This window comes from Vigna unguiculata, chromosome 11 (genome assembly GCF_004118075.2).
Source record: "Vigna unguiculata cultivar IT97K-499-35 chromosome 11, ASM411807v1, whole genome shotgun sequence".
NCBI lineage: Eukaryota > Viridiplantae > Streptophyta > Magnoliopsida > Fabales > Fabaceae > Vigna > Vigna unguiculata.
This window is the reverse complement of record NC_040289.1, coordinates 34,277,479-34,346,910: the sequence shown is the minus strand read 5'-3', so window position 1 is coordinate 34,346,910 and position 69,432 is coordinate 34,277,479. Positions and strand designations below refer to the sequence as shown.

At 28.0% G+C, this 69,432-nt stretch overlaps 8 protein-coding genes across 9 annotated transcripts in view; 4 read left to right on the top strand and 4 right to left on the bottom strand.

The window, feature by feature from the left end:
* Positions 1 to 222, bottom strand: part of LOC114170707 — a 5,945-nt gene extending 5,723 nt beyond the window's left edge. Inside the window, exon 1 of the mRNA XM_028056246.1 lies at positions 1 to 222. This exon is cut by the window's left edge and continues 581 nt beyond it. Coding sequence (XP_027912047.1) covers positions 1 to 196 — 196 coding nt within the window. The 5' untranslated portion in view covers positions 197 to 222.
* Positions 223 to 15,233: 15,011 nt separating this feature from the next.
* On the top strand, positions 15,234 to 20,457 carry LOC114169423. Of its 2 annotated transcripts, none has more exons than XM_028054563.1 (8): positions 15,234 to 15,405; positions 15,893 to 16,999; positions 17,361 to 17,479; positions 18,006 to 18,929; positions 19,021 to 19,333; positions 19,626 to 19,782; positions 19,937 to 20,042; positions 20,129 to 20,457. In XM_028054563.1, exons 2-8 carry the CDS (start codon positions 16,160 to 16,162, stop codon positions 20,244 to 20,246), a joined length of 2,577 nt encoding a protein of 858 aa, XP_027910364.1. In that variant the 5' UTR covers positions 15,234 to 15,405; positions 15,893 to 16,159; the 3' UTR covers positions 20,247 to 20,457. The 2 variants fall into 2 exon arrangements, with proteins under 2 accessions (XP_027910364.1, XP_027910363.1); XM_028054562.1 differs by having other exon boundaries at positions 19,626 to 19,791.
* A 6,431-nt stretch (positions 20,458 to 26,888) lies between these two features.
* LOC114168741 (RING-H2 finger protein ATL57) lies at positions 26,889 to 27,686 on the bottom strand. The gene has a single exon (XM_028053655.1). It carries the CDS (start codon positions 27,622 to 27,624, stop codon positions 27,064 to 27,066), a length of 561 nt encoding a protein of 186 aa, XP_027909456.1. The 5' UTR covers positions 27,625 to 27,686; the 3' UTR covers positions 26,889 to 27,063.
* Positions 27,687 to 31,987: 4,301 nt separating this feature from the next.
* Positions 31,988 to 32,945, bottom strand: LOC114169114 (histone H2B.6-like). Its single transcript, XM_028054145.1, has one exon. The coding sequence runs from the start codon at positions 32,907 to 32,909 to the stop codon at positions 32,256 to 32,258; it is 654 nt and encodes a 217-aa protein (XP_027909946.1). The 5' UTR covers positions 32,910 to 32,945; the 3' UTR covers positions 31,988 to 32,255.
* A 12,396-nt stretch (positions 32,946 to 45,341) lies between these two features.
* Positions 45,342 to 46,035, top strand: LOC114168294. Its single transcript, XM_028053050.1, has 2 exons — positions 45,342 to 45,664; positions 45,744 to 46,035. The coding sequence occupies exons 1-2, from the start codon at positions 45,407 to 45,409 to the stop codon at positions 45,993 to 45,995; spliced, it is 510 nt and encodes a 169-aa protein (XP_027908851.1). The 5' UTR covers positions 45,342 to 45,406; the 3' UTR covers positions 45,996 to 46,035.
* Positions 46,036 to 50,188: 4,153 nt separating this feature from the next.
* LOC114170394 (replication factor A protein 1-like) lies at positions 50,189 to 54,750 on the top strand. Its single transcript, XM_028055872.1, has 14 exons — positions 50,189 to 50,353; positions 50,446 to 50,713; positions 50,812 to 50,908; positions 50,991 to 51,112; positions 51,200 to 51,284; positions 51,372 to 51,504; positions 51,585 to 51,739; positions 51,831 to 51,951; positions 52,048 to 52,227; positions 52,318 to 52,395; positions 52,477 to 52,632; positions 53,776 to 53,865; positions 54,013 to 54,141; positions 54,499 to 54,750. Exons 1-14 carry the CDS (start codon positions 50,189 to 50,191, stop codon positions 54,748 to 54,750), a joined length of 2,031 nt encoding a protein of 676 aa, XP_027911673.1.
* A 779-nt stretch (positions 54,751 to 55,529) lies between these two features.
* LOC114170393 lies at positions 55,530 to 61,527 on the top strand. The gene is made up of 11 exons (XM_028055871.1): positions 55,530 to 55,617; positions 56,072 to 56,128; positions 56,212 to 56,325; positions 56,409 to 56,465; positions 56,554 to 56,730; positions 56,820 to 56,876; positions 56,950 to 57,388; positions 57,478 to 58,406; positions 58,496 to 59,207; positions 59,291 to 59,796; positions 59,867 to 61,527. Exons 1-11 carry the CDS (start codon positions 55,530 to 55,532, stop codon positions 61,525 to 61,527), a joined length of 4,797 nt encoding a protein of 1,598 aa, XP_027911672.1.
* A 935-nt stretch (positions 61,528 to 62,462) lies between these two features.
* On the bottom strand, positions 62,463 to 64,256 carry LOC114169077. Its single transcript, XM_028054097.1, has 4 exons — positions 64,118 to 64,256; positions 63,861 to 64,043; positions 63,334 to 63,573; positions 62,463 to 63,147 (listed from the first exon to the last, which is right to left on the bottom strand). The coding sequence occupies exons 1-4, from the start codon at positions 64,118 to 64,120 to the stop codon at positions 62,899 to 62,901; spliced, it is 675 nt and encodes a 224-aa protein (XP_027909898.1). The 5' UTR covers positions 64,121 to 64,256; the 3' UTR covers positions 62,463 to 62,898.
* Between the last annotated feature and the right edge of the window lie 5,176 nt (positions 64,257 to 69,432).

The following is a 69,432-nucleotide window of genomic DNA, read 5'->3' as shown; positions in this document are numbered from 1 at the left end:
TAGATTTTTCGCATAGCTTGTGGGATGAATCATTAGACAACTCAACCAAAGTTTGGGCCTTTTTCGATCTAGTCCGACCTAGAGAACCACATATCTGAGATTGTGCCTTCATAGCAAAGGCAAATTCCCTTTTCAAACCTGTGCGAATTTCATACAACTCTACAAAGTGTTCTGCTGAATTTGTATTGTTCGCCATGCAGGTGTGAGGACAAAATGGATACAAACAAGTCTGAAATTTGAAGTTGTATGAATTTAAGTGATTATAAATAACATAAGATTGTAATGGGGTGGGTACATACAACCAATTGAAAAATGTAAAGGAAAAAAAAATAGGGTTCAAAGAGGAATTAAGAGATTTGAGAATTGAGTTTGATAAAAGTAGGAGAATAAAGAAAAAAATAGCACAAAGACTGAGACAAAGAAATGTTGCTTACCTTAAGAGAAGATGGAGAAAATGTGTCGGAGAGTCCAAAGTAATCCTACCACCAGAGAGTATTTTTATTCTCCTTCTCTCTCTTTCATTAGTTCGTCTTTTCGTCTTCTCTATTGTATTTTGTATAAATTATTTTTCATTCACTACTTTAAAATTTAAATTATTAATAACTATATATATATATATATATATATATATAAATATATAAATAATAATGATAATTTATCAATTGAAAAATGTAAAAGAAAAAAACAAATATTGCTTACCTTAAAAGAAGACCAAGAAAGTGTATCAGATTTATCTCGAACCCAAAGTAATCCTACCACCACAAAGAGAGTTGTGTAGTTTTATTCTCCTTCTCTCTCCTTATTAGTTTGTCTTTTCGTCTTCTTTATAGTATTTTGTAATGATTATTTTTTATTAATTACTTTAAATTTTCAATTATTAATAAAATGTATATATATATATATAATGAGAATTTATCAATTGAAAAATGTAAAAGAAAAAAATAGGGTTTAAAGATAAATGAAGAGATTTGAGAATTGAGTTTGATAAAAGTAAGAGAATAAAGAAAAGAAGAAATACAAACACTCAAACAAGGAAATATTACTTACCTTAAGAGAACAAAGAAGAAATTGTGTCTAATTTATCTAAAACACAAAGTAATTTACCACGGCAGTGTTTGTATTTTTATTTTTCCTCTCTCCTTCATTAGTTTGTCCTCTCCATCGTATTTTGTATAAATTATTTTTCGTTCATTACTTTAAATTTTAAATTTTTAATATATATATATATATATATATATATATATATATATATAAAAGAATTTATCAGTTTTGGCATGATATAAAAAATAGACATAATAAATTAATAACTAATTATCTTGTAAAGAACATTTATATCAATGATTATTTTGAACTTTAATTTTTTATGTATCAGTTTCAAAAGCTTATGCATACATTAATAAAGTAAAATCACTTTTAGATATCATTTTATTTTTATTACCATTAAAGTACATAAACTTTTAACATATGTAATGACACATCAGTTTTATTAAACTATAATGTTTTGATAACTAAAAATACAATGAGGTATGGTAAAATAATAACAAAAGAGTAAAAGATAAATAAAAGACAAAAAAATATATAACTCATCTTCCAATTAAAACAAGTAGGTTGTTTTTTTAGTTCTCAAATGGTATTCAAAATATGAGGAAGGAAGTATAAGTAAACTAATATAAAATATTTGTTGTCACCATTATTCAGTATTTGTTGGATGAGGTTGTAATTTTTTAAAAGAAAAAGAGAAAAAAGTTATATAATAAAGAGTTTACAATTTTGTCAGCAAGAATGAGAAGAAATAAGTTTACAATTTTTTTATAGAAAAAGTGTATGTACATCTTCAATTTTTGCCAAAAAATATTGTATGGTGAGAAGAAATAGTTTTGTTATTAATTGATGTACTTCGGGTGTCATAACCATGTCAAAATTATGTTCTATTTAAAAAGAAAAAAACTATTTGATATAAAGTTATACAAATTATTTACATTTAACTTCATAATTATAATAATAATAATAATAATAATTTTATTATTATTAAAAAATGAACAAATATCCGTAATGTAATGTGTTTTCAATAGTTTATGTAGAGATTTTGAACCTCCAAACTATTTGTTGAAAATATGTTACTGTATACATAACACTAGAGTGCATTAATATTGGTATACAATTCAATTCTCATTTTATTTGAGATGAGTTAATGTGGATCTTTCACTACTAACATTTAATCACTTTGTTTACCTCCATGTACTCCAGTTAATAATTATTTATACACATATATTTATTTTATTTAAACAATAGTTAGTTTAAAATATATTTTACAACTAAATATAAAAAATATTTAAAGATATAACTTAATATTATTGGATTTACTATTCATTAAGCTTATGACTTAATTTTATATATGTTTTTAAAAAAAATTATGAAATACATGAGTTTATTAATTATTTAATTAGTAATATGTTAATAATTGGTATTATTTAAATAAGGAGTATTATTTTACTAATTATTAATATTTATTAAATCAATAACTTATTAAATTATTAAGAACGGATTGGACGAGATTAATTGAGCATGAAGTAGGAGATATTATTTAATTTAATCATTATTAGAGAAATCTATTTTTTATCATGACAATAAAAATAATAAAATTATAATAATAAAAGTAAATATAAATATATTTTATAATTTTATTATAGATAATTTTTATTTGTTTTGCAAGTAATTTTTTTTATTATTGATAGTTATTTCAATTTAAAAAAAATGACTACTTAAGAAAACAGTAAAAAAAGTTGTCTTATAAAATAAAATCACCTTAAAGGTAAATTTGTTAAGACAATTATTTTAAATTAGAAAAACCAATATATTAAAAATCATTATATTAAAGAGTATAAGTAGAAAATAAATATACAGGTAGATTATGTTTATACAATATAATAGTATAAATAATAAAACGAGCTTTTGTATAAACATAGTATATGTAAAAATAATATATGTTTATTTAAAACTGTAAGAAAATAGTTATTAATATAATAAAATAAAAAATAATGTATAATATTAATTAATGTGTAATTAATGAATATAAACATAGTATATATAAAAGTAATATATGTTTATTTAAAACTGTAAGAAAATAGTTATTAATATAATAAAATAAAAATAACGTATAATATTAATTAATGTGTAATTAATGAAGAATAAATTAAACCATATATAACGTAAATTATCCTTAAATAACTTTAAGTATATTAAATATATTATCAATACACTCACGATATATTTAAAGAATTTAATACATTTAGTAAATAAATTATATTTAATGAATTTAATTTTGATAAAATTATTAAAAAATAATACATATATATTACTGTATACCCCAACTGTAAGAGGATGGATGATGGTTGTTGAAGTAATGATCAAGCAATTGGAACTTGTGTTGCTGGAACAATATTAATGATTTTTGTGATAGACTTTGCAATAAATAAATAAATAAATAAATATATATATATATATATATCATTATTAAAAAAATTTATATTATATAAGATTTTTTTGGTAAATTTGTTAAAATAATTGGTAAGAAAAAAAAATTCTGTCATTTTTTTCTAAAAATTTTAATTGATAGGTAATTTTTTCGTGAGTAATTATTTTTTATAAATTTATAAATTTACTAGTATTTCCTATAAAATTTGTTGCGAAAATTATTTTGTACAAAATATTTTGCAAGAAAATTGATAGTAATTTTTTATAATTTTTTTCACAACAAAATTTTAAAATATTTATAATAAAAAAAATTTCAATAAAATTAGTAAAAAATATGAGTTCTTTTAGTATAAAATCATTATATTGATAAGATATATATACTTATTCATTTTTATTGTATTTGGATATATGTATGATAATGTGGTTTAATGTACAAGTATCTTTAGTATGGTATTGGGACTTTTTATAGGTGTGCAAAATAATATTACATACACCATTATAAAAAGGTAACGTTCTAATTTTTGTAATCAAATATAGATTAAAATATCATACGATGAGAAATGAATGAAAATTTGTGTGTTAGTCTATTGTAAAACAAGTGCAATAATCATCTTAACATAGGAAATGAAGATAATTTTTTTAATAAGTTTTCTATGAATGAGGTTTTTGGTGAAACATGTTTAATACAAGTAGAGACGGCAAATAAACTCGTACCCGTGGGTATCACCCGAACCCGTCCCCGTTTTGACGGGGAATCCCCGCTTTGACTGGGTATGGGTATGGGTATGGGTAATACCCGAAATTTTCAACTGGGGATGGGGATGGGGATGGGGATATATATATACCCGTCCAAATACCCGTCCCCGCTTAAATTACTAAACTATTTATAATTTATTAAATAATCTAAAAAATATATATAAATAAATAATATATTTACACATAAAATATAATATAATATAATACAATATAATATAATATAGTATATATACATATAAATAAAATATACTTTTTTATATATATATATATATATATATATATATATATATATATATATATATATATATATATATATATATATATATATATATATATTTACACATATACATGTAATATAATATAATATAATATAATATACATATAATATATATACATAATAATATAATATAATATATATAATATATACGTATAAAACAAATTAATCATTTAACTAGTGAGATTTTTTATAAACAAATTTATAACATTACAAATTTATAAAAATTTAAAAGAAATATATATATATATATATATATATATATATAAATAAGCATAAAATATCTACGCATATACATATAATATATATACATAATAATATAATATATATTATTATATTTATATTATTATATAATATAATATAATATATACTTAAAATAAATATATATCTATAAATATATATATATATATATATATATATATATATATATATATATATATAAAAACATAAGATATCCACACATATAATATATATACATAGTAATAATAATATAATATATAATATAATATAATATATATAAATAATTATATATATATATATATATAAACATAAGATATCCACACATATAATATATATATATATACATAGTAATATAATATATAATATAATATAATATAATATATATATATATATATATATATATATATATATATAACATATTTCTCATTCTCTTTGTTTTTTGTTATACACTTTGTTTACTCTCTCAATTGTCTGGTTTGTTTTTCAAGATTTAATTTTGAAGGTAATTTTTCTTCTTCTTATTACATAATTTTTACTCTCTGTACATGGTTATGTTCAAATAGGTGTTCCTCAATTTCATTCTATGAAATAATTTTTAGGTTACACATTTGATTATCTTTATTTATTTATTTATTTTCATGAAAATGTTTGACTCTTATTTTGTAGCTCTTCTTTTTGTTACTTTGGTTATACACTTTTTTACTCTCTTTTAATTGCTTGGCTTGTTCTTTAAGGTTTAAGCAGATCTTCAAGGTACTTTTCCTTTTATCATAATCTTAATTATACATTTTTTTTTCCGTTATGTTATGTTCAAATGGATATTCTCAAATTTGGGTCACACATTTAATTATCTTTACTCCTTTATGATAATGAATCTGATGAAGAAGGTACATTATATTCTAGTAATTAAAATTTTCAATTTCAATTTCAATTATTATATCATATCTAATTTTTCATTTTTTTTTTCTATGTGTAGGTGGATCGAATGCAAATGAAACCACTGATCATTTGTAAAATTAATAAATATTTTGGTTATTATAAAATTTTAGTAATGTGTAATTTTTTAGCTTTTATATAATTATTTGAATTTTATTTAGTTGTTATTTGATACTTTAATTTGAGATTTATACTATTACAATATTTTTCTTAATATTTGACATCATGAAAATCAAAAAGAGTATGTTATTTTAATATTGAATATTTTGATAGTATCATGATTCCGTTGGTGTGATTTTTAAATTTTTTTTATAAAAAATATTTAATTGATATATGGAACAATAAAAAAATGGGTATGGGTATGGGTATAAGAAAATACCCGTTACCCGGTGGGGATGGGGATGGGTCAAAAGTTGTATACCCGTTGGGTTTGGGGATGGGGATGAATTTTTATTATGGGGATGGGGATGGGATCATGATACCCGTATCCGCCCCGTCCCGTTGCCATCCCTAAATACAAGTTTATTTATTTTTTTTAAGAATTTGTGTATAACAAATTTATCTTGGTCATTAAAATATAGTTGAAGATTCCTTTTATCATACATATAAGTTATTCATGTGTAATACTACACATATTATTGTATTCACAAGAACCGATTAATTTTTATCAGTGAAAAAACTATTTCTAAAAATAAATGTTTAAATTTAATGTGTAACATTTTTACGGGAGAACATTAATAACGTTATTTAGTAAAAGTGTAATGTGTGACAATAATACATGTTATATGATGTATAAACATTTATTTCCTTTTTAATATTATTGTATATTATTTATATATTACACAAATATAAACTAAAATGTAAATTCTTACATATAAAGATCTATATAATAAATATGTAAAGTTGAATAAAATTTAAAAAACATTTTTTAGAAATATTTTTTTCAAACATTGATAAAAATTAAGCAGTTCTTGTTCAATGTTTTTTCTTGTACAAACTTAGTAACGTAAACATGCTTACTTATAGTGTACAAGCTTTGAATTCCTAGCAGCTAGGTCCTTAACACTTTCTACTTTTAGATGTTTTTCCTTGAGTGAGTTTTGGTTTCTGAAGATGATATTTTTTTTTTTTGCATTTATTAGCATTAATTTAAGCTTGAATTACAAATGAAGTAAAGAACATCATGCTTGGCATCTTCATTTGAGTTTCGTACAAGAAATGCTAAGTTTTATTTTAATGGAATAATTTAACACAGGCTCATAGCAATATATTTGTTTCTTGAATCTAACATTCATTGCTCTGAATTCTATTGCAGCATAGGTTGTAGTTCTACCATAGAGGTTTTTCAACATTCTCCTAATAGTTCTTGTATTATGATTCATTTTAGTAGAGATTTCAGGTTAATTAGTACAAATTCTTCTTTATATTTAAATATATTTAAATTTTTATTTTTGATGAAGGTAAGATTTATGTTTTTTTTTCTTCAATGTATTAGATTGATCTATATGACTCTGGAAAGTGAAGTAACATGAATGATCTTCATGGGACACGAGTTGATGAAGAGAAAAACAGAAAGTTCAAGGTTGTGCTGTGGAAATTTTAGTTGTTACCTTTTCATGTTTTTTTTTTCTCTTATCTAGTTCCGAGGGTTTTGGAACGACGGTATACAATGTAAAATACTAAAGCAATTTTATTGTATATTTTATAAGGTTAAATATGTTTTTAGTTCATTAACTTTCGATGAATTTTAAAATTAGTCTATTTCGAAACTTTGGACCAATTTAGTCCTTCATTTTTTCGAAATATATGAATTTAGTCATTTTAATCAAATTTTGTTAAGTTTATTTGACATTTCAAGCGCGTTTCATAATAGTATTTGACTTAACATTAAAGTAAAAATATGTCAAACTATGTATAAACAACTTAAATACAATCCTAAAATACATATGAACATCAAATAAACCTAACAAAAATTGATTAAAATGCCTAAATTCACGTATTTCGAAAGATGAATGACTAAATTGGTTAAAAGTTTCGAAATGGATTAATTCCAAAATTAACTAAAAGTTAAGGGACAAAAACATATTTAACTCTATTTTATAATATAAATTATTTATATCACTACAAATGTGATGACGGAATGAATGCGATGTAGAAAACATGGGGTGCAGGGAGAAACTGTCATTGATTTAAGTATTTGGGCTTTAATTCGAAAACATGTGGCCCATGCCCACAATATGAGATGATGAGTCTCCTTTTTTACCTTTTTTTTTTTAAATGTAATAAATTAAAAAGAAGAAACAGATATCTGTATTTATTTTGCGGTGGCTTGTATTTATTGCCGAGTTAGTTTAGTTGGTTGGTAGTTGGCATTGCACCCACCCATTTCAATTTTACTACCTTTCAAGTAACAGTGAGAGAGAGAAAATGAAAATAGCCTCAAAATTAAGCCAAGACTAATTAATTCAAGGAAAATGACTCTCTGGCATTTCCTACAAAAGTTTTAATTTTATGTGCACCACTCATCACTTTTGTTGTTACAAATTCAAAATGAAAATGGAACAAATCTCCTTTGACACCTCTCTTTCAACTAACAAAACAACATCACTTTGACAACTACCACAGATTAAATCCAAAACCACCATTTTCAGCTTCCATTTCAATTTTCTCACTACAACCACAATTCAGTGTTATCTCCTCCACCTGCATTTTCATTCTAAAACTTTTAATATTAAGATTTTTTTATAAATATATTAAAAATTATTGTTTTTGAGAATGACTAAAAAAAAATGTTTTTTTAGTTGAAATATGTGAGTACAAGCTCCATACCCTACATTTAAAATTTACAAACACCCCAACAACCGATGCATATCCAATGCAATGCAGATTCTTGCAATCACATAGTTTACGGCTTTAAGCTTATGAATAATATTTGATGCATCATATCTTTTATTGAACAATTACGTAAAGTTATGTGTTTCATAATTATCATGTTAAAATCAAAATCTATAGTACTCAGTTTATGTGATTCTAATGAACTATTAAAAGTTATCAAACCGCGTGCCTTTCCTGTCCAATGAAAATAATGTTTCGGACATATATAGTATTTTATATTTAAGAGAAGCTTCATTTATTATTATTTTTTTTTTTGAAAAAATCATTCAACCTTTTTCTGAATAAACATTCAACCTTATAAACCATTCATTTTTTCTTTTACAAAACAACAATCTTTTATTTTACATTCTAAACTTTAGCTTTTAGTTTTTATAATTTTTGTATTAAAGTTTTAATAGGTATCATTCGAAGTTTTACCCGCTTTGAGTTTTAAATTTTATTACTACTTTTATAAAGTGTTTTGGAAAGTTGGAAAAAAATTAATTATTTTAATCTCGACTCTTAATAAATATATATCCAATCACAATTAAAATTGTTAAAAAGAGTATTATTATGAATTAAATCAATAATTATCTTAGTACCGAGATAAAATAGATAAAATTACAGTTAAACAGTAATACTTAAGTAGAAATAATTATACTCAATTAGTGATTGTAATTTTACTTTTTCAGAATATTTATTAAAGATGAAAGAAGATGTGCGTTTCATTTCATTTCAAATATAAAGGATGTGATCGTTTATATTTTAAAACTAATAGTAATATAAATGAGATTTAGCCAATAAATCTATTTTCTTTTATTTTTTTATTTTTTATTTAATAGTCACCATCCTTCATTATTATTATTATAATTTTAATTAGGACAAGTAGTACACTTAGTGAAATATCTCTTTAATTATCTTGTTGTTATCCAAAACATGAACATTTGAACGTGTTACATGTGATGTAATATCTTATATGGCGTTATTTATGAGCAAAATGTGTACCTATAAAATCGAGTTTTTGAGTTTGAGAAAGAAAAAAAAAAGTGTATCTTATATTATGAGAGGGAGTATCTTGTGACATGGTTTGAAAGGAGGGTCTATGTGTTATGAAAAAAGTTAGGCAAAGAGTGCAGACTAGGCATTATCTTTAAGCAAACATCAGGTGATGGGGTTGGGGTTATTGGTCCATGCCATTGCAAGGTTTCACGTTAATTTGTGTGAATTTTGGCATGTTGTTGATGTTTTTTTAGAATAAAGGTGCTCTTTGATTTGATCACTGACTTATATAATATATCCTTGTTTCCTAGGTCTACCCCTCTTAGGGATTGAAGGAGAGAGTACCTTAACATAGGGCATGCCATTCACCACTTTTCATAGATATCATAACAAAACAAAAGGGTGCAAATCAAAGACAGCTAACCAAACACCACCTACCTTTCTATCTCAATATGCCTGTTTTTATCTTCCTGCCTCTTTCTCCCCTCACCACCTTCCTCTTCTTTTCCATACAATTTAACCAAAAATACACTTTCAACCTCATCTAATTTATTCACTTTTCATTAGGGTGTGAATATAGGGTTGGTATGGACGTCGGTCTACAAACCCACCGAAAAACCCAAGGTGTGAACTGGTTATTGAGTTCGCTGACCCACAAAAAGCTCGACTTGCATAACCCGCAACATATCTAGATTGGACTACGGACCGTGCAGGTTGGCCTGTGGCCCGCATTTTAAAAACAAAACCTGTATTTATGTATATTGGTTACTTTCCTTTTGAACTTCAGCATGAACGCTACAAATTCTTGTATGAGTGGAAAAGACAAGTGTCATGTATTTTTTAATGTGCTAAAATTTGAATAATACATCGTGCATGTCAAAGTACGAATGTGAATATATAAAAATGTTGAATTATCAATTTATCATTCAACTTCCTAAAGTTTTTGCTTAATTATGTGAACTTGTTAAAGTTTTCCAATTTGTGGAAGATAAGACTTCACCCCTACTTATCATGATATAGGTTAGTAATAGTTGATATTATAATTTTGGAGGTAAACTAATATATTCAAACTAAGTATAATTTTAGTGTATAATCTTTATTTCAAACTACTAAAATTCATTATTTACAAGTCGTAAGGTAGTGTCATGCAAAATTCTCTTAATATAACTTTAAATTGTAAAAGAAAAAATGATATGAAACAATTGCATAATTTTTAATCACCAACAACATTGTCACATTAGTGGATCTGAACACGAATTAAAAAACTACCCCACTTACAAGTTTCATCACTAAAAATAAACAAGATGAACAATATATAAAAGAAAACTTTACTAATCCATTACCTTGAGATTGAGTTAAAAGCGATGTCTTAGTATCTTATAATACATGTTTATAATTCATTAATGTTAAATCTAACGGTTAATTATAAATAAGTAAGATGTATTGGTATCTAATAACGAACATCCATAAGTCCGTACATATTTTTCCTCCTAACAACTTAACCATTACAATATTAATATAAAAGTTGTCTATTATTAAAAATAAAAAATCTTAACTTATCATGCACACTAATTAGAGTTTAAAAATGTGTTGTGTCAAATAAAAATTCAATAAAAATATATTTGAATAAAGTAACTTGATTAGAAAAAAATTGTCTTTTCAACCATTATTTGTTGATTCAAGCAACTTAAATGAGATAACAACCAAGGAGAAAAAAAAAACATTTATGTCTCGTTTAAAAAAAAAGAAGGAAACATCTTAATTGTATATAAAATATCTTGATTTAAATATATTATAAAAAAAAGGTGGATTGTTTGATTCTTAAAGATTAGCAAAGGACGCGATAAGAATGATTTGTTTAGCCTGAATCACAACCACTCCCTTCTACTATTATTGGATTGCTATACAACAATAGGTGACAAAAAGCGTGTTGCTTTGGACTCCAATGAAATCACAATCTAACTAATGCATCGTCAAAAAGACATTTATAATTTCTTCATTTTTAAAATCAAATTGCATTCTTAAATTAATAAATGAATCAGAAATGTTAAATAGATTAAATGAATTACTCTAATAATAATGCATATATCGGAATAGTTTATTAAAAAAAAGTATATGTTTTTTCTTTACAATTATTATTTGTTTGTGACAAAATTCATCCACCCTAAAATAAGTTTGAATATTTAAATATAAAAAAATAGTGAGATAGTAAATTCGATCTATATTATTAATCCGATTAAGTAGAAGATTAACTCTATTTGCTTCCATATAAATTTATACACACAATTATTTGCACTAAATTTTTTGGCACTGCCTTAAGTCAACTCCTTCTTTCAACTTCGGATTTTGGTTTATACGTATGCATGGGCTTAGACACACGTTGAGCCTAAATAATTAAGCATATAAATTATTTGATACTTTATACAAAAAAATTGTACTTAACGATATTGAATTTCTTGTTGTTCCTCCAAGCTCAGTGGTAAAATTAAAATTAACCTTTGAATGGCTTGCCCTGAACTTGAGTTTTTATTTACTCTGTAATTTAAAATTAATAAAAAAAAGTGTTGTCAACTACATTAAAATTAATACAATGTCTATATTTTTAAAATGGAGGAAAATAAATTTACTCAAAGAAAAATCATTGTTATTATTATTTTAGTTATTGTATAGTATAATTACTTTTAGTACTGTAAGAGTTACTAATTATAAAGGCATGATTTTACTGCATTATCTTGGAAACATTCAATGACATAAATATAAATAAAGAATTCACAACTTCGACTACATTACATCATATCAAATTTATACGTGGGTCTAACAATTTCATTTTCAAAAGAAATATAATAACATCTAACTCTCTTACAATATAATTATATTAAGTTTACTTTATCTGAGATTTCATAGGTGAGAATTGTTAGAAATTCAAGTGTAAGTCTAAGTCTCACATTAGTTAGAGATGAGAAAGTAAAGTACTATATAAGGATAAAAACTCATAAACATATTCTCTTAAGGTTTTGGATTGAGAGTGATTTCAATGTCTTATGTGGTTGAACTCATGTCTCATTGATGTTGTGTCTCCCTAATGAAACTCCTTGCCATTTTGATAATACATTACATATTTGAGTTTTACATCTACACTTGAGTGATATGTCTTTAAATAAGAGATGATTGTTTCGTCCTAAACCTTCCTTAAACTACAAGTATGTCACTTTAGTGACTTCTTGTATTAGATTAAGCGACAAGGTTACAACTTAAACAATATGAGTCCTCTAAAATCATTCAAAATCTAACCACAATGTCAATTGTTCATTGTTTGAGCAACTTATGAGATTGTTTGAGTGATATCGGAGTTAAATATGATTAAGAATAAACACAAATTCTCTCTTTCAAACTTTAAGTCACAATTTGAGTGAGAAAAATGATTCTTTGAACGATTACATGCTTAAATGATAATATTGTACATGCAAGTTAATAATCTTTGCTCAAGTGTCACTCGAATCATAATTTAACGTTCAAGTAATATATGTTGAATCATGAAAACAAAATATTTACACAAAAAATATCACAATAAAATTCCAACACTTTTATCCATTCTATAATGTTTTGAATAAGAATTAACAAAACTTCTCTCTCTCAAACTTTTAGTCACAATTTAAATGAGAAACAATATTGTTTGAACAATTAAATGCTTAAGTGATAATATTATGTATGCAAGTTAATAATCTTTGCTCAAAATGATAATTTAAGGTTTAGATGATATATGTCACTCAAATGATAATTCAACATTCAGATGATATATGTTGAATCATGAAAATAACATTCACAAAAACATATTAAAATGAAATTCCATCACTTTTATCTGTCCTAGAATGTTTTAAATGCAGTTTTACACTTTTCAATAAACGGTATGTCTACTACAACTAGTCTCACTTAAATTATCTATCCAAAATATAAAGATTATGGTAACAATATCTAAAAATAACGAACAAAATTCTTCTAAGTTATAAATGACTTATACTTAATTATCTTCTAATTTTAAGAATCTTTTTGAGAAAAAAAAAGCACTAACTTTAAATATATTAGAATAAAAAGGTAAAGAAAATGACTTTAAAAAAAATAGAGGGGTGTAAGTATTATTGAGATAACTAAACATAAAATAACAAAAAAATTAATTTACTAAACATAAAATAACTACATATGCTATATTACTAAAAAACAATAAGTTTAAGTACGATTTTTAAAATATTATTATTAAATAAATACTATTATATACATGTGTGTGAGAGCAATAATACGAGGAAAATATATTATAAATATTTCCTCCATTTATTTATTTTGATTGTTTTTTTATTAATATAATATTTATTTTTATAAGAACTTACATGAATAATTAACTTGAATGAGAAGAAAATATATTTAATTTCAGTTGTATTTAGTTCTATATTTTATATTTAAGTAGGATGATATAACACCATCACTTTTACAATTTCATTACAAGAATAGCAAGAATTTTATTTATTTAATTATTCTTCTCACATTATTCTCACTCAGGCACTTTTGTTCAAATATAAAAACACAATTAATGATCATTACGATATGATTTACAGCGTAGTAACAATGATTACCCGATAAGTATAGAATAATTATCAGACGATTGTTTTAATTATTATTCTGACTAAAAACTTTTCACAAAAAGATAGTTTTGATCTGTTATAATGCTAGAACAAATTTTTCTAACATGTTTTTAATCCGAAAAGAAAATTATCTAGTTTATACTGACTAAGATGATCAAGTTACTATTAAATATTAACAAGCTAAAAAATGAAAACTATTTCTTATTAACATTTATCATTTATTTCAAATAATCTGAGGCAAGTCATCATAAAAGTACATTTTACAAAGACTAAATTGCATTTTAAATAAGGTTTATCTTAAATGAAAAAGAAAACTATTTTCAAAGATTTTATTTTGTTGAAAGGCTGAGTTAAAATTATCATAAAGAGAACTCTTTTTTATCCGAATTAATATTGTGTAATATAAGTAATAGGTGTTAATGTTTTTTAAATATATAATTAACAATTTGATCTTTAAATATAAAAGGCAATTCATTGAAAGAAGTCAATACTAAAAGTAAATGTAAGTATTTTGAGAAATAAATTATTGACTTTTGACCAAATAAATAATGAGTCAACTTTTGATTTGATTCAATGCATTTTGTTTTCAATTGGTTGAAATTAAAGTTTTAATCAGTTTGTATAGAAAGTCTTACTCTAAAAAAATATATACAAATATATATATACATTTCTCTTATGAATGCAAATAAATCCCTCCAAATCAATCTTTATTAAGTGAGTTAATTAGTAATTACTAATTCAAATAGAAAAGCAGAAAGCTATATAGAAAAAAAAAAGAAAAAGAAAAAGAAAAAGAAATCACTCCTTCCCCCTCTTTTTTAAAATATCCATATTTGCAAAACGACCGCGTTTGAGGGGTTCTGTCTTGTGCGGTCTAAAAATCTTCACCTTCAATTTAAGATTGTGGGAGGAAGCATTTCGTCATTTGCGCGGAAAAGGGGGCAGATTGCCACGTGTCACGGAAAGTTAAGAATCGCTTAAAAATAAAATTAATTTTTTAATTTTTTAATTTTACGTTACGGCAGTTTCCATGCAAACGTGTCAACATTTATTAATTCTAAATCGCCGCTCTTTTCTTCATCTTCTCTCTTTCTCTCTCTCTCTCTCTCTATCTCTGTGCTTCCATTTTCGTTGTCATTATTCTCTCTCTGAAATTCTTTCTCTTCGCTGTTAGGGTTTCGTTTCCTTTACTTCAAAATCAAAAGCTCTGCTTCACCGGTACGTTCCTTTTCACGCTTCGACGTTACAGTTAAATCACAATTGCTTAATGATGCATCTTCTTTTCTGTGTTCCGTTGTTGAATCCTATGGATTCAATTTTAATTCCTTCCTCCCGTTATATTTTTTGTTTCGTGGTTGGAAATTTGTCTGTCTCGCAATGTGGATTTGATTTCCGTGTGGATTTCATTTTACTTTTGTTTCCTCTGTGGCGCGTTTTTTGTTTCTATCCGAAATGGTGACAAATGAATTTTCGAATTTCCTTTTCCGGAGTCGAAATGACGAACTCCGACGCCGTGAGCAGAATGAATTTGTTTTGCCTAGGTTCGCTGATATTGTGGAATCTCAGAAATTTCACCATGGCTATGCATAATTTATTTAGTATTTCATTAGTTCTGTTTCTGTTATGTATGTGGCTGTGTTGTATTTTGTTTTACGTGCTGTCGTTACGAAAAGGGGACATCAACTGATTTTATTTTTTTGCGCAGGATTAAGTGAAGGTAGCGGTGATAGCTTCAATTGGAAAACTCCGAAGCTTGGATTTTGTTTCCTTGATGGGGTTAATGCTGGTGATGTTATTGGCAAGGAGAGTAATGATTTTGCCTAATGTGATGATTGAATCCATGAAAATATAAAAAGATCCGTGCCTTGAATGAAGTTGTTATTTTCTTCCTTGTTATCGAATGCTAATTTTAGTGCGTTTGAATGATATGGGTTGAGGAGATCTGTGTGATTGCCACAAAAGTAAAGTAGAAATGGCTATTGCTGGTCTACACAGTGTGTCTGTGCTCGACTCTCCTTTCCTCAGGGACTCCCATTCCCAGTCGTCTAGGAGAGGGGGAGAGGGAAGACGGGGAAGCACCCGGTCATCTTCACTCTTGCAAATGTGGCGAGAGATTGAAGATGAACATGTGGTGAATCAAGTTCAAGGAAGGCCTGGTGATGTACCTCTTGAGCAAAGGAGGAGTGGGTTGATTGCTGAGCTCTCACAGGAAGATAGACTGGATATACAAGAGAGAGGGCAGGGGCATGTTTTAGAAGATGCAGTTTTGGTTGAGAATGAATCTGAAACATGGTCACAGTCACAAAGTCATAATGAGTCCCATGAAGATCACGAGGATTTAAATAATTCTAGCTGTGAAAACTCTTCTGATTTGGGAGAAGTTGAAAGGGAAAGAGTTAGGCAAATTTTCAGGGAATGGATGAATAGTGGTGCCAGGGATCATGTATCAAATGGATCCCGACGAAGTAGTGGTTCAAGGAGAGAATGGCTTGGGGAAACTGAACAGGAAAGGGTGAGAGTTATTAGGGAGTGGGTACAAATGAGTAGCCAGCAGAGAAGTGTTTCATCTGGGGAAAATAGGGAAGAATCATCTGCTGAAATTGGTACACAAATTGAACGTGTTCGTGATGGACTCATTGTTAACCAGAATGGAGGCCAAAACGAGCATACACGTAGGGGCATACGAAAATTATGTGGCCGGCAGGCTATGCTTGATATGCTTAAGAAGGCTGAAAGAGAGAGGCAAAGAGAAATTGAGGACTTGTCAGTACATCGGGCTGTATCTCAATTCCCCTATCGTAATCGCATTCAGGTTTGTTCAGTAACTGGTTTATGTTTTCCTTTTAAATTATTACTTTTTTTACAATTTTCCTGCATCATGCAGTTAGTAGCTTTCAAGTTCTGTTTTGGAGTTCGTTACTGTGAACATTGTGAGTTATTTACATTAGTTGAGCTAGACAGAACTTGTGAGTGAGCACTTGATTATACATCGAGTTTGAAGGCAATATTACAGTAATATATTACCACTCTAGGTATAGTAAACTTATGTTTAAAATCCGTAGTATAATAATGTAGCGTGGGGAAAATGTAAAGTATTCCAGTATTCCGAATGCAAAAATAATTTAAATCGTAAACTTTGTCCACCAAATGAATGTTTGTTGAAATGTTTGTAGGCATTGCTTAGAGGCAGATTCTTGAGAAATGATAGACCTGTTGATAATAACAGGCCCCTGTCTGTTGCAGAAAGTGAATTGGGCTTCTTGAGGCGTAAACAAACTGTATCAGGTCTAAGGTATGAATTTATTTATGACATTCAGTTGATGCTTTCAAATACATTTTTTTGCATACCTTTTTTAGCTTTATGCATGTTTTTACCCGATAAATATGCATGACAATCTTCTGCACGTGAGTTGATATACATAACTTTATTTCATTATACTGCAACTTATAGGTAGGCTTGTATTGAAAATTTTGGAATATGCATCCTTTGAATGTTAAACTGATATATTTTTGGAATTTAAATTTTACTAATATTTTTATATATTGGATTCACATGTTCATTTTTCCCCTGCTTTTTTTAAAAGAAATGTGAAATACTAATTTGTTTTAGTTGAAAAACAAAGAATAAAAAATAGGGATATCTGTGTAATTAATGACATTATAAAATAATTCCTCTGTTTTTTCTTTCTAAAGATGGTTGAAGAATCTATTTGTTCCTTAATCTGATTTGAGGACTTTAATTATTTTATCATGATCTTCATTTTAATTATTTTATATTTTTGTTAAATGCCAATGACATTAACTTGTCTTCTGAACAGGGAGGGTTTTTTCGCTAGAAAGGAGAATAGTGGTTGCAGTCAAGCAACCAGCAATGTATCTGATACCTCGTCAAATGTTGATAATATTGATTTTAGCACTAATGAACAAATGGGATCAAACAGTTCACATTTGGTCCCAATTGTACATTCTGAACAGTCTGACCCTAATCACAGAGGAAGCGATGGTCTCGGGGTATCAGACAGCCAGAGCTGTGTACAAGGTACCACATCTGAGAATCTAAATTGGCAAGAATCTAATGCTCAAGTAGGAGATCGAATGCAACATTTGCCTATTGGATCACTAGATTGCCAATCATCATTCAGTGCTAGTGTTGATAGTGTGAACAGCAACGAGCAAAATGTTGATGTGTTGCCTATTGATTACGATGCTAATGAAATTACCCAACAAAGCTTGCCAATTGAATATTCGATGTATAATAATAACCAGGAATCCAGCGAGGTGCATATTGAGCATTCTGAGCTGTGTGATATAAATAGTATTGAAAACAATTCTTCAAATCATGGCATTCATATGGATGGTAATGTTGACGATGTAAATTGGAATGAATCCAGTGCTCTGGAAGTAGAACAGCCAGAAGAAGCTTTTGAAAATGAAGGAAGTGACTGGTATCAGAATAATATTGAATGGAGAAATAGCACTGAGGAAAGTGCAGGGGGTAATCAGCTCAGTAACCCAGGAAATGAGTGGCCAGAAAACACTTTGGGAAATGGGGATGGAGAAAACTCCCATCTACAAGAATCTCATGAAGCATGGCAAGAAGATGGTGGCTTCCAAGAGGCTGTGGAAAATTGGTTGGGAGGACCTTCAGATCATGAAAGTGCTCCAGCTGGTAGAATTCGAGGATTTTATTTTCCTGAAGATGACAATGTGTACAGTGTTGAACTCAGGGAACTTCTTAATAGGTCTGTTCTGTAGAGCTTCTGGACTTGATTTTTGAAAATAAAACTTGTAGGCTAGAGTAATCTAGAATAACTCTTTCTGTTTATCTTGCAGGAGAAGTGTCTCGAACCTCCTTCACAGCAGTTTCCGGGATAGTCTGGATCAGTTAATACAATCATATGTTGAAAGGCAAGGTAATGCACACATTGACTGGGAATCGCAAGAAACAAGCCCATCATCTGACTCGGTAGAGCAGGACCTTGAACAGCAAAGTAGAGATCAAATTGTTGATCAGGATGGTCCGGTTAACAGTCCACTTGATCTGCCCTCTTTACCTATACCGCCTCCTCTGCCTCTATGGGACCAGCACCACCACCATCGTGACAACTGGTCACAGAATGACATAAATAATCAGCGTCTAGGAATTGTGCGTGAATTTTCTTTGGTGCTTTTTTTCACTATTTTCTAATAAAGTGAAAATGATTTGTATTAGTTCTGTAAATTAATTTTATTAGTTAATTTAATATAAGTTTACTCATCTGCCTGATGGTTTTATCATGCAACGATTTATAGGTACAAAAATTAAAAATTTATAGGTTATTATTATTTTTTCTTTGGCATATGTTTTCCATGGTGTAGATATTAGATTAACTCTTTTCTTCCCCTTTTTAAAAATGTGTTGCTCGTTTGAATAATTTTATGATTTGTCTTTTTGGCAGGATTGGGAGATTGTTAATGACTTGAGAATTGACATGGCTCGATTGCAACAAAGGATGAATAACATGCAGAGAATGCTGGAGGCCTGTATGGACATGCAGCTTGAGTTGCAGCGCTCTATAAGACAAGAAGTTTCTGCAGCCCTAAATCGCTCTGCTGGTTCGTCTGGTTTGTGCTCTTTGTCTTATCATTTCACATCCCAATTTTCAGGGTCTTCCATTTTTCCATTCAACTGAGTTGTGTGATACATTTTTAAAGAGAAACAACTTTTGTCCTCCAGCTTACTGATAAGTCTAAGTTAAATTTATTTCAGAAATACATGATTGCGAGTCACCAGAAGATAAATCTAAATGGGAATGTGTGAGAAAAGGTCTTTGCTGTGTATGCTGCGAAAGCAATATCGATTCTTTGTTGTACAGGTAGTGTTCCATAACCAGCTGGACAGATTTATACCCCAGTTTGCACCTAAATCTGTTTTGCACCTAACCTTGGGCTTCAATTGCAGATGTGGTCATTTGTGCACATGTTCAAAATGTGCCAATGAGTTGCTCCAAAGCAAGAAAAAATGCCCTATGTGTCAAGCTCCTGTGGTAGAGGTGATAAGGGCTTACTCTATACAATAATGACATAAATATAAAAGGTCACACTTTTAACAAAATACAGGATTCTAACAAGTTTTATCTCCTGGACGTTTCCAGGTACTCTTTTTTCGTTTTTTTTTTTGGTTTCTTACTGTGATTATTGTATTTATGTGGAGTGAACCAATGGAACACATGATGGCATTTTTTTGGGGGCCATGATTCTCATGAATAAAAATTGTACGTCGTTTTTTAAGTTTCGTCTTGCACTTTTTTCTGTGGTTGTGGGATAGAGGGGTTTCGTCTTGCACTTCTTGTTGATCAAGCCTGTTTCTGTATTGTTTATGTGATTATAATATCGTTCTGAATGAAGTGTTACTCGTTTGGGTTACACTTGTATGGAAATCAGATTGATTTTGATCTGAAGTGGGTTATGGTTTGTGCTTGTCTGGCTGTTACGAGGGACCGTACCAATGCTTTGATTTGTCATCAAACCTGCACCTTCTGTTTCTAAGTTATGCAGGTTTTTTTTAAAGTGTGCTTTGATGGTTGGTAGAAGTTTCTTGACCAATGACAGCATATTGCAACTAGAAAGATTTCGTTGGATCAAATGCTATTTTCAAATGTTCTTTTTGTTGTTTTTTAATTTCTTAACTTTTGATTGATTGGTAGTTTGGTAAGACAATAGTATTGACATCCCTTTTTACGCAATATTTCATTTTTAATAATCCACGTAATTAATTGCGTAGTTACTTTTGCTTTAGCTGTAGGTTTTTGGAGTATGACCCCCTAACATCTAGCATTTGACTTTTGGGTAGAGGTGAAATATATAAAAATTAGTAATATAACTGCCATCATAAAAATAATAAATAAAATATGGAAAATGAATCGACATTTAACTTCCATAAAAAAAAGAAAAACAAAAAGTGTACAAAATGAAACAATCATATAACAAACTGTCTGTGACGTTGCATATTAGAACTCGTTAAAGCTCGCATCATTATGTAATCAACATACTAATTTTTTTTGTTAAAAAATGAATTATTTAAGGTCATTCTTTTTGTTTTTTTGTTGTGCCCCATTTTAAATTAAACATTCAACAATTTAAAAGGAAAATATGTTATGAATTATAAAATATAGTTGCACAAATGTAGTATTATTAACTTATTTAACTTATTTTCCAGGCAGGATAGTTACTGTTTTGGAAGAACTCGGATATTTGTGTTAGTCCAACGTAATGTAATTTTCTGCATGTAAATTAATGGCTGGCAAAACAAAATGTTTTTGGTTTTTCTTGGTTTATGGTTAACTAGTCTAACTGTATGGATGACAAAAGTATTAGTACTGACTGGTGCTTAATTATTCAATTTCTCATACATGAAGTGTTGATATATTGCTTTTGCGTTTCTGCAACATAATTAAACTGTTTCATACAGAAGCTAACCATTGCTGAATCTTTTTCTTGGTCTTATGCTTTTAGCATGATTTTTGAAATACTAAATCATATAGTTTTTAAACTCATTTTGTGGTAATTTGTTATACGCGTTAGGGTTGAACAAGAGCAATTTGGATAATGAAGCATCATTAACAGATGAGAGGTTTGTGTGGATAGGTTTCTAATGCACATCGTATACAGAGAAAACTAACTAATGGTAAATTCTAACTAACTAACCATAACTTTTAAAGTTATAACTCTCAAATCAATTGTTTCTAACTATTTGCAGACTCGGAGTACACTAACCGGCCAAAAAAATATGCACAAATTATTGGGTGCAGAAGAAAGTTAGGGGGTGAAGGAAGAAACTGTCAATAGTTTTAGATGAGCATCCAAAGTATAGATACAAGAGAAGACAATCACATTAATAGAATGCAATGCAATTAAGCTAAATTATCTTAAATGCGAAAGTAATGGAAAATGTCGAAATGCGGGAAAAAAATTAAACACCGTGTAACAGTTTGAATCAATATTTAACTACTTATTTCAGACAATATTGCCTATAAGTAAAACTAATAAAAACTGATAATGACTACATTTATCGAAAGAAAAGCTCAACCATTTCAAGCAAAAGCCCTTGTAATAAGAAACACTTGAAAGAGAAGCCAAATTAAGGGTTTATGAAACCCAAAAACTGAAAATATACATGCATGCAAGAATCACTCCTTGATTAAAGTTAAATATGAATCATATGAAGACTAGACAACAAATTCAATGTTTTCAAGAAATGACCAAAGTCACGACTGTGCCTTTGGGAACTTATGCACAAAGTTGCTGTACTATACGGAATCAAGTATGTTTTTAAGTATATATATATATATATATATATATATATATATATATATATATATATATATATATATATATATATATATATATATATATATATATATATATATATATATATTTATTTATTTATTAAAAAGATTAAAGAATCAAACAAATATAAAGAATTCTAGAAATTATAAAAATAAAATAAATAAAATATTTAGAATAAAAGAAAAAAAAAGAAAAATTAATTGAATATAATTGAATATATATAACTAAAACTAAATTAAGAAATGAAAATGAAGAATTGACAAATTCTTTAAAAATTCTAGATTTATTCTCGAAGAAAAAAGATAGATTTAAATAGAATAAAATAGAAGCGGGTAGCGGGAATCGAAGCCACATCGTTAGCTTGGAAGGCTAAGGGTTATAGTCGACGTTGATTCATCATTTTGATTTAACGTCTCTAATTCAAAACTGAACGTGAAACTTTTGTTTCATTCGGCTCCTTTACGGAATGAAAAGATGGACAATAAAAAAATTGACCCATAACATATATATATATATATATATATATATATGTGTGTGTGTGTGTGTGATTTTTATGAAGAATTTGAATTATGACCATATATGTTATTTAGATATAAATTTTTTTTAAAAAGTTCAAAATTTATAAAAAGTGATTCAATTATTTAAAATAACATAATTTTAAATTGTAGGTAGAAGATTATAATTTCATATGTTATCCTCTCTTAATCTCAATTTTTAATATTCTATTATTAACTCAAATTAAATTAAAACACACTTGACTCGATGAAGGTCATCAACTCGACATTATATATTTTAAGTAAGGTTAGTAAAACTTTGTTTCTGATTGAAGTTTATCATGATTATTATTTTTATTGTCATTGTTGCAATTATTTTTTTGTTGAAGAATTGTAGTTTTTAATATTTTCTTCTGTTGGTGTTAGTAAGTTTTGTCTTAGGTATCACAAACAAAATATTTTTGGTGGTGTCAAATATAATATCATTTGTGTTGATGTTACCTGATGTTATTCTCAGTTGATGTAAGTCGGGTTTGTTGTTTACTTTAATGCCAGTAAAAAATGTAGGTTAGGTTCATTTTCAATCAACCCTAATAAAAGTCCTCTGAACTATGGTTGGAGGACTTTTTTTTTTTTTAATCAATGTAAGTCAAAAAATTTCATCCACATTAGTAAAGACATTTTGCACTTAATTTAAGTGTGAGTTTTTTAGTTTGATATGTTATTTTTTAATTTACATCACTAAATTATTTATCCATCCATGCAAAACAGATTTATGTTTTTGATTAATATTAGTTGGGATATTCTAGATTAATCCTGGTAAAATTATTTTTTAATGGATGTTATTCCGTGATGGATCTCGACCAACAATTAAGAGTCAAATTATTAAATTCAAAATTTATATATTTAGTTATTGTTACTAATATGACAAAAACTAATACATTATTTAGTTTACTAATAAATTAAAAAATAATACATAATTTAGTATAATTGTAATTTTAAAAGAAATCACATATAATTGCTTTGTGAATAACTTTTCTTTTATCATTTTAAAAGATCGAGTCTATTCTTTTATTTCTCATTAATATATTTATTTCTTTTAAGTTTAAGAATAAAAAATAATTTATCATAATCTACTAAAAAATTGAGAGTTATTAAAAGAAAAATTTATATTAAGTCATAATTAAAAATCAGTTATGAGAAAACACCTAGTACATTATTTACATTATTTGTTCTTCAATATCACAAAAAATATGTATAAAAGGTTAAAAGATATTGTTAACTATTAAACAAATATTTTATTATCAAGTGGGATGAGTGATTTACCCATTTTATGAATGGAAAGGAACAAATAAAAATGTGAGAGAAAGTAATAATTTTGTGTCTAATTTTTTATTTAAAAGAGCATAGTAAAATTGATATAAAACTAAAAAATACAATAGAAAAGTAAATAAAAATATTTTAATAAATAATTTTATTCTGATTATATGTTTTATTATTAGTTAGTATTAAATGTTATACTTTATAAAAGAAATAAAAAGATATGTAATTTACTTTTTATTAATTTCTAATATATATTATATATAATTTAAATTTTTTTAAATAAAAAAATCATAATATATATATATATATATATATATATATATAATATAATATAATTTTTTTTAACAAAGTCTATATCCTTGACCAAATATTTAAGAAAATTAAGAAACATCATGGACTAATATTTTTGAAATCTAAAACATTTGAAATAAAAACAATTCAGTTGTAATATATTTAAATTTCAAAAAAGTTATAAGACATTCATTTCAAATACAAGTTAAAGTTGGTTAGGTAGAAAAAAAAAAAACTAGATAAGATGAATGAAAATAAGATAAAAATAAAAATATTTAATTTGAGAATAACAGAAAAAAAGAACCTTAAAAATTATGAGCCTGGGTGAAAGTTGAGAACATCATGAATCGAAGACCAACGTTAATAGGACCCACGCCTATTATTATGCTCTGTACTACTACTATGCCGGATTATTGAGACCACCGCATATATAGGACCCACGTCCATTTCAGGCTTATCTAACTTTTAATTCATCACGACCTTTTCTAAGTTACCCTTTCTAAATTTCAAAATCTTTTTTAATAACCATATTTCTAAAAAAAAAAAAAAATTTCAAACATATGTTTCATACTCTTATAATAAACAGATTGTAAAACATAATAGAAAAAATGTATTACTCTTTCTCATCTCGAATATAAAAAAGTATTTGAGTGTTAATTTTAAAAATAACACATTTTAAACCATTTCACTTTATTTTTATTTAACGACATAATATATAAACTATTTTTTATTTAATTGATATTTTATTTTTTATGATTCTTTTTTTTATATAAAAAACTCAAAGGATAGTTTGTAAAATGTTTATCTTAAAATGAAATTAGTGATATTAAATATTTTATAAATCCTAAACCCTAAATTCTAAACTCTAATGTTACTAATTGAGATTTTTAGTTAGTGTAGATTTTCTTTTTATTTTATATTTATATTTCGGATTCTAAATGAAATTCTAAGTGTATTTATATTATATAACGTGATTCAATCACAAATTATCATGTATAACAAAAAAATTGGCTTTTACTATTACTATCTTAAAAAAGATTATGGATAGCGCAATTTGTTTATGCTTATAGTGGCGTTTTACATTAAATTCCAACAAAATAACAAAGTAATATTAAGTCAGAAACAAATATTATCTTTCATTTTATATTAATTATTATTTTTAAATAATATGACACACACACACTAGGTCAGAAACTACTAATTCAGAAACTAGCTAGAACATAACTAACGGTAACAAAAGACCTAAAATAATAGTAGATATTTGATAAGTGAAAATTGTTAAAATTAACTTGCTCAACTATAATACTTGAGAAATTTATCTGTAGAAGTATTGGGTGAATACAAAACTGGTTGTACATGTTATACGATATAGTTTGTATTAAATTTTAATTTAATTTTATTAATGAAAGCTTATGTAAGTATTTATCATATAAGTTTTACATTAATTTTAAACGTTTGTAATTTTTAGCTTTAATTATTACATATTTTCACACTGTCTACTCTATTATTATAATCTTATATTTTTTTAATCAAGTTTAAAATAAAAAAATTATTTATACAAACATCATATTTTGATTAAATTAATTCATATAATGGCTCAAATATAATAATAAAAGTATATACTAAATAACACAATTAAAACACACATTCTAATTAATGTACAAAATAAACTTATCATGTATCGAATACCTTAAATTACCGTACGTATACTAGAGTAATATTGTATTAAATAACAATAAACTACATAAACTAATATCAATATCTTACCTACAAATGGATTATAAAATCAGAAAACTCTACCTGTAAAAAAATGGATAAAAATAACAAAACTTTACCATGTATAAAAATATATAGAAACATCTTACCGTATACAAGAGTTAACATTAGATCTTTAAAAGGTATTAATTAAACTAATGCAATATATATATATATATATATATATATATATATATATATATATATATATATATATAAACAATTACTAAAACATGTTATTTATCAATATAGAGTGAAACAAATCTTTTGGTCACTTTAAGAAGTTAGAAGCATATTGAATTGATGTGTCAAAACATAAATTGTATCCGTGTAATTCATAAAAAACTACCTGTTTAATCTCTTTTTATAAGATTAATTAATTTAACACATAAAAAGAAATTACTTAATAATATTAAATACGTTTTATTTATTTAAAAAAATTGAATTAATTGTCCATTTAATTCATAAAATTATTTATCCTACCAACCACATTGAAACTAAAAAAATACAAAGTTCAAAAAAAAAATTGAAAAAAAAAAGAAGAAGGAAACGTTATTGAGTTATTGAACAGTAGAAGAAAAGAGTGGGAATGATGAGGACGAGAGAAAGGGAAAGTAGTTGAAGCATAGTTAATATGAATAACCCAATGCCCTCTAACACACGCAACACGCCTAATCCAAGTTTGTTACGGAAACGCTTCTGCATCTTCTCCTTCGTCTCCTCTAACCGTCACCGACTCCACCTCTCCACACTTCTCGCAGCAGCACCGGCACACGGGGCACGTCACGTGCTTCTCCAGCCACCGGTCAATGCAATCCGCGTGGAACACGTGCTTGCAGTACGCAATCATCTTCACCGCCTCTCCCTCTCCGACCTCCTCCAGACATATCGCGCAATCCCCCTGCCTCGCCGCATCCGCCACCACCGCCAGAGACTTCTCCGCCACCACGGACTCCGACTGTGATCGCCGCCGGATGGCGCCGGACTCGGGCTCCGACGACGAGTGGTGCTGTTGGAAGTAGAGAAACACGAATCCGATGAAGAAGAAGGTGGTGAAGAGGATGAGGAACACGTAGGCAACGCTCGAAGTGAACACCGGACGAATGGACACTTCCAGAGGACTTCCTATGGACACTTGCGGCGAGGAAGCGTTTGTGGCGTGTTTGGCGTGAGGAAGAGGAGGCATGGACGTGGAGATTGGAACGTCCTCGTTCTGCATCAGCAATCTGCGGTAAGAGAATTCCATTATTTGATTTAAATTTCTCAGCAACCAAACACTGTCCAATGTGCTTCTTGCTTGTGAGAATAACAAAAGGTGTTGCATAGTGCAGTGCAGTGTTGTGTTAAGAGCTTTTATATTTTAGAATTTTAGCAATAATAAACAGTGGATAGTAAATTAATAATAGATATATTTTGGTGAAATAAATAAATTGGAGAGTGAGTGATATGACAGGGACTGAGAATGGGAGCCACAGCATTTAATCCGTGACTCTGGAGTATACGGGAATGTTGCATTGATCCTTCTAAATCCAATATCATTAACTTAAATATTATTAATTTGCCATTGTTGTTCCTACAGCTATCAATTTTGGGAGTGTGAGTGAGTTTGAATTTTTATTTTTTTATTTATTTTGGAGTAGAGTATATAAGTTGTGGAATATCAATGTGAGCAGAGTGACGTAACTATAGGACAAGAGATGCAATATTCTTTGTTCCACCACCGACGGTTTGCTCTATTCTGTTTTAGCCATAAGTTTTTGGGAACCATACTGAAATGTTTATAAACATGATCTGTCTATAAAAAAGTACTGGAAAAGCTGCTTCAGTGAGAATTATCTATGGAGGTACTCCTCTGTTTCTGTACTCAGTACTTAGATGTTATTGTACACACATGTAAGGTTATGTAGTATACAGTATATCAGATTGAGTTAGCAAAGTAGGCAAAGTAGGAGATGAAGATTTCTCCTTAGATCTTTCCATTACAAAGAGATGCAGATATAAATTGTGCTATCTGGGATGAACAAAATTTTATTTTCAATTATATTATGCATGCAATACTTTTACATTTTTTAAGATACTAATTTAGTTTGTCCATAGTTCTGTCACTTTTGAATTATTGGAGTTAGCTTCTCACACATTAGTATTCCTACAACTATCTTATTAGTTAAATGTTAGTTACTTTTGAATTAATGGAGTTACCTTCTCACACATTAGCATGCCTACTTAGTTAAATGTTAATGTTACTTTTAAATTAATGTATTTACCTTCTCACACATTATTATGTTACAATAATCTTACTAGTTGCATGTTAGAAGTGTTAATTCTAAAAATGACAAATTACTATCACTACCACATTAACATATTATTAAATAGAAAACATGATTTTTTTAAAATATCGAAAACATATATAATCCTAAATTTCTTTTACCCTATTGACACCTTACCCTACGAAGATCTTATAAAAAACTTTTCTTATATCTCAATAGTATATAGAAAACAAATAAAAGGACTAAAATATCCTTTAACACAAGATCTAGATAAAGACAAGATCTAGAAAGCTTTCTCTTCTTACATTCCCATACTAACTTAAGGGACTAAAATATCCTTTTATGGAACTACGTTATGGCTGTTGTTGCTATCTTCATTATTGTTGTATCATCGTGGTTGTACTTGTACTCCACTTTTTGAGTGGAAGAAGAAGGGAAGGAGCTTGTTTTAGAAAAAAACTCGATCCAGAAAGCTCGTTTGAAAGCAATTATTCATGTTCTAGAAACTTTGTTTTAAAAATTCTGTTATAGAAATATCATCCTAGTGCACATTTTATGTGTTCTGGAAACTTGTTTTGAAAAATTTGTTTGAGAGAGCTTATTTTGATGGTATTGTATTTGTTTTGAAAAACTTGATCTGAAAAGCTGGATCTAAAATGTATTTTATTTGTTTTGATTGTTCTGAAAATATTATTATTTTGGACATTCTGTTATGGAGATTCTTTTCAAAAGGATAATGATGTTTTGTTGTGCAAGGAGTAAAATTGTCATTTTAAAAGTTATGGGGTGCAGGTAGAAACTATAGAATACAACCGAAATGCATCCAATAAATTTATAGTGACCAAAGTGTTTAATCGGTGTTATTAAGCCCGAAACCAGTCACTAGAATTATAATATATATTTTGAATTTTTACAGTGACAGGGGAGTATGAAAAATAAATAGGTTGTTAGGAGTTAATAATGTGATTGTGTATAAATGAAAATATAAAACATATCTTCAAAAGATTAAAAAAGATTATATGTTCACTAAACTCGAATTGATTCAAATTAATACAATTCTGCTTGAGTTTATCCCGTTCTTATTTAATTTTATAAGATTTTTTTAGTAAAAAAATTCATTAGACCTAAGTGTTATCTACAACATTTTTTACAATCCATAATTTCTAACTTGGATTGAAAAATTTAACTATTCTTTAAGGTTAAATTACTATAACCTTCAATATGTAATCAAATTTGATTACAACTAATGTGAGGATAAACAATTAAACACTATCTTGCTAACTTTTGTAAAGAATAAGAACATAAATTAATGTTTATAAAAAAAGAACATAAATTAAATGTTTCCATTCAAGCTACTGGATGCACAAGGCGTATTAGAGATTTTTTTTTTTTTTAACTTTTTATTATCACTTGAAAGCTTTCGTGTGTTCATTTCTTATTTTTAATTGATATCCTAGCTGTGTTTTTAACAAATATACGATGAATAAGTGCAAATATATCAATCAACAATTCATAACATCAGAATATTTGAATTTATAGCATGTTATAAGCAATTTTTTGATCGAAATAATATCAAATTTACTGTGTGAAAATCTTTTAATGTTATCGTCAACTTGTTGGACATCACTTTATATTGGACACATTGGTCAATCTTGATTAAATTTGAGATGCTTTGTACGCAAATTTTGTCAAGTACATTTGAGAATTGGAGTGGATGTATAAATCTAAGTATGCATACAAGTTCATTAAGAATATTACGGATCTCACATATAATATACCCTTCCTTTTTTTCTTTTTTTTTTAATTTGCATAATTGTAATCAATTTTCAAGCTAGTTTGTTAAACTCCAAGCTTTGTGGACTAATTCACGAACTTGAAACAACAAAATTTTAGATAGAAAAGTTACATGATTGACGAGATTATTAAAAAAAAAGTAATTCAGTAGGTTTTAGTTTTGTGGGTTTTAGTTCGGTAGATTTTATTTAATAGATTTTATCTTAGCAAAGAAAAAGAAAAGTGAATATTTATATTTTTTTTAAATTGATAGATTCTCATTTTTCTTACTTTTTCAATTCACATACCTACTCTAATTTCACATAATTTTATAGATTAAAAATGGACTTAAGAAAATATATGTTTTATGAAATAAATCTTAAATAAATTGGACTGATATGAAAATTTCAATACACTACCGCAATAAAGATATCATTCATTCGAACATGAAAATCAAATCCGGTAATATGTGATGCGATATGTTTAAATCTTGAAGCATAAACTTTAATTGATTCTTATATTATATTAAAGTAGGAAATTAATAATTTAATATTAAACACATATATAAATATATTAAAATTTACTATATATATATGATTATTAAATTATAAATATAAATGTTTATGGTCCTTTAGTTTGACGCTCTTATATAATGGACTTTAAATTTAACTCAACTGAATTTTAAATCTAACTCAACTCTATAAAATCGACTTTATATATTAGAAGTGGACTTTAAATCTAACTCAATCTTACAAAATCGATTTCAACCGGATTTTAAATCTAACTCAATTCTACAAAATCGACTTTATATATTAAAAATAGACTTTAAAACTAACTCAATCTTACAAAATCGACTTATAAAATAGTTTCGACTTATAAGATCAGATTTGTAAGTGAAAAACTTCCGATACAATCCAATAAAAGATATCACCCTTTTTTTGGTTTCTCATCAACTCAACTTGTAACCTTTTTGCGTTTTCATGGAATCAATTATTTCATTATGAACTCAAGTCTATTCTTAGAAGTGATTATGATTAATTAAGTTAAAGTCCAAAGTAGGATGAGATTAGATTTGTCAAGTATGTTGATAAAAACAAAACTATAGAGTAGTTTCTCTCAAGGTTTATTTCTTAGTCAGTAATTATATTACATGAGTTTTAAATGCCATTTATCAGCTACATTATATATTCTTCCAAGAAAAGGACTAGAAAGGTATAATAAAGTACAATCACTATTTATCTTCCACCCTTTTTGAAACAAAAAGGACAAATTAAATTAACTGAGCAACCAACCAATAGGTTTGTGTATAACTTAGTTTTTTTTATATATCAGCAGGTTTGTGTATAACGTTCCCACCCTGTTCCTCAGAAACAACATGGGACAAAAACATATGTACTTTACTATTTTCTCTTGTTTCATTGCAAGTGTTTCCGTTAACCATTTCTTCCTTCTCTTTCTTAAATAGTAACCTATATAAAAGGCGTTAAAATACAATAATATCCTCCACCGAGTAGAACATCGTGAAATTATTATGAAACCAAACTTCCCTCGACCCCCAGAAAAAAGAGAAAAGAAATCAATGAAACTGGAAATAGCTACTAATTGTATTACAGATAAACAAGCTCACTAAAACAGTGAGTGATCTACATTTCTCACCCTATCAGAAGAACCAACCAACCAACCATACACGACTCTCCAAATTGCAAAATACTAAACACATCTCTACTTAACACCACAACAATACACACCTAAAACAACAAAAACCTTAACCTAGTCACCTTCTACCTAATCAAGTACAAATTTTTACACATCAAACATAGAACTATTGTCTACTACACTATTCATCAGTATCATAGGAGGTGAATTTATTCACAGCTTTCACACCTTCTGCAATGGCATGCTTCCCAAGCTCTCCTGGCAAAACCAGCTTCACTGCTCCTTGAATCTCCCTCGAAGACAATGTCATGTGTCCAGTGTAATCCTTCAACTTAGCAGCTTCACCAGCCAATCTCTCAAACATGTCATTCATCAAATTGTTCAGAACAATCATGCATTTCGAAGATATTCCCATTTCAGGGTGCACCTGCTTCAACACCCTATACACATACCTCTGATACCCTTCTGCACTTTTTCTTCCCTTCTTTTTCCCCCTTTTTCTCTCTTTCCCATTCCACCCTTTTCCTGTTCTTGCCTTCTCTTTCTCTTCATTCTGCACTCCACCATCTTCACCTTCACCAGTGCTGTTTTTTTTCTCACCTTTTTTTTCATCAGTAATGGCAGAGGTAGGTGAATCCTTTTGAACTTGAGGATTCACTTCTTCAACGGGAATAACCATCACATGCTCTTCTCCACCTTCTGCTTCTTCTGTTTCTTTGCTTCCCCGTGTTTGTCTTCTGCTGCTGCTGCTGCTTACAACCGTTACTTGCACGCTCGATTCCACAACTTTCTTGGTGGATTTCACCACCAACTTCTCACCACGTTTTGGAGCCATTAACTATACTTCAAGCTTTTCTAGAAACGAGAAGAGTATAAGTTACTGATGGATGAATATGCTTATAGAAGAACTAGCGAAACCTCAAGGGGGTTCTGGAGCTTGACACGTGGACACCATGTGTCATATGCATAGGAACCAAAGTGAATACGTGTGGTTAAATGTAATTAACGAGTTCAGGAGTGTTCGGAGGATGTGTGTCCCACTGTGATTCCTGTCCCTTCAAATTTATGGTACTATACTACCTATGACATGTTTTTGTAGTATTAAGAAGAAAAAATGGTATATGTCAGATTTTACAACAATTGTTATGTGTCCATTTTTTCAAGAATTGATTCAAGAAATGCACCACTGGGTGGGGTTTAAGAAAAGAATAAGACAATAAGCACGATTTGTCTTAAATCCTTAGTTTTTCATGCATTCGGTGGAATGGATAAGGCTATATATATGTTTTCTTGAATAATAATTTTATTCATGCCCAAGACTGTAAATTTATTATCACTAACATGTAAAAAGAATTAGAGCATACCAAAAATACCAAATAAGAACTCAAACATGTGAATGACAAAAATGCAGCAGTTATGTAATTTATTTTTCTGTATTATCAGCAGCAAAAATAATGAAAGTAAAGGTGTTCAAAACATAAAAAGAAAAATCAAAATCAAATGGAGTCATACTGAGATGATTTGAAAGTAAGTCTCTGTTATCACAACCTATAATTCTCTATTGAAAACTTATGTTGATAACTTTATTTTAGTGATATGATAATATATATTAGTAATTTAATATAAAAGATATAAAATTTAGGTTAGAGTTTTTCACGTGCCTTTTGGTTCTAGTCATTTCAGTAGTTGTGTAGATCAAGCCTATCCTCTGTTTTGTCTCCAATTAACACATCAAACTTAACTTATTGGTCAATAAAAAAAGGCTTTGAACACAAGAGCAGGCCACTTAAAAAGGCCAGAAGGGTAGAGTTGGGATATTTCTTTTACCACCTCCATATTTTATTCTCACACCTCCTTGGTGTAAGAAAATCCAAATTATCTATGGAATAGAAAATATCCAGATTAGATGATCTCAAAATATATTTTGAATTGTATTTGTAACATGAAAATGTATTTTAAATTATTTAAAATATATTTTTATATTTCAAAATATATTTTAGGTTATATAATATAAAAATCATTTTTGATTACATAATTTGAAAATTAATGACATACATAAATTAAATTATTTTTTAATTAAATAATTTAAAAATCAATAAATACGATTTAAATACATAATTCAAAAATAAAAAATATAATATATTTCAGATTATACAATCTAAAATATGTTTTCCCAATATCCAACACATTAAACATTCATAATACTCTATAAAGGTATGTGAAGAAATGATGGTGTTTTTAAAAGAATTGGCGTAGTGTTGAATTATAAAGGTTGGTTATGAAGGACAGAAATGTATGGTTATAAAGTAAGGAAGTACAATTTTTGTTCTCGTGATGCTCGTGGACGTGTCTTGGTCCCCATCCATGGCTTTTGGGCAAATAAAGTTAATCAATTATGTAGCAGGTTTCTCTGTCTCCCTCTCTATCTTCTACAATTCCTTTGTTTCCTTTTTTTTTTTTCTATCCAATCTAATAAAAATTTAACAATGCATTCAACACAACCCAAACCCAAACCCAATATCTCATACACTATTCTTTTCATTAATTCCATTTTTATTTACCATGTTTCTAAAATAAATCATATCGTAAACTACCTCTTATTTCTTCAAATGCTTCTAGTTATAGTTATTTACCATACTTGAAGAAAAAACCATGAACATTCAAAATTTATCTTATGAATAAGTCAGGACTCTAATTAAATAGTCTCAAATCTCACGTGTTTATGAAAGTATAATTTTGTTTACACGTCCGAAGTTTTATATTCATTAGAGATAAATGTAACTTTTTAATATATAATTTTTTAATATATAATTAGGTTACTACAAGAAAATATTTCATTAATAACCAATTTTAGTGATCAAAAGTTGTTAGTTACTATAATGACCAATTTAGATATTAATTTATAAAATAAAAAATTCTTAGTTACTAAAATAGTCACTGTTACGAATAGAAAATTATGATTGATCGCTAAATTGATCACTAATTAATTAGAGACTAATTTAGAAACCAATTTCTTTAATAACAAAAATCTTGATAATTAATATTTATTAATCAATTTCTTTTGAAAGTTAAATTTTAAAAATTAATTATAATTTTTATTTATAATAATAACTATTTTATCAAAATTGATATTCTAATGTCTATCCATTTCTTACCATTAAAATTAATTATTAATAATATATTTTATTAAGGTGGGTGTAAACACCCATCTTTCACGTCCGTTTTATAGAATTAAGATAAATTTAAAGTTTTTATATTGAAATCGGTGCACATCGTGAAAGTGTGTTAGAAGTCCGTTTCTTAACAATAGTATATAATATATAACCGTGATTTTTAGTTTTACGAAACGAAATAATAAAACTCGGTCTGTTTTGTTGTGAATTAATCGTGATGACGATGACATAATAGTTTCTTGTTTGAGTAGGATTCTCTCTTATATTATCTGTACGAAGCAGAGACTATACTGTAACTTTGAAAGTATCAGATAATGCAGTTACTGCTTCCCATACTTCCCCACAACAACACATTGTTTGTGGGAACGTGTAAGAGAATTCTTTTATGTCACATGATACGTCATTGTATACTTCCTATATATATATATATATATATATATATCAATATTATAATATTTTAAACCCTCGTTTCTGTAATATCTATTAAAAAAACCAAATAAACACAAAGTTTGCATACGGTAATCACATGAAATTTGTGTTAGAAATTTAAGTGTGAATCTAAGTCTTATATTAGTTAAAAATGAGAAAGTAGAACATTATATAAGTATAAAGATCTATAAATTTATTGTTTTAGGTTTTGAGTTGAGAGTGTTGTCAATGTTTTATGTGATTGAGTTCAAGTGTGAGTCTAAGTTCTACATTGGTCACAGATGAAAAAGTATAGCACTATATAAAAATAAAGATTCATAAACTCATTGTCTTAAGATTTTGGATTGAAAATTATGTCAATATCTTATGTGGTTGGATTCAAGTCTCATTGGTATTATAGCTTCTAAGTAAAATCCCCTCTGAAATACCTATCACTTTGGACATGGAAGATGGAGAATCCAATGTGATATGATCGAATACTTCATCATGGTGATGTTATCCATTGAAATGCAAATATAGAGAAATGCTAAAACTCCAATAAAAGTCATATATAACTGATGTGAGGATATAAATTCACTCACAATTATTGACTAAGAGTTAAGTTGAGTTTCATACACTTCTGCATCTCTTGTGAACTCTAGCAAGCTCAAACGTGGAATCGAAGAAAGACTCTACCTCTTGATCATGCCTCACTGCATAGTTGAACCCATTTGATGATGATCTTTTGATGTTTGAAGAAAAGTGTTGCATTTGTTGTCTTCTTCTCTTTCTTGGTGCAGGTGGACATGTTTCAATCATGGGAATCTTGTTGCTCGATGAAGTTGGAGTTTTGCACTGTTCCAACTCTTCAACACTTCCCTCTTGTGCTGCAACAACCCTTAAGATCATTGCTTCTGATCCTTGTTTGGAAGGGCTTGAATGTTGAGGAAGTTGATGATGTTGTGTTGTTGAGTCTGAAGACATGATCGATGGAGTTTCGGTAATAATAAGGAGAGACGCATAAAAAGTGTTGGTGTGTGAGCAATGGAGAATACGTTAGAGATGATGAAAAAGTGAAAGATGAGAGAAGTTGTTGGAAGGTGGAAGCTTTTTGGTTTTGGTTGAAGGTGGAGAATTGAAAGATGATGTCAGATTGCATGTGAGAACAAAGTCTAAGTTGGGAAGACATGTTGGATTCATTCAAGTACCTTCCTAACTACCCTTACCTCTTTATACATGTCATTTCTTACCCGTCTTTCATAACTTTCTATTGGGATTCTTAAGTTTTTTATAGTTAAATACATTTTTTCATTACTTCAAGTTATTCTCTCGTGAAAGTTATCTAATATATATTAATAAATATAATATATGAAATATTTTTCATCTGATAAAATGAGTTTTATCTTAGTTATAATATAATTTTGGATTAAATATATTTCTAGTTCTTAAATTTGAATATGAATTTTAAATGTCTTAAATTGTAATATATTTTGATTTTAAAATTTTAAAATTAATAAATATAATTTTTTTAACCCAATGACTAATTAATTTTTGTGGGTTTGTTAATGTGTTGGCCGATATAAACAACTCAAAAATTAGGTTGTATGTTTGACAGGTCAAAAAAATTTAACACAGTTGGATTAAGAAAATTATATCTATTTATTTTTAGGTTAAAATACTTTTTTGGTCCCAATTTTTGTCAAGTTTTTTTCAAATAAGTCCTAATTTTGGTTTTGTGTTCAAATAAGTCCCAATTTTCGTCAATTTTGTTCAATTGGGTCATTTTTTGCTAACACCGTTTAAATCATTAACGGCCATGAACAATGACTGTCACGTGTCACTTTGTGGTTTTTTTGAATTATTTTTATTTTTATTTTTAATTTTTTTAATTTTAAAAAAAATAAATAAATTTTTTTAATATTTTTTTAAAATGTGCACGTGTCAACCCAGGAGCGTGCCACGTGTCACTTCGTGGTTTTTTTTAACTTTTTACTTTATTTTTCTTATTTTTTTTAAATGTCCACGTGTCAACCCAGTAGTGTGCCACGTGTCAAAGTCAATATTCTATATTTAATTTGGTCCCTATATTTGTTATTTTTGTTCAATTAGGTCCCAATTTTTGTTAACATTAACCAATTTGGTCCCTATCAAAGATGTGACCAAATTTAATTTTTATATCAAAGTTATAATGATGTGAATTTTAATATATTATATAAAAATATTTAATAAAAAATGTGAATTGTAATATAAAAATTAAATTTGGTTTTAATTTGGAGAGGGACCAAATTGTTAATGTTAACAAAAATTGGGACCTAATTGAACAAAAATAACAAATATAGGGACCAAATTGAATTTAGAACATTGACTTTGACAAGTGACACATTACTGGGTTGACACGTGAACATTTAAAAAAAATTAAAAAAAAAAACCACGAAGTGACACATAACACACTCCTGGGTTGACATGTGTACATTTAAAAAAAATTAAAAAAAATAAATAAATAAACAAATTCAAAAAAAACATGAAGTGACATGGCCGTTAATGATTTAAACGGTGTTAGTAAAAAAGGACCCAATTGAACAAAATTGACGAAAATTATAACCTATTTGAACACAAAACTAAAACTATGACTTATTTGAAAAAATTTGACGAAAATTGGGACCAAAAAGGTATTTTAACCTTATTTTTAAAGTTTGAAGACTAAACTATATCAAAGCTTGAAACATGAACAAATTCTTATTTCGCTTCAAACTTTATGGATTTATTAAAAAATGTTTTATATTATTTTTATAAAGTGTAAGACGAAATACTTTATAGAACTTTTTATAATAATTTTGAAAAAAAATGTTTAACCATTTTTATTGGTAAAATATGTAGGTACAAAATTAATATATATATATATATATATATATTGAAATTAAAAAGAAAATTAACCATAAAACTATTTATTCAAAAAATGTTCTTCATCTTTCCTCATACTTATTTGATACCAATCTTGTCTAATAAAATTGATTTGTTATTATCGATGCTACGTTAATGCATGTTATCAATGTGAGATTTTCAAGTACCTTCCTAACTACCCTTATCTTATACATCTCATCTCTCACCACTCTTTCATAACTTTCTATCGGGATTCTTAAGTTTTTCATCTTCAAAATATGTTTATGGCATAATTACATAAAAAATTTATTAAAAAATAAAAGAAAGAAAGAACAATATAAGAGACTACAATAAACCTATGATTAAATAATATCACATTTATAGGAAAAAATATATTATGAAAAAAATAAACTTAGTAGTAGTCAAAGAAAGAAGTATTACATGGAGGTACCAAAAACATAAAGATAAGAATGTTAAATAATATAAATATATCTGTACATACAACTTCAATAGGAGGCTTCTATTATTTATTGATAATTGCATTCTTAAAGTTGAGAAACTTCAAATGATTTTACATAAATAGAGTGTTTGTGCTTAAAATGTGTCCATGAATACATAAATTGTGTGTTATTATTATAAAATAATGAAAAATTACAGCAAATAAAATATAAGATTATAAAATATTCAATATTAAAAGAATGGTTATTTCTTAAATATCAAATATTTAGAAAAAAAATTATAATTATTTACATTTCAAATTAGAATACTAAATAAAATTTGATGAGAGCCAAAACATTTATTAAATTCACAAGCGTTGAATGAAACCTAGTTTATAAGATTTAAAAATATTTAAAATATATATATATATATATATATATATATATATATATAAAAGAAAAACATATATTCTTAAAAGGGATTTTAAGTGTTTGTTTCAATTTTTAAATTCTAATGAAATGTCTATTTTTACACACTAATAAAAGTTGTAATACATCACTTGGTCAAAATCATACAAAGAACATATATTAAACTAATAATAATATAATTTTAACATAAATCTTTCACCTTTTGAAGTTCAATATATGTTGGATGGCGATAAAAAAATTCATGTCAATTACATTAATTATTATATTTTAGTAAATAAAATTTATTTATATACAATTATAAAGATAAAATTACATGTATGATAACTAGTTAGAAAATAAAATAATTAAGTAAAAAATATCAAAATATTATTCTACGTGATAAAAATTAGCAATAAATAAAAATATTAAAAAATAATCAAATATGTGTCTTAGAAACAATTTGAAATACCATTGAATGAAGTCACACAAAAGAAAATAAATGTATACTTACAGATATGATAAGATGTAAAATAGCTCAGAGATCTAAGAAAAATTTTCAAATGTCAATCTAATCGGTGGTTGAGAGATAATGAATTTTTTTTTAACAAAATAAATGAGTTTTTCAAATAAAACAAAAACTAATAATAGTAGAATAAAGAGGATAATTTTTTTATATTACTTAGTAAATAAAAAGTTTATGCTATTGAACATTTAAATTGAGAATCTTAAACATTCTCATATGAAAAGAAAATGTACAATAAATAAAAATATTAAAAAATAGTAGAAATATTCAAATGTGAGACATAAAAAAGTTGTGATAAGATAAAAAATATCTGGAAGAATATATATAGTTACTTACTAAACCGTGAATATTTTAGAATTTAAGTGGGAACGAATATATAGCAGGGATGGGTATTATGGTATGGGGACATGGATGAAGTAGATATGTACATCAAATCCACATTTCCTTACCCAATTGAAAAAGTCAAGTATTTCCCATACCTATACTTATACCCAGTCAATGTCGAGATTCTTAGTCAAAACGGAGACGAGTTCGAACAATATCCACAAGAACGAGTTTATTTGTTATCCCTACTCAAAGATGGTGTAAGTTATGTCAAAAGTAAATATGAAATTCAATTTTAACAAATAAAACTAATTGATTATTTTCGATGCCTACATAATTTTTATCAATAATGAGCTTCAATGTCACATTTTATTAGTTTTAAAATTCTCAATAATAAAACAAAAAGGAAAACATTAAAAGAGTAACTTTATCTTGTTGGTAGCATTATCCACTAAAATACACACGAAAACATATATAGAACAAACACAACATTTATATATTCATTGACACATTTCAAGCACAAACACTCTATTTATGCAAGATCATTTTAAGTTTCTCAACTTTAAGAATGCAATTATTGATGAATAATAGAAGTCTCTTATAGAAGTTGTATGTACAAATGTTTTTATATCATTTAACATGCTTATCTTTATGTTTTGGTACCTACATGTAATACTTCTTTCTTTGACTATTATTAATTTTATTTTTTTCATAATATATATTTTTTCTTAAAATGTGATATAAATTTCCATCATTCACTTGTTCATGCAAGAAATGAAAACGGTTTTCAATGTGCTTACTTCTTCCATGAGAAGTTGGATGTATGGCCAAATCAATTGTTGATTTGTTGTCTACTAACAACTTTATCTTGTGCATGAGTTCCACCTTCAACTCCTTCATTAGATAGCCTAGTCACATTGCTAGGAAAGCTACCTTTGATGCAACAATGCACTCTACCTCACAAGATGATGAGACATCAATAAGTTATTTTGTAAAGCTCCAAGAAATAGGTGCTCCTCAGTGGAAGAAAATGTATCCGGTAATACTTTTCCTATCATTTTTACCAATCAGAATCTGAGTATCCAATTAAACTTATATCATTTTTTAACATCACCTTTGGAAATAAGATTCCAAACCCAATTATGCCTTGTAGGTATCGTAATATCCTTTTTGCAGCAATCATATGAGACTACATGGGATCTTGCATATATTTGTTGATTTGGCCAATACTCATTACTAAAAATACTTATATTTCCTGTCAATTTTGTTTTAAATTTTTTTTTTGTAGGAAATACTTATAAGTTTTGTTATGAAAAAAATTGCAGAAAATTACTACCAATTTTCTTGTATAAATATTTTGTAGGAAATATTTACGAATTTTATAATTTTGTAAAAAATAATTATCCAAAAAGGAATTACCTGTCAATAAAGATTCTTAGAAAAAATAGCGGAAAAAAATTCTTACAATTTTTTTTAATAAATTTATAAGAAAAATTTCACGTAATATGAAAATTTTTAGTAGTGACTAAATATCAAATATGGTTGTGCGTAATACAAATACCTTAAGCTCCTTATCCTTTTCTAGTAGTCATTAATGTCAACATGTTCTTTCTTTATCAATTGTCTTGGTTGATATATCAATTAAAATCTAATTTTAAAAAAATATAATTAAAATTTTTAAAAAAATCAATAATAATTAAATCTTAAAATCTATGTGTACCTAAAATGTTAAAGAACAATAAATAAATAATTGTTTCTGAAAAAAAAAATTATCTTTTATCTTATATTTTGCAATGTTATTGTGATCTTCTTATCTCGATGCATGTACTTAAATTATTCATACATCATATCTAGTTTTGAGTTTATATTTATTGATTTTTTTTTTAATTATTTGCATTTTAAAGACTTTGTGGTCTTAGTGTATACAGATTGGATTTTATGTCACTTTATATCCAAAGTCTTCCATAAACAATATTATTTTGTTTTGAAGTAACATGGTAATTTTATTTCAACCAATGAATTTTTTGTTAACACATCATTTTTAAAATTGTTTGATATCGTTGACTCTCATCCACGCTTAAAATTTAAATTGAATCAGATTTCAATTCAACAATAATCTATCATATAATTTATATTCTATCGATGACTGTTGTCAAATTTCAGTTCCAATTATCCATTACATAAATTAGACTTTCAGTTTAGTCTGACACATGTTGATATAATTCTATTGTATAAAATTTCAAAACAATATTTAACAAACATGTTTGTCATGGTTCAACTTTTAAAACTTGGGTGTTATGATAAATTTTATTCTCCAAAAAGTAACCAATATTTTTTCTTTATCTAATACTATATACAATTCTAAACTAACAAATGGCAACTTTCTCTATAAAATAATATATCTGATACACTTCATTTCAAAATTTTCATTCTACAAATGGTAAAATGTCTTACGTGTCAATCAACCAGAATTTTGAGCATTTTTAAAAAAATTCAAAATTCATTTATTATCACCTTCAAAAAGTTTCTCTCTCTCTTTCTCTCTCTCTCTTTTCTTCTCCTCTCTTTCGCGTTCCACACTTTTCATCTTCTTCTCAACCTTTCTCTCTCTCTCTTTTCTTCTCCTCTCTTTCGCGTTCTCACTTTTCATCTTCTTCTCAACCTTCCTCTTTTCTCTCTTTTTCTCACGCACAGACCACAACCCATTGCTTCTAAACGGAGAAGTATTTTTTGGATCCAGTTTTCTGAAGACAACAACTCATTTGCTGCTTCTATTTTGTCACATCTATCTTCTTCATCCCTTTTTTTACAGGTCTAAACGGATTAATATTTGTTGTTTTGAGTTTTCTTCAACCAACAACTCATTTTCTGCTTATATTGGTTAAAGATCTAACTTCTTCATCCTTTTTTTACAGGTATAAACGGAGAAATATTTTTTGTTTTAAGTTTTCTTTAGCCAACAACTCATTTTCTGCGTATATTTTGTCAGATCTAACTTCTTCATCAATTTTTTTTCAGGTTTAAACGGAGAAATATTTTTGGTTTTAAGTTTTCTTAGCCCACAACTCATTTTCTGCTTATATATTGTCAGATCTAACTTCTTCATGACTTTGTTTACAGGTTTATACGGAGAAATATAATTTGTTTTGAGTTTTCAGCCAACAACTCATTTTCGGCTTATATTTTGTCAGATGTAACTTCTTCATCCCTTTTTTTTACAGTTTTAAACCGAGAAATATTTTTTTTTTGAGTTTTCTTAAGCGAACAACTCATTTTCTGCTTATATTTTGTCATATCTAAGTTCTTCATCACTTTTTTTACAGGTTTAAACGGAGAAGTCGATTTTTTTAAGAGTTTTGTCAACCCAAACACTCATTTCTTCTTCTTTTTTGTGACATCTATCTTTTATTACCCAGATTTCGTGGTTATTTTGTCATACCTAACAATTTTATTGCATCATTGTATTTTCTAGGTTTGCTACATTTGTAATATGGTTCACTGCCGCAGATTTAACATCAGGTTTGAAATAAACTTTTGATCAAACTTTTTTTTCTGTTTATGTATATCTAATTGTTGCTTATCTGTATTTTTTCACTTTTCGGACCCTTCATCTTCTTTACTTTTCTACCTTCAAATCTCTTTTTCAGTTTTTTTTTCGTTCATGGTATTTTTTAATACAGCATTTAATCAGCACATCTCTTTATTGTTACCTTCAAAGCGATTTTTTTTAGTGTTTTCTCAACCGAAACACTCATTTCTTCTTCTTTTTTGTGAGATCTAGGTTTTTCAATCGTTATTTTAGACTTCTAAACCCAGAAGTCGTATTCATCTATCTTTGTGGATTACCTTCATGCTTTTTTTATTACCCAGATTTCGTTTTTATTTCTACTTTTCTCCAGCGAACAACTCATTATTCTTTGATTTTGTCATAGCTAACAATTTTATTGCATCATTGTATTTTTTCTGTTTATGTATATCTAACTGTTGCTTATCTGTATTTTTTAACTTTTGAGACCGTTCATCTTCTTTACTTTTCTACCTTCAAATGTCTTTTTCATTTTTTTTTCGGTCATGGTTTTTGTTCATCATTTAATCAGCAGATCTATTTATTGTTAACAACTTACACTATATTTTGGCAAAATATAGTGTAAATATACAAACCCTTCATGTTCTTTATTTTTCTTTCTTAAACTTTTTCATTTTTTTTTTCGTTTTTGTTTTTTTTTAATAATTCATTCTATCACCAAATCTACAAATTTTAACCCAATATTCGTTTTCATTTGCACATTTTTCAAATCACCCTTCACCGCTTCAAATACTGCTTTTATAAATCTCCAAATTAACCTGTCAATCAGTATTCAAAAGCATTAAATTTCGCACTGCTCGAGATAATGATGAATAAACTGATCCATCACCTGCCACACGTTTTCATTTGCACATTTTTCAAATCACCCTTGACCGCTTCAAATACTTCTTTTATAAATCTCCAAATCAACCTGTCAATCAGTATTGAAAAGCATTAAATTTCCCACTGCTCGAGATAATGATGAATAAACTGATGCATCACCTGCCACACGTTATAATTATTAAAGTTTATTATATTCCAATATTAAATATACACCATCCTCAAAAAAAGCAACATTACAAAATTACATTAAAAAATTGTACTTATACTTTTACGACGTTTCATAATTTTTATTTTTATTTCACGTTTAATTTTTGAATTGGTATTTATTAACCTCTACTTTTACCACTTAAGACTATTCACTTTGTACGGATACTTCCAACAGGTCTGACTTCTCCTATTTCTTTTATATATATTCCCTGTGTTTACCAATTCAAAGTCAGACATTTGATTTCTCTACTGTGAACCATTTTCTTCTCTTACAATTTTACTTCATCACCAACCTATTCTGCTTCAATGGAACCCATGCCCACACCACAATCCATACTTTCTTCAGATCTGGTTGGCGGATTCATTTCTATGTTTTTGATAGACCAGGTATATTTTTTTATTCAATGTTAAATAAATACTTTTATTTATTTATTCTTAACTTATTGATCTTTTAAGGACTGTGGACACGTCGACCGAGTCTTCATCATACGTTATTGGAAGGACCTTGGTGCTAAATGGACTGTTGTGGATTACCAAAGTAATGTTCACCATGTTACTTACAACATGGATATTCACACTCCAATGATTACTCAAGGCTGGAACCAACTAAGATCTTTCTATGGAGATCAGTCAGACAAGTTGGTTGTGTTCAAATACGTGGGAAATTCATCTTTCGTAATCCACGTCTCTAAACGTTCTGCAAACACAGGAATCAAGACCAAGTTCCTCAACAATGTTGCCATACGTCGTCCTCTCTCTATGTCGAACTTAATCCATTTTACTGTTGAACTATCCACATACTACTGTCAAGCAAGCGACCTGGTTAGTTTTGAATTTTTAATATTATTTTAAATTTCCATTGCTTTATAATAATTAATATCTCTTGACATTCTTTTTTCAGTATTTGAAGAAAGAATTTGCTACTTATTTTCAAAACAGTGGACTTTCTTCTGTTGTTTTACATGGACCCCGAGGCAAGGTCGAGTGTAAATTGATAATAAGACGTAGGTCTGTTAAGATAGGATCTGGCTGGAAAGACTTTTGTGCTCTTCATCAACTCTCTGTACAGGATCACCCTGAATTATTTTTTGAAGTTGAAAGTCAAAGAACAAGCAGAGATATCAAAGTTCTTTATCCACTTTTTTGGTTTTAAAGTTGTAATTTTTTATTTTATTTAGTTTGAACTTTTTATATTGCACTCTTACTTTGTATTCAGTTATTATATATCTCAATATATAAGTTAAATTTTGTTCACTTTTATTATATGTATTTTATTATTTTGTATTATTTTTGGTTCGTCTTCATTTTAGTAATTATAATTTATTCTTAATTTCATTTTTACTTAACAATAATGACCATAACACAAAATGAACTATGATTAATTATTATTATTAGAATCTTTTAAGTTATAAATGAATTATAATCTGTTTAACCATTTTTTAATATTAATTGAAATAGAAATTTGAAATGACTGTTTAGAAAGCTTTTTGTATTTCACCGCCTTCAAAAAGTGGTTTTAATTGTCTTCAAATCAACCTGTCAATCAGTTTTCAAATCCATTAAATATCGCACTGCTCGAGATAATGATTACTAAACTCTGGATCTCCTCTGCTACACGTTATATTTATTAAATAATAAATCAGAAGCCAACAAACGTTTCATTTTTTAAAATTTCTTTTCATTTCTCAAGATCAAATTAAATGCACTGACCACATTACCGTAATCAACACTAAAACGTTTTGATTACCATTTCATCTCTTCACATTCAAACGATTTTCAAGACGCTAATAATGACTGGTCTATGTAATCAACACTAAAACGCTTTGATTACCGCTACATCTCTTCACATTCAAACAATTTTCAAGACGTTAATAATGACTGCTCTATGTAATCAACACTAAAACTCTTTGATTACCGCTACATCTCTTCACCTTCAAACACTTCTGAAGACAAAAATCATGACTGGACTACGCAATCAGCTACATCTCTTCACATTGAAACACTTTTCAACACGAAAATCATGATTGCACTGCGCAATAAACAGTAAGACTCTTTGATTATCGTTGCATCTCTTCACATTCAAACACTTTTCAAAACGAAAATCATGATTGCACTGCACAATAAACACTAAAACTCTTTGATTATCGTTGCATCTCTTCACATTCAAAGAACTCTTCTTTCAAGTATACGCATCTGTGTTCATCTGTTTAAATCAGATTTTCAGAAGTGCTTCTCCATTACACGGAAGGTATGTATGCATAATTATTACACTTTTATTACCTAGGCTTCTGTTCATCATCTTTTTTCTTTATCATCTTCTCCGTTTCATCATCACCATTTTCTTTTCTATTGCACAAACATTTTTAAACTGCTCTATCCTCACCATCTTCTTTTCCATATCACAAACATATTTGATTACTAAGACCTCTCTTCACAGTCAAAAACCGCACCTTCCTCTACAATTTACAACTTATCTTCTTTTTCTCATACTCATCTGGGCTAATCTTTCTGATACCAAAGCGCTTTCCATTACACAAAGGTATGCATGTTTAACTTTTATATTTTTATGAACGACAAGTTGTACATGATCGTCTTTTATGTTTCATCATCTTTTCTGTTTCAGCAACTTTGATGTTTCATCATCTTCAATGTTTCATCATTTTCTCTGTTCCATCATCATCATCATTTTCTTTATTTCTCATATTCTCTTTTTGATCATCAACCACTTCTACAAATTTTTTTAACGTATTCATGTTAAACTTTTAACTTTTTTATGAACTACACTTCTCTTGACAGTCCACATCCAAAAATTTGTTTCGTGATTTTCTGTTTTTCATCATAACCATGTTAAAGTTTTACCTTTTTATGAACTACACTTCTCAGATGATGATGTTTTCTGTTTTTCAATGTTTTTTAAATATTTTATACCATCTTCTTAGATGACGACGAAACAGTGCATATTGGGTGATCAATCCATACTTGCAACTAAGTGGAAGGGTGGATTCTTCACTATGTTCATCGAAGAACAGGTTTTTTTTTTAATTCATCACTTATAAATTATTCATCATTATTATTCTCTGTTGAATTTAAATAATATATTTTTCATGAACTCTTTTTTCTGAAGGATTTTGGTGACGTGAACCGTAAGTTTGTCATTACATTAGGCCGTGAATTGGGTCCAGTTTGGACAATTTCTGATAACAATGGTAATATGCACCATGTTACCTTCAACATGGATATTTATAATCCGAGGATTACTCATGGGTGGTGTGATATAAGAAAATTCTATGATATAAAACCACCCAGAGTATGTTACTTAAGGCATACTGGAAATTCTCTTTTTGAAATACACCTTTATGATCAGTGTTCAAAAACTACTTTGCAAAAATTTCAAAGTCATGTTCGATCAAATCTTCCACTCACAACGTCAAAATTAATTCACTTTGAGTTCCGCCTTTCTAAATACAACTGGAAATCAAGCTCTCTGGTGATCTTTCTTACCTTTTTTTTTGTAATCTGTTTACCATTAATTTTGTTTGTTTCTAATATTCGTTTTAATTTATATATAATTTTCATTTGTAATAATATTTTTTTGGTCTCCGCAGGATTTGAATTCAGACCTGTGTAAGTATTTTCGCAATAGTAATTTCTCAGAAATTGTGCTTTATGGTCCAAAGGCACAGGTTCAATGTAAATTGTTAATTAGAGCAAGATCGGTGAAGATTGGCAGTGGATGGAAAAACTTTTGTGAACTACATGGACTACAGGAAGGAGATATATTACTTCTTGAGGTTGACGGTGAAGAACCAAGCAGCCATGTCAATGTGCTTCTTAATATATTTGACTATTATCATGGCCTCTGAAATCATCCCTGAACAATATTATTTTAACGTATTACTTTTTTTGTATAGCCAATGTAATATTTTGTAGCAATTATAATAGACTTTTTTTACATTACATATATATATATATATATATATATATATATATATATATATATATATATTGGTAAATACAACTGTTTAAATCTGATATAATTTTAACTGCTACATATCTTCTTCCATGTCTACAAATCTGATATAATCTCGAATATCTTTGCCATTTAATTCATGTCAGAACCCCAAATGTCATATCATTCATTAAAGCTTTTTCAATTAAATTTTATATTTGACAACATATGACCATGGTTTATTTCAGATACATCTCATTTTTAAATATTATAACTAAAAAATAATATGATTTTAAAAAAGTAGATTGATATGACTTTTGCACTGCTCGAGAAATTTCTTAATTCTTTCCACATCTTTGTATTCCGTACCAATATCTGATATTTATAACTTTATTAATTCTTTATACGAATTTAGTTTTTTTGAATATTTGTTATTTATATATTATTATTTTAATTTATCCAACCGTTTTGTCTTCTGCAGCAAGTTTCTACCACTATTGTATATTGTGTATAACACTGTTTTGTTCTCTTTTTCTAAACTTTATTTAATTATTATTCATCCAAATAACTTATCTCTTTTCTCTGCCAAGTCTGGATTCATACAAACCATATTCCACGAAAGGTATGTCCTTTTTTATAACAAATATAGTTCGACATCAAGCGTAGCAGTTCATATGTTCTTTTGTACAGTTGTACATTTTGTTCATTTGTTAACAAATCCTGAAAAAACATCTTCGCACATTGCTTTTGGCTTAAAATTATTTCTTTATGCAGCCATACTTTTTTGCAGATCTTCATTGTTTCCATATTAGTGATTCAATTAATGGTTCACTGCTCAATACATCACGCCAAGAGGTAATGTTTTCATTTCAAAGTAAGCTTTTAATGGTTCATCTTCATCAGAAAGCTTTATTTCCTTTATTTTCCTTTTATATGAAACCTGTCAAAAAAACCATTGCAACACATTACTGGTTTCTGACATCAATAGCTGTTTTTCGCAGTTTTCACAAGAAAATGATAGTATGATTTCTGTAAACCTAGGTCAAATTTTTTTTTTCTATTAACATGTCATGTCTATTACTCCATGTTTGCAGATTACTTAATGCTTTTGTACCTCTTGGCTTCTTTAACCATTTCAAATTTTACAATCCAATCACGTATGAACCTTTACTTTTTCAAAATTTGCCAAATCCATGTTATCTTTTTCTTACTATCCTTGACCAAACAGATATATATTACTCTATAGCTGCTTTGAACCTTTTATTATTTTTTTTAATTTCCTTACTAAAATATATTCTAATTCATTATTATCTTTTTTATGTGAGTTTAAATATGTAACCAATGTAGTACTTAATTTTTTACTTCCATTTGTTGAATATCTTTGTGTTGAGATCAACATGTCTCTCTCTGAACTTCAAAAGCAAACTCAAAATGTAAGCCAAGTTACTCCAGAAAAGGAGAACTGGAATATCATTGTTAGGGTGATACGTTCATGGTTCGTTCCAGATTTCACTAAACAGAGGTGTCCTTTTTCCATGGAGTTGGTTATTCAAGACAAAGAGGTTATTATTCGTCTAATTATTTACCATCATTGTTATCAACAAAATATCTGTATGTTAAACATCTTTATCTTTATTATATTGATGTATTTCAGGGTTCTAAAATACATGCTTCCATCAGACGTACTCTAATTTACAAATTCCAGACTGAAATTTCTGAAGGTGGTGTTTATGCCATACAAAATTTCAGTGTTGCTCCAAATTCTGGAATTTACAGAACTACGCACCACCCTTATAAGATTAATTTCCAGTTTGGTACCAAAGTTAGTTTGCTTGATGGTAACTTGGTTCCTGATGTGAAACCACAATACACACCTTTGTCATTATTGACAACCACTGGATTCGATACTGATTATTTAGTTGGTAACTTAATATTTTTTGTTTTTCTACCATTCATATATTTTAGTTATGAACAATTATTTCGTCATTTTATGTTATGACTTCTATTATTTTTTCTTTAGATGTATTTGGATTACTGGTCGGAGTGGGTACTGAAAGAGAATTGCAAGTTGATGGAAAGACAACAAAATTAAATGTCATTGCAATAGAAGCTGATGGGTATTTTATTTCTATGATATAGTACATACCTTTTTATTTTTGTTTAAATAATGATTTGACATAACATTTATTGAATGTTTAGGTTTCGAATAGAATGTACTTTGTTTGGTATTTATGTCGATGAACTGAATGTATTTCTTTCAAGTGGAGAAGTACAAAATTGTGCTATAAGTATAGAATTTGCGAAAGTCAAAACTTTTCAAGGTAAACTTCTGTCACTTATTTTACTTTTGTTATATTACAATTTGTATTACCATGGTACTTTCACATGCACTATGTTTTTAAATGTAGATAAGGTTCAACTTCAAAATTGCAAGTTCTGCACTAGGATTAAGTACAACGTTAACTTCAAGGAGGCATCTGAACTTAAATCAAGGTAATGTTCAAATTGTTATTCATTTATTGCAATACTTTCTAATTTTTTAGTTAATCCATTTTTTTAACTTTAATTTGTATTGCCCAGGATGATTGAGAACAATGAATCTCCCTCTCAAGGATTAACGCAGCTGTCTCAGACTTCCAAAAATACTGTGGAAGAAGACTTTTTAACTGTTACACCTAGGACGACTATTCAAGGTCTTAAAGATTGTAAAGAGGTTAGAATGACTTCTAAATTATTTCATGTCAGTTTGTTGTTGTCAATACCTTTTTACATTAATCTTTTATATATTCAAAGGTTGCAACTTTCATATTGTTTGGAACCATTAACCATATCTTGGATGAGGATGACTGGTGGTATACGGCTTGTGTTTGCAACAAAGCTGTTTATCCAGATTCAAAGATGTTCTTTTGCGAGAAGTGTAACAAGCATGTTATAAAAGTCTTTCCAAGGTTAACTTTAACTTTATTAAACTTAATGCCAATTTACATATATGATTATAATTTTCACTTTTGGGAATTAATACTTTTATATATTTTACAGATATAGGATTAAGGTTCGAGTTATTGACTCATCCGATTCCACCACATTTGTTCTGTTTGATAGGGATGCAACCACCCTTTTCAAAAAAACCTGTGCTGATATGTTAGAATCTCATGATAAGGTATACTCTTGAATATATCAACTTATATATATACAGTAATAAGGACAGTGCGATATATCTCTCTGAATATGATTTTAAATTACTTTGTTATCGTAGATGAATGGTTGTGGGAATTTTCCTAAGGAGTTTGAAGAATTAGTTAATCAAAGTCTGCTGTTTAAAGTTGAAAGTAGGAACGATCAAACTTTCAAACTTGAACAATCTTTCAGAGTGAAGAAAATATGTCTTGATGATGATATAATTGAGAAGTTCAATGATTCTTCGTTGAAATCTGTGGTAATATATAACTTTAAATATACAGTTTACATTTTACAATTTACATATATTTAACTTCTTAATCATTTATTTTTCTTAACCTTCTTAAAGGATGTTTATGCTGGCAATGGTGAGTTTAGCAGAGAAAAACAGCGTGTAGTCAATGAGTCTACTGTTGATATTGTCGAGGTATACAAATTTAATAAATTTCATTTTTTGTTAATGACGTATGATTTTATTAATTCTATTTGTTTTTAAACTGTACTATAGGATTTATTAGTCAGATTTACCAAAGAAACAATTGACTGTGCATCCCAATCTGCTGACTTAATCAAAGATACTGCTACGAATGAGGATGGTAACACTTCACTTAAGAGAGAATCTGCAAAGAAGACCTTATCACTTGAATCCATCGAAGAAGACACTGTTCCACTGAAGTTGCTAAAAAGAAATATTAAGAAGGAAAAATTAGACAAACAATAGATGATTTTAGTTTTAATATTTGAAGACAATTTCTTTTATGTCTGACAATTTGGGACTGTAATATGTGTACGCATGGTTATGTCTTCAATTTCCTTTAAACTATAACTTTGATGTTTAATTTGATTATAACTATATTATGCTTTTATTATGGTTTTATTTGTTACAAATTGTATAATTTTATTTCTTGCATCCGCTGGTTTGTAAAATATTGTTGACATTTTTCAATTATTGTCAACAAACTTGACTGCCAGCTACATCAAACCGTTTTAAAAGTGATATTATGTTTTACCATCAATTATTTATCAATTATTTCTTATAATAAAATATAACTTTTATCAAAAACTTATTTAGAAATTCAAATTTATTAGTTATATTTATTTTCATAAATGCATCATATATTTTTCTTAAACAACCGAATTTAGAAATTCTTATTTACATTGGTTTTCATAAATAATATATATTTGGCAAACTAATTAAATGTTGTCACATTTTAAGTTATGGCAACACAATTGGCTGCCATACACATATTTGAATCATTTTTCTTTGTTATGGTTACCAAATTTATTAAATAAATTCCATTTTCATTCTCATATATCTAAAAAACAAAAATTTAATATATCATAAATTTACAACCAATTATTATATTTTAACCTACTACGTCAATTTCGATTCCATTTGTGTTAATATAATATATACATATATATATTAATATTTATCTCTATATGTTATATATATATATATATATATATATATATATATATATATATATATATATGGATTTTGGTTGTTACTTTATTGTAAAAATAACTCTTTATTTTATTATATATTATATTATATTATGATATTCTTATATTTTTAAAATAATTTATAACGTAATATTTTATATTGTTCTTTTATGGTCTTCCCGTTTTCCAAAGTAATAATTACATTACTGTTTTGAAATGTATTTGTAATCGTCCCGTCTTTTCATGGGGGATTTTTCCTCTATAAATGTTGATCTTCATTGTACCATCACAACCACACTTGAACATAAGTTCCGTCATATTCTCCATTTTTACTACTCTATTTCTACTTCCATTCTGAAAGTCCTACCAAATGGAGAACAACTTCAACCAAGAACAAGTTGTTAATACAATGAGTAGGTACCAGTTCTGTATTATCCACCTTGAGGATGAGGTACGTCTTTGGTATATTTTTATATACAGTTTTGGTTTTAAAAAAATTCTTCTACTCTTCTTATTTTTTTTCACGGATTTGAAATTATATTATCATTTTTTCTTCAACTAATTTATGTCGTTGTTCAAATAAATTATATCCTTGGAGGTTGTTGGGTTTGTGGATCGTGCGTTCGCCATTCTTTATGATCACGATCTTCAACGTCAATGGACTTTAACAGATGAAGAAGGCAATAGACATGTCGTCACTTATAACAAGAATTTACAGAAACCAATGGTAATAGGAGGATGGAATGATTTAAGGGAATTTTATGAACTACACGATAACCACAGTATTTATTTTGGATATGTTGGTCATTCTTGCTTCCACATCACTGTTTTTCCAAGTAAATGCAAACCTTTATCTATTGGACGTTTTCTTAAAAGACTTCAAGCAGATGAACCACTTTTCAATGGACCGAAGTTGCATTTTTGCATATTTCTGAATCCAAACCAATGCCATGCTAGCCATCTGGTGAGATTCATTTCATTTATATTTATATTAATGTATTTTAATTTTTTAAAAAAATTTAATCGATATCTTAAACGGATAAGTAATTTTTATTCATTTCTTTAATTACATTCTATGTGTTAGGATTTGCCTTCTGATTTTGGCAATTATCTTCGTCAAGGAAGATTTAAATACATTCTTCTTCATGGACCTCGCGAAATAGTCAAGTGCAAACTACTCTTGAGAAATCATCCAAAGAAGTCTAACAAAATAGGAAGTGGGTGGAAGGAATTTTGTACTGCTCATGGATTTGATCAACCTATTGACTTGGTGTTTGAAGTTGATCAGATGAAAAGCAATCAGAATGTCAAAGTGCTTACATATTGTAATCTTTAATTTACAGTTTCTTTTATGGTGTTATTTGAAACTTTTAATTATAATTAGTTTTGTTTTCATGTCTGCTACTTGGGTAGTTTTCAAGCTACAAGTTCATATATATTCAGCAATGCATATGTATTGTTGTATTTTGTTATTAATGAAATTTCTTTGCACATTGTCTCAAATTCTATGAATTCCAATCTAATTCATACATACTAGAATCTAATTTAACATTTTGAAATGAGTTATAATTAAACATAATTAAATATTACATGTATGGATATATCTTGCTTTACTATGTCATAACTAAACATACATGTATGGATACATGTTATAATTTTGCAGAAATCATGAAAAAAGAATGGCACATACTTGGTATGAAACTGTACTTTTTGTTCTACTATATATAGTACTGCATAAAAAATACGTGTTGTAGTACCTACATAAAAAGCAGATTTTTTGTTCCCTGTAAGAACAAATCAAATATCAAAGAATTACTATATATATGAATGTTTCTGATCTATTACCAGTCACCACTGCATGCTCTTACTATTTATAATCTTAGTCTACTGCTAAATACTTTTGGTAGTCTTACAATTGCTTCCTATTACAATTACAAATATTTTTGTTTCCATAATTGTGATTAGAGGTACAATCTGCCAAAAAAAGTTAATAAAAATCATTCACCAATATAGTAATAAAACAGAGAACACTTTTTCATCCATTGAGTCAACTTATCTTTCTTTTTGTTTATTCCATTGACACCTTTGAAAGTATTCCATATGTTTTCTGCTGAAATGGAGGAAAACGATTGTAAAAATGCAAGGCTGAGGAGGAAGTTGGTGCTACAACAAAGGTTTAATGCAAGAAGTAATCAACATGCAGGTAATCTTCTAACATATACCTTGAATCATTTGGCTGCACAATCTCTTCATGAAACATTTATTTACAAATTCTGTATTTCTATGTTTATATCTTCTTTGCAGATTACAAAGAACAGAATGCAAGGAAAAAAACAAAAATCGCCAACCATTGTTGTCAAAGTCTAAAAATATCAGTTCATTTTTTCTCTATTTCAATAAATATATTTTGATTTGAACTTCACAACATAGATTGATAATCAAATATCTTTGTTGTTTTAATAATAGATAGAAGAAGTGAATCTGATAAATTACATAACAGTATCCAAAGGAAGCCATTACAAGAGTTGCATCTTAGTAAGTATTCTTCTTCTTACCTCTTTCTTTAAACCGTGTTGTTACAGTGTTGTTACATGAATGCCATATGTATGGTTTTGTATTGTTGGACATAAAATGCTGCTACAATAAACATTTTTCAGATTTGGAAAACAACAACAATTTTCACAGTATTAAATCAAGATTTCAGTCAACAATTGGTAAGTTATATTTGTTTGTTTTTTAAGATTACTATTGCAATATCACTTTAACAAATTATAAATAATTGTTTATTTTAATGCAGTTTCTGTAAACAATATATCAAATTCTTCAACTACTTTAGTTGAAGATCCAATTCAAATAAACTTAATGACTTCACAATCCTCAGCTACTACCATAACATACAATACTCCTTGTGGTAAATTTCTATATTTAGCTGTATTTCTACATTGATCTTTAATGATTTCTAATCATTCTATTCATTTTTTTTAATGATTTCAGTTCTCAGCAATAGCATTCACAGAAGTTATGTACAAAATAATTACAATTGCAGTGCAAGTAAGTAGGTTTGACTCATATATACAAAAGTTCATACTGATAATGACTTTGAATATAACATAATTGTTTTAATAATTCTTTTCCATAGGTGCCACATCTGGAGTTCAAAATCATTCATATTCTGTCTCTAACAATAAAGTTGTCAAATATCCTTTTCAAATCATACAATCACTTCAAAACAGATTCAATCTTCATGATGAAACAACAACAGAACAACATTGTTCAGACACAACAAATGATGATTCAACAAGAACAACATATGAAGGTAATTCAGATCTTGAATTGCTAACTTATTGATTCCAATAAATTTCTTTTTTAAATTAGTAATTACTTTTCATTTTGCTAATATTGTAGGAGATAGTACAAGTACTACAATTACAAACGAATTGTATTGCAAAGGAGAGTTACAAGGTAAAGTCACACAAAATTGTACAGAATTTCATACATAAAATATTACTTGAGGATGGTTTATGTTTTTGTTCAGAACTACTCAATATTGGAGATCCTTGCTTGGAATGCCAATACTGTCAAGCTCAACTGTGGTATGAAGAAAGAGCAGAAAAAAGTAACACATCAAAGGAAGTTCAATTTTCATTATGTTGCCAAAAGGGAAAAGTACAAATTCCACTACTAAAAAAACCACCTGATCTTCTTGAAGGTTTGTTAAATGGTGTAGATCGTAGAAGCAAATCATTTTTACAGAATATAAGACTCTACAATAGCATGTTTTCATTTACTTCAATTGGTGGTAAGATAGATACTTCAATGAACAATGGTTCTGCTCCACCACAATTTATTCTTAATGGTCAGAACTATCATCGTATTGGAAGTTTATTGCCAGAACGTGGATCAAAGCCAAAGTTTGCACAACTTTACATATATGACACCGAAAATGAATTGAGTAACAGACTAAAGCATTTCAGGTTAGTTGAAATGAGTAACATATATGCTCAAGTTATTTGCTGAAATACATCTGTTTATTAAGTTATTTCTTTTCTTTATTATGTTTTAGGTCTAACAGCAAGGAATCTGATCTAGATCAATCATTGGTTGCTGATTTGATTCAAATGATTGACACTCACAATGTTCTTGCGAAATCTTTCAGAAGAGTAAGAGAATTGTCACTGCAACATATGGAATCAGATTTCACACTAAGACTATTTAGAGGCAGAAACAAAGACCCTAGAGTATACAACACACCTTCATGTGATGAAATAGCTGCTCTAATAGTTGGTGATTTTCGCAATCTGGATGTAGGCAGAGATATCATTGTCAAGAAATTTTCTGGTGAATTAACAAGACTGCATGAAACTCACACAGCTTTCATTCCACTTCAGTATCCTCTAATGTTTCCATATGGAGAAGATGGTTATCAAGAAGATATTCCAATCAGAGAGTCTCATTCAAGAAGTCAATCCAGGGTCAGAATTAGAATTTCGTTGCGAGAATTTATTGCATTTAGAATACAACAAAGATCTATAGAACCTGGAAATATTGTGAATGCATGTAGATTATTCCAACAGTTTTTGGTTGATTGTTATACAATGGTAGAAGCACAACGACTGTCGTTCATTAGAGCTAATCAAAAGTTAATTCGTTGTGATATTCTTAATGGATTACAAGAGGTTGTTAATAGAGGAGAGACAGATCCTTCTTTAATTGGAAGACGTATTGTACTGCCTGCTTCATTCACTGGTGGTACAAGATACATGTTCAACAATTGTCAAGATGCTATGGCTATTTGTAAAAAGTTTGGCTATCCTGATTTGTTCATTACTATAACATGCAATGTCAATTGGAGCGAAATAAGAGACTTTGTTTTACCAAAAGGGTTGTCACCATCAGATAGACCTGATATTGTATGTAGAGTATTCAAAATGAAGCTGGATGAAATGATGACAGATTTCAGAAAAAAGGACTTCTTTGGAAAAACCACTGCAGGTATGTTCCATAAGCATTAGTATAGACTTTTTGAATATTTCTGAAATTTCATTTTTTCAACTATTTAATTTGTTCTGTTATATATGCAGGAATGTACACAGTAGAATTTCAAAAGAGAGGTTTACCTCATGCACATATACTTTTATGGTTGGATGGAGAAAGCAAATTGAAAAATTCAACTGATATTGATAAAGTAATATCAGCTGAATTGCCCAATGCGGATTTGTATCCAAAATTGGAAAAAGTTGTAGCAAGTTACATGATGCATGGACCATGCGGACCTGCGAGATATACTTCACCTTGCATGAAAGAAGGAAGATGTTCCAAATTTTATCCTAAAAAATTCACATCTTCAACTTCTATTGATGAAGATGGATATCCATGCTATAGAAGACTTGATAATGGTAGATTTGTTGAGAAGAATGGAATTAAGCTGGACAACAGAAGTGTTGTTCCTTACAATCCACCACTTCTAATGAGGTATCAAGCTCACGTGAATACAGAGTATTGCAACAAGACCAATTCAATAAAATATTTGTTCAAATATGTCAACAAGGGTCCTGACAGAGCTACTCTTAAAATAAGCAACAACTCTGCACAATGTGACAAAGAAACCATTATTGATGAGATCAAGAGGTATTATGATTGTAGGTATTTATCACCATGTGAAGCAGCTTGGCGAATATTTGCTTTTGACATCCATCACAGATGGCCTCCTGTTCAGAGATTGACATTCCATCTTCCTGGACAACAATCAACTTTGTTTAAAGATAATGATGATATTAATGTGATCTGCAACAGGTACGAAAATGATAACACAATGTTTCTAGCTTGGTTTGAGGCTAACAAAGTTTATATCATGATATTAATGTGATTTGCAACAGGTACGAAAATGCTAACACAATGTTTCTAGCTTGGTTTGAGGCTAACAAAGTTTATACAGAAGGAAAAGAATTGACTTATTCTGAATTTCCAAGCAAATTTGTGTGGTTTGCTAAAGAAAAAGAATGGAAACCAAGGAAGAAAGGCTACAACATTGGTAGACTTACTTATATTCCTCCGGGCTCTGGAGAACTTTATTATTTGAGGATATTACTGACAATTCAAAAAGGTTGTATTGATTATGAAAGCATAAAGACCATTGATGGGAAATTTTATGAAACATACCAAGATGCTTGCTATGCTTTGGGATTGTTGGCAGACGATAAAGAATATATTGATGCAATCAAAGAAGCAAGTGAATTTGCTTCGGGGTATGAACTTAGAAGATTATTTGTTACTTTGTTGTCCATGAATACAATTTCTAAACCAGATATAGTTTGGAATTCTACATGGAGTATCTTGTGTGATGGAATTTTGTACCAAAAGAGAAAGGAAATGAGATTACCAGGTATTTTATACTGTTATTTTTGTAATTCAATAAAAATATATCTTTTAATTGCATTATTTTGTTCATGCAGCTCTTCAAATTGAGACTGCTGAATTACAAAAAATATGTCTCATGGAAATACAAGAAATGCTAATGTCAAATGGTAGATGTTTGAAAGATTATCCTTCATTACCTCAACTTGATATTTCAGATGTACATACATTCAATAACAGATTTATTGTTGATGAGCTGCAATACAATAAAGAAGACATGGCAAAAGAACATGATATTTTGCTTAAAGCACTGAATGATGAACAAATGCATGTATATCAGGATATCATGACAGCAGTTGTTTCAAACAAGGGAGGATTCTTCTTTTTATATGGCTATGGTGGTACAGGTAAAACGTTTATGTGGAAGACATTGTCAGCTGCTCTAAGAAGTAAGGGCATGATTGTTTTGAACGTAGCATCAAGTGGAATTGCTTCTTTACTACTTCCTGGTGGAAAAACAGCACACTCTACCTTCTGCATCCCACTGTTAATTAATGATGAATCAACTTGCAACATAGCGCAAGGTACTCTCCGTGCTAAACTTCTGATGGCAACCAATTTAATTATCTGGGATGAAGCACCAATGATGAATAGAATGTGCTTTGAGGCATTTGATAGAACACTAAGAGATATTATGCGAAATGTTGATGATGCCAATAATGACAAACCATTTGGTGGCAAAGCAGTTGTCTTGGGAGGTGACTTCAGACAAATTCTACCCGTTATAAAGAAAGGATCTAGGTTTGATATCATCAAATCAGCCATCAACTATTCAGAGTTATGGAATTGTTGTAAAGTGCTCAAACTGTCCAAGAACATGAGATTAAGTACTACAACAAACAATCAAACAGCCAATGATATCAAAGAATTTGCTGATTGGATATTGAAAATTGGAGATGGCCAAATGGATTTAAATGAGAATGGTGAGTGCATGGTAGAAATTCCAGAAGAGCTGCTTATTATAAATACAGATGTACCTTTATTGTCATTGGTTGAATTTGTCTATCCTCAATTTGTGGTTAACATGATGAATCCAAATTATTTTGATGATGGAGCAATCTTGTGCCCAACTAATGATTCTGTAGAGCAAGTCAATGATTTCATGTTGTCTTTATTAGGTGGTGAAGAGGTGACTTATTTAAGTTCAGATACACCTTGCCAATCTGATGAACAAGATGAAGTTCAATCTGAATGGTTTACATCTGAATTTTTAAATGATATCAAATGTTCAGGGATACCAAATCATAAACTCAAGCTCAAAACAGGTGTGCCAATTATGCTCTTGAGAAATATTGATCAAGCAAAAGGTCTTTGCAATGGCACAAGATTGCAAGTCAACCATTTGGGTAAAAATGTAATCTCTGCAACTGTAATTACTGGAAAAAACATTGGTGACAAAATTTTTATTCCAAGAATGGATTTAGTGCCATCTGATTCAGGATTGCCTTTCAAATTCCAAAGAAGACAGTTCCCAATTTCATTATGCTTTGCAATGACAATTAACAAAAGTCAAGGACAAACACTTTCTAGAGTGGGACTTTATCTTCCACAACCTGTATTCACACATGGCCAACTATATGTTGCTATTTCTAGAGTGAAAACCAAGAGAGGATTGAAAATACTTATATTGGATGAGAATGGAAATATCACAAACACAACTAAAAATGTTGTCTACAAAGAAATTTTTGAAACTCTTTGACAATGAACACATTATAGGTATGTCATTTCTGATTTTCTTTTAATTTGAAAGTTTGTATAAATATAGATGCATGATCTATTGTTGTAATTAAAATATTTGTTATAATTTTGTTGTTCAATGCAGGATGTATTGCGTAAAGTCCAAGACTTACAATGAACATCATGCTGATTTAAGAAGTAATCAAATTTGTGTACCAAAGGAAGTTATCAAGTTGATTAACCAAAAACAAATTATAGGTATGTAATTTGGTCTTCTTTTATTGTCATTTTTTTAAAGAAATTATATTATAACCTTAGAAGTTAATAAATATTACAAAATCAATTCCTATTATCAAAAATATTACATTTAAAAAAACCCGTGCGTTGCACGGGTAGAAAGACTAGTTATATATACAAAGAGAAACCATAAACCCCCACCAAATTATTCAAATTTATGGATAATGGTCTAAATAATGGAACGTGCATAGTTATTAAATAACTATATATAGTTGATATCTCACTTGACACTGATTAATTAAATGCCTAACATAATATTTTTTTTTTAAAGTAAATTTATTAAGAATATAAGTATTCTTTCATGTTACGATTCAAGCATTTAGATAAAGTAGTTTATTATGAGATAATTATTTTACAAATGTTTGTAAAAAAAATTAAATTTTACAAAATTCATGAAATTAAAAGTCATTTAAATATTAGTTATCCAAACAAAGAAAAAAAGGAAAATATCTCAAATCATCTTGAACATATATATTAATTGGCTATGAGTTATTAGAAGCTATGAACAAATAAAAGTGGGAAAAAAAACTATAATTCCCTTAAAGTCCATAAAAAAACACACTATAATTATATACATAGTTTTGTATAGATTCATTAAAAGCTCCAACCTTTGGTTGTTTTTCTTAATTCCCTTAAGTCCATAAAATAGGGCGGTTACAATTCCACATTCTTGCATGTCTCACACTAATTATTAATTAACCGAAAATTTAATTTTGGAAGAACACAAGAGAGGAAAAAACAAAGCAATGGTTTTGTTGAAGGAAACCATTCATGTGTACAAGGAACATTTACAACTAGGATGTTTCATTCATTTATTCAAATGAATGCAAAGCATAGCATTATTGCAGCCAAAGCCAGCTATCTTGAAAAGTAACATCAACATTGCTCTCTCTTTTGGTACTTAAAAAATTAATGCTTCCCATTAAGACAGCTTTGGTTTAAGGACACTCCAACCCACATGGGTTTGTGAGGAATGAGCTGGATAAAGAGCACAAATCCAGCTTGAAATTAGTTAATCATGAAAATCCATAACAATAAAAATATTTGTCAAAACTAAAACTTGTTATTATTATTCTTAATTGTACTATAACTTCAATTATGGACCTAAAGGTGCCCTATGAGGTACCCCTTTTCTTCTCCTTGAATTTGAACAACCATGTTGTAGGGTTGGCCTTATATGTGAATTAGAAGACGTGTTTTGGTACACTTGTTTGTGGATTCCTTCACGCAATTCTTCCTTTGATGGCAACCTTCTTCGCATTCCTTCATGCATTCTCCCTATTTCTTCGTCTTTCTTTGCGCTTAAGACAAAACTCGCATTCCCATTCTTCTTTGTTCCTACAACCTATTATTATTTATATAAATACAATAAATAAATCACTCTTATTAATTATATAATAACATAATTCTTCTGGGTATGTCAACACAAACATACAAAAAACACAGCCTAGGAAACAACATAGTTTGAAAAAGGAACACAAATTAAGATATTGTGAAGAATAAGGGAAGAAGTGAATGAGAGATCACCAACCTTGCATCCTAAAGAACAGAAACGAAAAGGATCTAAGAGATTCCTTCTGCAAATTTCACACAAATGAGAGTTGTTTTTTCCACCACCAACCATGTTATTGGTTTTTGATTGATTCTGAGGCCTCTCATTCAGAAAAATAACTCTAGCACTGTTGATAACATAAGTCTGAACTCCACTGATATCCAAAACTTTCTGAATCTCTGATACCCTCACAACATCATGATACGAAGATCTCCTTATCTGCATTACACTTACAGATCAAAATATTCAATCTTTCTCATTCTGTTGATTTCATCAATCTATATATAACATTAAAACTCTCTTAATGTCTAATAAAACATATAATGCATGAATGTATATGCAAAGATTGATACTTGAGAAACTAATTTTTTGCTTCTCTCAGATATTATAAAACTGTTGCAGATAAAACATGGTTCATCACATTGTGAGGACTAAAATCCCTTCTGCTAGACTCAACCATTTTCTGAAACTGTAATGAAGAACAGAAAGTAAAATACAATACCCACTTGAATTACTTGATGATCCTTGTGCCAAGATTGTTTGCAATAGAAACAGAATGATTGATCCTTGCAATCGAGGCAATACATGTTGCATTCGTTTTTGGGTGTGTTGATGTGAGTTTCGCACATGGTGAAGAATGTGGTGGACAAGAGTTGTTCCAGCCATGGTGGAGGCACCAACATCAATTCCTGAGAAAGACAAACACAGACACTGTCATATGTAGTGGACAAGGAAAAAACATGTGTGTATGTTTGAACATTACCATTGTGGAGGATGATTGTTATAATGTGGAAGTAACTTAGGGTTGGAGATTATTTAGCAGATAGCGAGGAAGACACAGGAGGAGAAAGAGGGAAGTTGAAAGGGTAACATAGGATTTGTCAACAAAACAATGAATGAAGTAAAGGACAAAGCAAGTGTGTTGTGTTATATAAGGTGACACCAACGGTTATAATGAAAGGATGGTAGGTCAAGTAGCTTTTGGAGCGTCGGATCATGAGAGATTATGTTCTTTCGAAGGGTCGGTCACGTTACAGCTACCACCATTCATTTCTTTTTCCAATATAACTTTTTCTTAAATATGGGTATATTTTGAAATTTGGAAAAACTTTAACATTTGGAACAAAAATACATTTTTTTTATAATTCTTTTAATATGCTTAGAATAATTTTTAATGAAGAATTGCTTCTAGAACACTATTATTTTTTTAATAAATATTATATAGAGGCAATTTTATTTTGTGATACTCCATTTATTATTTTCTATATTTTTTTCCAGAAAAAAATTTGTTTTTTTTATCTTTCTTTTTAAAACTTCAACATTTATTATATTTTTCCTATTATACCTTTATCTATTTTTAATTTTTTAAATAATTTACATAAATGTTTAGTGTATTAGAGGAAGAAACAGAGAGTGTGAAATAAAATAAAGTACACAACTATTTTATTAAAATAAAGAGAAATCTTAAAAAATATAAATTTCAATAAGATGAGGTTTTGAGGACGTGCATAAGTAGTTCAGTTCAGTGCACTTAATCTATATTATATATTTATTGTAACTTTAATTTACTTCATCTACACGTTAGAAGAGTAAATTTAATTATACCATTTTAGTTTAAACAATGATTTTTCTCTTCTAAATTATCCATTTTTGAAACTTCATATTATCATTAAAAAAATATTAATCAAATGAAGCATATTTTGAAAATGATTTTATATGGTAAAATTTTTAAGATCAAACACAATAATTTTTTTTTTAAATATTCTAGATCAAAGAGATTATTTTTTATAGTTTATATAGTATATTTTGATTTCTTCTTACAGAAAACTGGTTCATTTAACTTCTTTAAGACAAAAATAACTCTGACTATCATTTTAAAAAGTATTTGAACTACGATATATAGAATAACAATTGATGGTGATAATTGATAAGTTTTTTTAACATATCATTATAAATTATTTCATCATCATGTAGTGCAAAAATAGCAAAAAGTAAAACAGTGTGGATAATAGTCTTTCTTGAAATTATGAGAGTTCGTGTGTTTTGGAGAGGTGACGACCAATAAGATTGTTCATAATTTAGGAAAATTTCAAGTGTGTATACGACACAATCATATGATCTGACGGCAGTTTTTATAGCTACCTTTTGTGACAAAGTTGATCACTTTTGTAGACATTACCTGTAGTACCTATAATTATAAGATAGTGTTCCAATTGGGTTCTATTTCTTGTTGCATTAAATTATACACTTTTCTCCCTTAGTGGTTGATTTTTTTGTGTTTTTTGTGTTTGCCATAATGTCAGTTCAATTGTTCCTTAATACTGTTTCAGATTTCACTGTTTACAAAGTTAAAATTCAACTCTAGGTGCGATGAGATTGAGACTTTTTTACTCATATTATATAATGCTACATCAAAGTTTCCTTTGAAAATGTCACCTACAAATGTGACTGAGTAAGAATTAATTGTGTGGGATCAATCAAACATTACAACAAGAAAAAAAAAACACTTTCTATCACTGTGTTTTTTTCTTAATAAAAAATATATTTTTTAGAAGTTTATGGTTTAAAAATGTAGTTATTAGAATAAAGTAAAAATAAAAACATAAAAATAGAATAGAATATAAAGATATATTCACCAAGTTCTAATGTCCATTTATATATATATATATATATATATATATATATATATATATATATATATATATATATATATATATATATTGTGATCTTATTAAAATAAAGTAATTATTATAATATTTAGAAAAATTAGTTTTACTAAAATTTTCTTAAGTATGGAATGAATAAATTTGAAGGCATATATATTTTTATAAAATGTGGTATACTGAACAGAATTATATTTAAATTTCAGTTATTAATTTTTTTTTGTTTTAATTACTTTTAAAATATTGATATACTTTATTTTAATTCTATATACATATAGATGATTATATTTATTTCAATATTATTTAAATAAATCTTATTTTTTTTAAATCTTATTTTAGTAAATCATAATATACTTTTATCCTTTAACCTAATAATCCAATGTACCCTCCACTTAGATATTTTGTTCTGCATGAACTTTATGAACTTTATGTACGTTATTAATTTATTAATTCATTGTTCCCCCCTTAATCATTTACTATATATTCTCCAAATACTAAATCAACTAGTGTCATTATGTTTGTGTGAGAATAGGGTCATTAATATCATATAAAAACAATACATTATTGGTGAAGAAAATTAAAGTTAGTATAGATGATTAAAGTAACTTTGGGAAAAGGAAGGGCTCATTATTCAAAGCTAAAATACAACGTGATTAAACTATATTACATCTCATACATTTGTTCGGTCTGAACAAATAATAAATACTAATATTATATTTAAGGATATCAATGGAGTGCGTAGAGTACATATAGTAGCTCATTCGTACCTTATCCGCGGGTAGTAGCTCATTTGTACCTTATCCGTTAAATAAATATCTGTCTCGTACCCGTATTTATATCCATCGGGTATCCGTTATGCGGTTACCTGCATAATTTTTTAATATTCACAAATATCCATGGGTATCGACAGGTATTTACAAAAAAAAAATATTTAACAACATATTTTAATAGTAAATTCAAATAAAATACAATACAGAACATTCACAAATTTTAAACAAAGTCCAAATAACTAATTTAAATAGTGTTGAATGACGGTTTATAAAGAAATGAAATTTTTAAAAAATTAATTGATAAAAAAATAGCTCATTCAAAATCAATATGTTAATATTTTAATCATATTTTTTTAAAATTTTTTTATTTAAATTAGAGTATAGCGGGTATGGGTATCTATGGGTATGGATACTATGATACCCTTACCCGCCATGCTAACATGCGATTATTAAAAATACTCGTACCCGTTAGTCCGTGAGTATCCATTTGCAATATTCATTTTCTACCCATTATGGATTTTATCCACGGATACCCATGAGTACAAATTTTTTTGATATCTCTGATTATATTTTATATATAGTTTTGAAAAAACAATTATATTTTTAATTATTTATAGATTCTTTAATCATACATTTCTTTTGTCTAATTTATATTTAAATATAAAAGTAATGTATAAAAAAATTATATATTTTTTAAAATAGAAGTTTAAATTGTTCTAGAGAATTTATGAAATCATTTGTAGACTTTCACTCTATTTTTATTATTTCTATTTTTTATTATTTATAATCTTTTTAATTTCGTTTGAATGGTCTCTTATATTTCAAAGTAATGACAAGATAACCAATAATAAAAGAATATATAGATTGAACCATATTTTATTAAATTTCTATTTTTAACATTTTGTTTTGAAATAAAATTGTAACTTGACTGAATATTCTTTAGGTGAGTAATGTATTTAAACAGTGTATTTAACTTTAGTTAATTTAAATTTAAAAGTTGTTTAACTGCATCAACATTCTTAAATTTAAGATCTTATCACTATTATGAAAAAATTTATCCAATATTACAATTATTCCTTGAACTTTACCTTCTTATCCTCAAATGTACGAATAAACATAGGCCACATACTTCCACTAGCTTCAAAAATGATTTTTGGTCAAACAAGATTTTTGTCTATAAGAGAATGTGATCACTTTTTGTTTCATGAGTTAAGAACATTTCTCTACAAATTTTAAACCAAAACAAAAAGTACAATAATTTCCAATCAAACACAACAGAATTTCTTGTCTTTGGAAAAAAGTTTTACAACCTTCCAAAAAAGATGGTTTCATAAGTTTGTTCTTTTGAAAAGTTCACCTAATCCCAAGCAAGACCATTATTACATAGTAGTTTGTAAGAGTCTTAATACAATCTGTTGCAGAAAATAGAAGAAAAAGAGAGACCAAGCACATAAAAATGAGGTAAAATGAAAACTTAAAAGATATATTTGTTATTGTCCCACTTAATTTCAATTTCTTTTCAAACTTTTAGAATTGGGTTAAAATGGAATCGGCCCAACACTGGTCGTGAAGGTCCAAAAGCCCAACAACACAAAAGCTGAACATGAGAAGAGAATTTGTGTGGATCTGTGATTTTTTGTTAATATTTATAGCAAAAACTGAATGTGTGAATTAGGTACAGAAGCATGAGGTATAGCAAACATAAGCTTCTTCTTCTATCACCATTTTATAATTTATATCTATATATGCATACATAATTTTATGCCCAACTAGTTTTTTTTTTTTCAAAAATAACTTTTATATTTTTTTACATGATTCACCGAAAGACAATTTCTAAATACTAACAATTTTAGTAATAAATAATTATTAGTAAGTATAGTAACCAATTTATAAAATTAAAAATGATTGGTTAGTAAAATAGTCATTATTATAAATAAAAAATTATAAATGATTATTAAATTAGTCTTAAAATTAGCTACCATGGTTTTGACTACCAAAAAAATTTGGTCACTAAAAATTACTTACCTAGGTTTTAGTCACTAAAATGATTTTTTTTTTCTAAATTAGTCTCTAATTATCAGTGACTAATTTAGTGGCAAATTATAATTTTTTATTTATAATAGTGACTATTTTAGTAACCAATCATTTTTAATTTTTTAAATTGGTATCTAAATTGATCACTATAATGATTAACTATTTTTAATTTTTTAAAATCAGTTTCTAATTAAATATTTTTTTTTGTAGTGATTAAATATGTTTTTAATTTCTAAATTTAGACACAAAATTATAATTTGTCTTTGTTCTAAACTTTGATATATTTTGTTGTCTCTAAACTTCAAAAATAAATAAATATCATTTTAACTTAATGACGTTGAAACCTTTGTGTTAAATGATATTCTAGGTTGCATTTGAACTATTTACATCATTTTACACATTCTAACTCAAATGTTAGTTTAAAATATTATTTACACATGAAGAAAATAATATTATTGAATTAAATTGACTGTATTTATTTATTTTTAAAATATGAAGACTAAAATATATATTGAAACAAAATTTAAATTTAAATTTAGGAATACAAATATATATATATATATATATATATATATATATATATATATATATATATATATATATATATATAT

Bases quoted from the DNA above. Each gene is read 5' to 3' on its own strand.
- LOC114168294 (XM_028053050.1), top strand. From the start codon at position 45,407: ATGGATATTCACACTCCAATGATTACTCAAGGCTGGAACCAACTAAGA. The intron at 45,665-45,743 runs GTTAGTTTTGAA...TTCTTTTTTCAG, and splicing joins ACTGTCAAGCAAGCGACCTG to TATTTGAAGAAAGAATTTGC.
- LOC114170394 (XM_028055872.1), top strand. From the start codon at position 50,189: ATGTCTCTCTCTGAACTTCAAAAGCAAACTCAAAATGTAAGCCAAGTT. The intron at 51,113-51,199 runs GTAAACTTCTGT...TTTTAAATGTAG, and splicing joins GAAAGTCAAAACTTTTCAAG to ATAAGGTTCAACTTCAAAAT. The intron at 53,866-54,012 runs GTACGTCTTTGG...ATATCCTTGGAG, and splicing joins TTATCCACCTTGAGGATGAG to GTTGTTGGGTTTGTGGATCG.
- LOC114169077 (XM_028054097.1), bottom strand. The intron at 63,574-63,860 runs GTGGGTATTGTA...AGTGTAATGCAG, and splicing joins AGGATCATCAAGTAATTCAA to ATAAGGAGATCTTCGTATCA. The intron at 63,148-63,333 runs GTTGGTGATCTC...AAATAATAATAG, and splicing joins TCTGTTCTTTAGGATGCAAG to GTTGTAGGAACAAAGAAGAA.
- LOC114170393 (XM_028055871.1), top strand. From the start codon at position 55,530: ATGGAGGAAAACGATTGTAAAAATGCAAGGCTGAGGAGGAAGTTGGTG. The intron at 56,129-56,211 runs GTAAGTTATATT...ATTTTAATGCAG, and splicing joins AAGATTTCAGTCAACAATTG to TTTCTGTAAACAATATATCA. The intron at 56,731-56,819 runs GTAATTCAGATC...CTAATATTGTAG, and splicing joins AACAAGAACAACATATGAAG to GAGATAGTACAAGTACTACA.
- LOC114169114 (XM_028054145.1), bottom strand. From the start codon at position 32,909: ATGGCTCCAAAACGTGGTGAGAAGTTGGTGGTGAAATCCACCAAGAAA.
- LOC114169423 (XM_028054562.1), top strand. From the start codon at position 16,160: ATGGCTATTGCTGGTCTACACAGTGTGTCTGTGCTCGACTCTCCTTTC. The intron at 19,334-19,625 runs GTGCGTGAATTT...TCTTTTTGGCAG, and splicing joins ATAATCAGCGTCTAGGAATT to GATTGGGAGATTGTTAATGA. The intron at 19,792-19,936 runs GTTTGTGCTCTT...AATTTATTTCAG, and splicing joins TCGCTCTGCTGGTTCGTCTG to AAATACATGATTGCGAGTCA.
- LOC114168741 (XM_028053655.1), bottom strand. From the start codon at position 27,624: ATGGAATTCTCTTACCGCAGATTGCTGATGCAGAACGAGGACGTTCCA.